Source organism: Budorcas taxicolor, chromosome 10 (genome assembly GCF_023091745.1).
Source record: "Budorcas taxicolor isolate Tak-1 chromosome 10, Takin1.1, whole genome shotgun sequence".
In the NCBI taxonomy this organism is placed as follows: Eukaryota; Metazoa; Chordata; class Mammalia; order Artiodactyla; family Bovidae; genus Budorcas; species Budorcas taxicolor.
Window position 1 is genome coordinate 87,373,045 of NC_068919.1, and position 72,089 is coordinate 87,445,133.

At 45.1% G+C, this 72,089-nt stretch overlaps 1 pseudogene; it reads right to left on the minus strand.

The window, feature by feature from the left end:
• Positions 1-3,565: 3,565 nt before the first annotated feature.
• LOC128054847 (cyclin-dependent kinase 1-like) lies at positions 3,566-48,873 on the minus strand (annotated as a pseudogene).
• Positions 48,874-72,089: the final 23,216 nt, after the last annotated feature.

Genomic DNA, 72,089 nt, shown 5'->3' on the forward strand with positions numbered 1-72,089 from the left:
CATAAACAAGCATATATACCTTCTCCTCTTTTTGCTGTGGTTTTGCACCTTACTTCAATTTCTTATTATCCTACAGATTGTTCCTTATAGATTGACCTTAGTCTTTAAAGACAGAGCCTGCACTCCTAACCCTTACTCTAGTCTGCTTCAGCGAATGATAGCTGAGTTATAGTTGGCTGTAATTGATGCTCAGTAAATAGTTGACGAGTTGAATAAATTATGTTGAAACTGCATCCAGGTGGCTGGACTCTGATGTGCTGATGACTGGAGGAAACAGGATATACCATATTCAGTTTGGGGTCCTTTGTATTCCAGATTGCTCTGTTCTCTGCTTTCATTTCTTGGAAGTTTCTTCTTGCTTTCTGGCCCATTGAGGCTGAGACGCAGTGATATCTAAACCTGAGCTCTTGTCTTCTATTTGATAGTCTAATTTATAGGACAAAGCCACATCCTCTGTATAAAAAGAGGCACATGTACCCTTTTGGGGCAGCACTGTAAGTGTTGGAAGATATGGAAGTGTGCCTGGATAGTGCTTGGCCTCTAGAAGCTCAGCAAATACTTTTTAGATGAACTTGGGGCTTACTTGTGTCTTGTGCAATTACTCTTTAGGCTTCTGACATCTATTTAGGATCTATTAAGTGAGGCTGTCAAAGATGAGTATATAGAGATAATTCATTCTTACAAATAGAAATGGAAAATACCCTAAATAATCATAGCAACAGAATTTAGTAGTTAAATTTGTGAGATAAATTTATTAAATAATGGTGAAAGATTAGCATATAGCAAGACCTTGATGCTGGGAAAGATTGAAGGCAAGAGAAGAAGGGGATGACAGAGGATTAGATGGTTGGATGGCATCACTGACTCGATGGACATGAGTTTGAGCAAGCTCTGGGAGTTGGTGATGGACAGGGAAGCCTGACACGCTGCAGTCCATGGGGTCACAAAGAGTTGGAAATGACTGAGCGACTGAACTGATTAGTATTATCTTAGTCTGTTTGGACTATGACAAAAATACCACAGACTAGGTGCTTTGTACACAAAAACTTATTTCTCACAGTTCTGGAGGATGGGATGGCCAAGATCAAGGTTCTGGAAGATTTGGTGTCTGATGAGAACCTGCTTCCTGATTCATAGGTGACCATCTTCCTATTGCATTCTCACATGACAGCTAGGATACAGAGCTCTCTGGAGCCTCTTTAATAAGGGCACTAACCCAGTTCATGAGGGCTCCACCTTCATGACCCATCACCTTCTAAAAGCCTTGAGCCAGGAGATAGATGGGCCCCAGGCTGAGCAGCTGGAGTTGGTCCCCTCTGTACAGTTACTCCAAGATGAAGATAATAGCAGGAATGAAGAGGAGTTGAGCACTGCCCAGAGGAGAGATGAATAGACCACGTATTTATCATTCTTGAGATCAAGGAGACCTTCCCAACTTTACAGGTACAAAAAGGCTCCTTGGGGGTCAAAAAGGGAGGGAGCGCCACCCTGTAGTAGGTGATGTCTACTACTATAGGCCTCTTCGTTCGAATCCTTTTTGACTAAGAGATGCGTGTGCACACAGGGGAGGACCTTGGGATAAATTAAATATGGACTCAGAGCCCACAAGACAAGATGATTGGCCAGAGGAAGCCCAGAAGAAATGCCCCATGTAAGTGATTCTAACTAGCATGAGAGCGTGACTCTCTGAGGCCACCCGTGAGAGTCTATTCACCCATAAATTTTTCCTCCCAATAAACACTTGATTATTTTCACTACTTTCCCTCTCTTTGTGGAAATTCATTTCTACAAAGTCAATGCGCAAGGCCTTGTCGCTGGCTGCTGGCCTAGTGGATAGGATTCAGTGCTCTACCTGCAGTGGCCTGACTTCAGTCTCTGGCCCAGAACTGAGACCCTGATTCAAGCCACCGGCCCCATCTCTTAAGAGCATCGCACTGGGGTGTAGGATTTAATCTATAAATGGGGAGGGGGACAAGCATTCAGTTTATAGCAAGTATTGACTCAATATATAGCTCTTCAAAATGTGTGTTAGTGTGTGTCTGTGTGTGTGATAAAGGTTAACAGGGCCCCCAAATGCAGGTCAGTCACTTTGTCTGGGCTTTAGCTTTTTCTTACCACAAATTTGGAATCTAACACTCAACCTTAGGTACAAGTTTACTACTTAACATCTCTTCTAGTTCTCACAGCACCCTGAAAAAGTGGCATTATTTGCCTCATTCCTACAAAATTAGTCAGGGACATATAGGTAATATACGGAGGAACTAGGCTTTGTGTTCAGGTCCTTCTGACCCTAAAGCCTGAGCTCCAGCTGCTCACAGGAGTTAAAACATTGCTTCCAAATTGTGCTCTGCAGAAATCTGCTCCTATGGATGGTTGTAAGCAAAAATGTGCCCTGTTCTTAGGGATATTTGCATTTGTCTTTGAAGAATTTGCATTTTGGTTGTAATTTAAAGTGGGAGACAGCTCACACAGTGTAGGCACATGCCATTTTACTGGTATTTATGTGCAGGTAAAGTGTTTTATTTGTTTACAAATTGAAGGTTTATGGCAACCCTGAATCAGGCAAGTCTATTGGTGCCATTTTTTGCTCACTTCCTGACTCTGTGCACATTTTGGCAATTCTCACAATATTTCAAACTTCTTCATTATTGCTGTGTTTGTTATTGTGCTCTGTGATCAGTGATCTTTGCTGTTACTATTGCAAAAAAGATTAGAACTCGCTGAAGGCTCAGATCATGATTAGCATTCTTTAGCGAGACATTATTTTTTAATTAAGGTATGTACATAGCTTTTTTAGACATAAGGCTATTGCACACTTCATAGACTACAGTATAGTGTAAACATAACTTTCATATGCACTTGGAAATAAAAAAAAATTGTGTGACTCGCTTTGTTGTGATATTAGCTATGCTATGGTGTTCTGGAGCCTGCACTATCTCCAAGGTATGCCTATATTTCCCATCTTCTGCCTGTGGTTCAGAGAGTTTTAAACAGATGGTGGCTGGGTTGACACCTTGGTAAATACGGTAGCCATTTCTACAAGCTGCCCAGATTGTAGAAATCAGAATATCAGGATGAGGAAGGCTCCAGAAATAATTATTCAGGCCTACCTCTTCATTTTAAAAATGAGGAAATTGAGGCAAATGGAGACTACCTTATTCAAGGACACCACTTGCTTTGGCTGAAAGTATCTAGAACTCTCTGACTTTAGCCCAGTGCTCTTTACTTCTGTTAATAAGAGTGTGCATGTGCTAAGTTGCTTCAGTTGTGTCCGACTCTTTGTGACCCTATGGACTCTAGCCCACCAGGCTCCTCTGTCCATGAGATTCTCCAGGCAAGACTACTGGAGTGGGTTGCCATGCCTTTCTCCAGGGGATCTTCCCGACCCAGGGATCGAACCCACGTCTCCTGTGGCTCCTGCATTGCAGGCGGATTCTTTACTGCTGAGCCACTGGGGAAGGCTGGGAATAAGAGAGTTCTTTCTAAACTTCCTGGCAGTCGATGAGTAGTTTTATGTATATTTCCCCTCTGATTCCATTTCTCTTATGTTCTTACTCTTTCTGTCTCAGGCCTCCTCTTGTTCACAGTGAGAGGACAGGTTGATCTAAGGAAAAGGCGACTAGAGAGTTGAGTAGAGGAGGCCTTAGGATGTTGGACTACAGTCTTGCATCAACTCTGATAGGGAGAGCTGTGCCTCATCACACCCTGGATTTGTGACTGGAAAGCTATGCATACAGGTAAGATTTTATAGGTGAATCATATTAGGGACGCTTCCTATATAAGACTACCACACACCCTTTGCTTTATCCATTCCATCTCTAGAGATTTAACTTACAAAGATACATGAAAAAGGATGTTTTGAAAAACACCGTATATAATGGCAAGAGACTATAAACCACCTGAGATACCACTGGTGGGGGCATGGTTATAAAAACTGGGGTACCTCCAAAAACAGCAGAGTAGATATGAGGTGCATCATGCCAGATCACATGGGTGAATATGGTGCAACCTACAAAATAGATTAAGTCAAAAAAACAAAGTGTATATATGTCTTGGTTTGGGTTTCTTTGAAAGAGAGCCTCAGACAAGGGCTTGGGTGCTGAGTCATATACCATTGTGCGTGGGTGTTTATCTTGCATCTTCTTTATCCATTCATCTGTTGATGGACACATAGAATGCTTCCCTATCTTGGCAATCGTAAGTAATGCTACTGTGAACATTGAGGGGCGTGTATCTTTCCAAATTACTAGATTTGGGGACGTATTAATATACCCAGGAGTGGGGTTGCTGGGCCATATGGTAATTCTGTTTTTAGTTTTTTAAGAAGCCTCCATATGGTTTCCACCAGTGGCCACACAAACTTACTTCTCCACCAATGGTGTACAAGGATTCCCTTTCCTCCACATTCTCACTAACATTTATTATTTGTGTTCCTTTTGATGATAACCGTTCTGACAGGTGTGAGGTGATATCTCATTATGGTTTTGATTTGCATTTCCCTGGTGATTAGCGATGTTGAGCATCTTTTCTTGGCTGTCTGCATTTCCTCTTTGGAAAAATGTCTATTTAGTTTTTCTGCCCGTTCTTTTTTTTTTTTTTTTTGAGTTGTATGATTTGTTTGTATATATTGCATATTAATCCCTTATTGGCCATATCATTTGCAAATATTTTCTCCCAGTTAGTAGGTTATCTTTTTGTTTTATCAATGGTTTTCAACAGCTTTTAAGTTTAGTTAGATCCCATTTGTTTATTTTTGCTTTTGTTTCTTCTTACTTTAGGAGACAGATCCAAGAAATATTCCTGCAATTTATGTCAAAGAGTACTCTGCCTATATTTTCCTCCAGGAATTTTTTATTATGGTACCTGGTCTTACACTTAGGTCTTTAATCCATTTAGAGTTTATTTTTGTATGTGCTGTTAGAGAATGTTGTATTTTAATTCCTCTATATGTAACAGTCCAGTTTTTCCAGTACCACTTACTGAAGAGACTCTCTTTCTTCATAGTATATTCTTTAATCATCAATGAAGTTTTGATCAATGATCATTTTAAGTTAATTTCTGTTTATAGTATAAGGCAATGTTCAAAGTTTACTTATTCCTGGGATATTCAATTGTCCTAGCAACAATTGTTTAAAATCCTTTCCCATTGGATTGCTTCGGCAGTTTTGTCAAAAATTAATTGACCATATATGATTTGGTCTATTTCTGGACCTTTTATTCGATTCCACCCATCTATTCATTGATTGTATGTTAATAGCACACTGTCTTTATTATTGTAGCTTTATGATAAATCCAAAAGCAGTGTAAGAGCCAAGTGTGGTTCTTAACATTGTTTTTGGATGCAGTGTAGGAGGTAGGATAAGTCCTCCAACGTTGTTCTTCTTTTTCAAAGTTGTTTTGGTTATTTTAAATTCTTAACATTTACATACAAATTTTATTCTCAGTTCATCAATTTCTATTAAAAAAACCCCAAGATTACATTGAATCCCAATACATTGGAAACTATTAAACATCTTAATAATATTGTATCTGTATCTGACAATCTGTAAATGTTGTATATACTTCCTTCATTTAGGTCTTAATTTTTTCTGTATTTTGTCATTTTCAGTGTGGAGGTTTAGCATATGTTTGTTAAATTTATCCACAAGTGCTTTATATTTTTTGATGCTGTCACAAGTAGTGTTTGTGGCAGCCAGCCTCCAGGCTGGCCCTCAGTGCCCCTTCTCTGCTGGTATTCATGCCCTTGTGCAGTACCCCCTGTAACACACATGCCGTGTACCAGGTCTGTGTGACTACCAGGATATGGCAAAGTGACGGAACGCCTCTTCTGAGAGTAGGCAATAAAAAGGCAACAGGGCTTCTTCCTTGCTCTCTCTTGGATTGCTTGCTCTGGAAAATATGAGACCAGCTCTACTTGATGGTCCAGTGGGGTGAAGGGCAGATCATAAAGAGAAACTGAGGCCTCCACTAACAAGCCAGGAATGAGTGATTTTGAAGGTGGATCCTCCAGACCCAGTCGAGCCTTCAGATGACCGCAGCCCTGGCCAACATCTCGACTGCAACCTCCTGAGAGATCCTGAGCCAGGCGACCTGTTGAATCTTCTCCCAGGTTCCAGACTTGTAGAAACTGTGAGATAATGGATGTTTGTTGTTTCAAGCTGATAACTTGATAATTCATTATGTAGCAATTGAGAACACTGCAGGAGTTTAAAAAAATGGTATCTATTTTATTTTGATTTCTAACACTCTGTTTTTACCATTTAGAAATTCCAATACACACACACACAGACATGTATATATACACATATACACATATGTAAAGAGAGACCTTGTTTTCTGTGTCCTTTCTAAAAATTAGCTTTTTGGCAGATATTTTAGAATTTTCTACATAAGCAATCCTGTCATCTGTGGCAAAGACAGTTTTTCTCCTTTTCAAATCTGGATACTTTTTGTTTATTCTACTACCTTATTGGTAAGACTTCTGGTATAACATTGAATAAAATGGTGAGAACAGATATTCTTGCCTTGTTTTGATCTTAAGAGGAAAGTCATTCAGTCACTCACCATAAGTGTAACGTTAGCTGTAGGTTTTTCTGAGATGTCATTTATCAGGCTGAGGAAGTTTTCTTCTGTTCTTAATTTACCAAGAAGTTTAAATTTTTTTCTCTTTTTTTTCGTTATCAATACTAGATTTATAGTTTTATTATGGTAAAAAGTAGTTGTTACAGTGAGACCTGCACACATATACAGGATGACATTGAAATTCATATAAAACAATATTTACATTTTAAGTTATACTTGAAATTAGGAGATGAAGTACAGCTTAAGCTTTACAACAAAGAAAAGAAAAATACCTGAAGTAATAAGAGAGTTAATAGTAAAAATAAAACCATCTGTTCGTAACACATCACGTGGAAACTTTTGGTCAGAATGCTATAATATGTCTTCTTAATCTGATTGTCTAAACTATTAAAATATGGGCAGTTCAGTTTTATTTTGCCAGCAATTTGTTTGATGGGATTATAAACTAACATTTTTGAAAGCAAATCCAAGCCATTTTCAACCAAATTTTTGACATGGGATGGTAGGCTTCCTGGTTTTCACTTGGGAAATGTATTCTTAGAGTCTTACAGTCGTATATTCTTATAAGTTGCTCTGGCCACACTTCATATTGGGGTGCCCAAAGCTCTGAATGTTTTGAAGAGTTGATCAGCTTCTGAATTCACATGGAAAAGTGGCTTCTTTGTTGTTAACTCTATGTGGTGTCTGTACTCCAAATGTCACCTGGAGCTGAGTAGTGAGCTGATTTCGGTAGTGCTGGAGATCTATACTAGAGTGTTCCTACCTCATGTGTGTATATTCTAATAGGCATTCCAGAAACTCTGGAAAAAGCCAGAATCAACTAGTTTAAACGTTTCTTTGTTGTCAATAGGTTTTGAGGTTTTAAATCTCTGTGACGAATTCTCCTAGGCTGACAAAACACAGTCCGTTGTAGGATGTGGTGCAGATAACTGTTAACAAGTGGAGAACCCATGAAGAGACCTGGAGGGATAGAGTTTAAAATTCAGAGATGAGATGTAACCTGGATTCCTGCATAACCACATTTGAAGGTGGACTATATTTGGGTGACAGTGTTCTGAAAGATAAATCTCCTGAATTGCAACACGGGAACACTTCCTCTTTACTTTCTAGTCTGATTTTCTTCATAGTTACCACTTGATCTGTAGTTTACCCTTACACATAACTCCATAGATACCTTCTCCAACTTCCTCTGTTTTGGAAAACTCATCTATGATTGCTCAGTCGGAATGGTAGCTCTGGATTATTGTTCTGTGGTGGTGGACAATGGGGATGGGGTGTCAGAGGAGCGGTGCAGTCAGTGACACAGTTACCATATCTGTGTCACCTTTCCTCAACTCCAAGAGCCCGGAGATCTTTTATTATGAATAATTTTCTAATAATCTTTCTGGGTCTATTGAGATAATTATGTTCTTTCTTTTTTGTTTTGTTAACATGTTGAATTGCATTGATTGATATTTGAATGTTAAACCAACCATGCATTCCTGAGATAAAATCCACTTGATCATCATGTATGAATTGTTTCTGAAAATATCTGATGAATTGTTGTTATTCAGTCACCCCGTTGTGTCTGACTCTTTGTGACCCCGTGGACTGTAACACACCAGGCCTCTCTGTCCTTCGCCATCCCCTGAAGTTTGCCCAAGTTTACTTCCCATCCAGCCATCTCATCCTCAGATGCCCTCTTCTTCTTCTGCCCTCAATCTTTCCCAGCATCAAAGACTTTTCCGATGAGTCAGCTGTTTGCATCAGATGACCAAAATATTGGAGTTTCGACTCCAGCATCAGTCCTTCCAATGAGTATTCAGGGTTGATTTCCCTGAAGATTGACTGGTTTGCTCTCCTTCCTGTCCAAGGGGCTCTCAGGAGTCTTCTCCAGCAATTGGAAGGCATCAATTCTTCAGTGCTTCTTTACAATCCAGCTCTCAGAATACATGACTACTGGGAGGACCATAGCCTTGATTATATGGGCCTTTATTGGCAGAGTAATGTCTGCTTTTCAGCACACTATCGAGGTTTGTCATAGCTTTCCTGCCAAGAAGCAAACATCGTCTGATTTCATGGCTGCAGTCACCATCCGCAGTGATTTTACAGCTGAAGAAGAGGAGATCTGTCACTACTACCACCTTTCCCCCCTCTATTTGCCGTGAAGTAATGGGACTGGATGCTATGATCTCAGTTTTTTTAATATTCAGTTTTAAGCCTGTTTTTCTATTATTTGAGGCACATTTGCATTTCATCTGAGATCACAGTGCTTCCTTGGTGCTTGAAACTTGGATAGATGGGTTTTCATAACTGTTTGAGATCCTGGAGGGGAGTGTCCAGACTGAGACATGTGGGAATTTTGGTAAACTGTTGATAATTTCCTGTCCCCTTGAATCAATTTATTTGTTCAATCAAAATGTTTGTTCATCTTTAATTTGGAAGAGGAGTTGAAAACTGGGATAGTGAAAAAAAGAATGGAGAAGGAGGGCTGCTGGTAGAAACCTCAAAATAGGGAAAGTATTAAGATATTAGCTACCCTAAATGACAAATATTTGCTATTGAAATCATGGTCTTCAGGGATCTTAGCCACAACTTCAGGATCATTTACATTATTTCTTTAAACACACCTTTTATTTTCCTGAGAAGAGTTTTGAAATTGCAGTTTTCCTCCATCTCCTTAATTTCCAGTGACATATCAGCATCCGGTGATGTTTTAGCATACCTTTCCTTCTGTGCTGGTGCCTGGCAGAGCCACTCCTTATTCTGACTCTGGCCTATGTCCCTTCAGTGCTTTGCGGTCAGTAAGAGTTTGATCAGTATTTGTTGAGAGCTCAGTGTCCCTTTCTTCAAGACTCCAGGGAGATGGGTATGAGATATTATGATAATTTATTTTCACTCAAGGGCATTAAGACCAGAAAAAGCCTCTGTTGGCCTACTTCAGAGGCTGGGGTTAGTGTCTGTATGTTATAAGTAGGGAGACTGAGACACGGGATTCTGAAAAGGATACTTTCAGTGGATAAAATGATAGAAAATAGTCTAGGTGGCTCCGTCAAGTCCCAAACAGCTATCAACTTCTCAAGGTTAACATACGGAGAAAGGCTAGAACCTCTCTGCTTTCTCCTGCATCCAGGCAGCTACGGGTCTTGAAGACTGTGAAAATGACAGCTGAGCAGAGTATAGCAATGCAGTCTCTCTCTGTCCTCTGCCTCATTTTTCATTCTCTCTCCTTGATCCCCCTCTAATCTAGGCTGGGACAATCAGATGACAAAAGAGTTCTACTTTAAAACAAGTGCACTCAGGTATTTATAGTAAGGAAATGGACTGAATGAGCCAGCTGCTAAAAAATAGAAGGTCTGACTTTATCCATTCACGAAGATTGTGGCCCAATGCAGTTAAGGATAAAATAAATCAATTCAGATCTAATATTTAGAAAATTTATCCCAGATTGGAACGGTTGGCCTCTCATGAGAAATGCTGTAGATTTTTCCAAATTGGCAGCAATGGTGGGGATGGACTTTTGCAGGGAAAAGGCTTGACATTGCCTGGACATCAGAAGATATTTTCAATTCTGTTTTAGTTTACCTCCAGAAAAATTCATCCAAGTTGTCTAAGCTCTGCACTACATAACTGTGAGTAAAGGTTGCTGAGTCCTTAAGGGAGGTTGGGGCTCTGACTTATGTTTGGGGAATTCTAAGTCTACACCAATCGTGTGGTAGATACTCATTCAATTTTCACACATGGGTAAGTTCGGTGAATGAAGAAACATATGCATAGCATTTACCGGGCTTTCCTGCTGGCTCAGATGGTAAAGAATCTGCCTGCAATGCAGAAGACCTGGGTTTGATTCCTAGGCCGGGAAGATCCCCTGGAGAAAGACATGGCTACCTATTCCGATATTCTTGCCTGGAGAATCATGGACAGAGGAGCCTGGGGGCTGCAGTCCACAGGGTTGCAAAGAGCTGGACACGACAGAGCGACTAACACTTTCACTTTCACTACTGAGCACTTGCTGAGTGCCATGCACCATGCTAGGCCCTTCTCATTCTATTTTATTTAGGTCTCATCATAACCTTGGCATATGGTCTCCATTTTGCTGATACACAAACTGAGTCTCAGCTAGGATTTTTCAAAGCCATGTTGGTTGAGAAGAGCAGACTGAGATTTATCTAGCATGCAGGATAGATATGGAGTCTTAATTTATACAATCCTCTTGGCATTTTATTCTGGGCTGTGCACTTAGAGGCCCTCCATCATCATTTATAATGAAGGCTGTCTTCACTACATCTCTCATTATCTTTTCCTCCTTGGAGTTCAATAGCCTACTTGTACCGAGATGGTTGGATGGCATCACTGACTCGATGGACATGAGTCTGAGTAAACTCTGGGAGTTGGTGATGGACAGGGAGGCCTGGCGTGCTGCAGTCCATGGGGTCACAAAGAGTCGGACACGACTGAGTGACTGAACTGAACTGAACTGAACTGTTCAACTTTGCATCCACGTTGTTAGCTTTTCCACTGTATCAGTTTAGAAATGCTTTAAGGCACAAGGGACAAACCTCAACCAATGTGGTGTTAAAAAAAAAAGTGTCAAGTTCTCTGATACACCTCCAATTGAGATCTCTGTCCCCTCTTCTTGAATCTGACAACTGCTTTGACCAATTGAACAATGAAGAAATGACACTGATTCCTGCATGAGGCTGAATCCTAAAAATCCATGAAACACCTACATAGGCCCCTTGGAATGCTTGCTCTTAGAACAGCCAGAGTACTGTGAAAAGCCTAAACCTTAGGGGGAGGCCACGTGCGCTGGCACTTGGTCCACAGTCCCATGTGAGTCTGGTCTTTGGTCCTTCCAGCTTGAGTACCAGCCATGTGAGTGAAGAAGCACTCTTGGAATTGGGTCCTGCAGGTCCAGTTATTCTAGTTTCTGGGTATTTGAGTCACTCACCTGGTTGAACCTTCTCAAGAGAGGCCCTAGATACCGTGGAGTAGAGACAAACCCTTGTGGATGGACTCTGCCTGAATTCTTGACCTGCCACCTGTGAGCTTAATAAAATGACGTATTTTAATGTCACTAAGTTTTAGAGTAGCTTGTTATATGGTGTAAGTAACTGGGATATCCAGCTAGCACTGGTTTACATCAATTAACATATGTGTATACCTGTGTTTAATGCAGTGAGAGTTCTAGAGGTTAGCCCTTGTTGGTGTCAGTTCATTGCTCAGCTGTGCCATTAGGGCCCCAGGATCTTTCCGCGTGTTCATATTGCCATCCTTCATGTTACCTTTTGTCCTCATGCTTGTTGCCTCACAGTTTTGGCATAAATGCTGTAGCTCCAGGCATTGCATCAGCATTCAAGTTAGGAAGAAGGAAGGACAGCAGAGCTTGCCTCATCTCTGTGGTTTTATTAGGAAAGCAAAAGCTTTCCCAGAAACCCTCATGTCCTTACTTATGTCTCACCAGTTAAAATTTTGTCACATGGGAAGAGAGGCTGAAAAAAAAATGAGCATTTATCTAGCAGATTGCTGTCCTAAACACAGGCTGGATTTGCTTAGCAAGGACACCAGAAACCATGAGCAGCACGTGGGCAAGGCCAGTGTCTGCCACATACCTCAATTGCTTTGCATTATTTTTTCTGGTTGGTTCAACTAGATAGTGAGTTACTGAAAACAGAGATAATGATGATTACTTCTCTGGACTGCTTCTTAGCATCCAACATAGCACTGAGAATGTCATTTCTATTTAATGCATTCACCTGTTGAAGAAAGAGGAACATAATAAGGAGGTGATTTTGCAGAGCAGAAGTCTTCACATTTTTTTCTCTGCATAGCCCCTGAAAACATTTTGAGAGGCAGTGTACCTCCTTGTACATTTTTAACCTGGTATCTGCAGTTTTTGTTATAAATTTATATAAAAAGTTACAAAGAATATTATTTTTGGCAAGTAATTAATACTGAAATTTTAATATAAATGTTTTTGTTGCTTTTTAAAATTTCCAGTCTAAATACCATACTGATTTGATACTACTGTCTTCTGTTTTAAAATTTGCAAATGAGTTTTCCATTAGTAGTTAGAAATTTTTACATCTTTTCTTTTTCTCTTTGTACTCACATTTTCACTCCAGTTTCCTCACAGAATTTTATTCTAATGTAACATATTTTTAGGCTTGAAAGTTTGCCTTGTTGATTTCTTGCTTCTTGTATTATGCTTCTTTGCAACAAAAACATACATATAAGTTGAAACAGCGATTTAAAACGTTTCATGTGACTAAAAGGCTTTAAGTACTAAAACATTTCTTCTGGATTGAATTATCATTGAAATTATTATACTACATAATTGAGAAAAACAACATAAATATATTACACCTGTTGATATAGAATTATTAAACACAGAAGTGAAATTCATTGCAAATGTATCTGCTATGAGATGGATGGGATTTTAAAAACTTGTATCATGTATCTATGTATGAATATTACTTATTGCTTGAATGAAACAGCTTGGCATCAATTGCAAGCCTATTTTTGTTTAGTAAGACATAAGTGTGGACAAATGTTAAGTAGACTTATTGTGGTCATCATCTTGAAATATTTACAAGTATTGAATCATTACATTATACACCTGAAACTAGTGTAATGTTATATTTCAATTTAAAAAAAAGCTGAAAGTGCTGAACACATTCACGTAAGTAAATGGGAATGTAAGGAATATTATTACCTTTGAATTATTTGAACTACTTCCAAGTTGTATATCAAAAATCACATAGTGGCCTGTCATCAGAAATTATTTTTAATGATCTATCAGCTGACAGCTCAATTAGGTCCTCCTTCGATTATGTGGAAAACACCTGACTTGGAAAATAACTTGCAACCAGTCATTTGAGCTGTTTTCTTGCAAATGGATTTTCTCTGCTTATTAGAGACATTCACAACCTCAGTATTTCTATTTCCTACCCCCTGGTTGGAAGTTTGTGCTCCAGGATACATCATAGTAAGATTTGGGATGAGGGAGCCCTTTGTCTTGCTGGGAGAAGGGCTGCTGTGAAAGAGAACTAGGGAAGATAGGGAGGAGAACTTTCCTGATGCCCCAGTTGCAGGCAGATCAAGTTTAGCAGAGTCTGTCGGAAAACTGAGGATTTGAAAATGGATCCTCATCAGTCTATCCGTGTCCCCAAACCAAGAGCCTGTGTACCCCATCTTGAAGACTGCTGAGGCTGAGTTTGCTTGCGTTCCCTTTAGGCACACTGCTTCTCACTCAATGAGCAGCTCTATGCCGTGCCTTATAAGTCTTACTGAGCCTGAGAACAGTCTTCTGAGGCAGGAATCATTATCTCTGTTTTGCAAATGAGGAAGGATGCAGTGGTGAAGGGAAGTAGCAGCCACTGGGCACCAAAACTGGGGTTCAGACCCGGGCGATGTGTGTACGGAGCTTGAGCTGTTTAGCCATTGTGTTCAGCTGAGCCTGGTTCTGGGAAGAGGGATCCCAGCTCTTCACAGGAGCTGTTGCTTGGATTGCTGTTGCTTTTATCTGTGTTTCCTTCTTGGCAAATTTCTCTAAAGCAGTGGTTCTCAAACCCAGGTGGCTGGGCCCCACCTCTTGACTTTCTGATTCTGTAGGTGTGGGTGAGGCTGAGAATCTGCATTCCTAACAAGTTCCCAGGTATCGGGGGGAGAAGGCCCACTTCTTCAAAGCCTGTCCAGTCTCTGGGAGAGAGTCCCATTTCTGATGTATGTAGGGACAGATAGTTTCCCCCTTAAGTTTCTTTTAGGACTGAGGTTGTCACTTGCCTGCTAAGTCACTTCAGTCGTGCCTGACTTTTTGCGACCCCATGGATTGTACCCTGCCAGGCTTCTCTGTCCATGGGATTCTCCAGGCAAGAATACTGGAGTGGGTTGCCATTCACTTGCCTAGAAGTGAGTATATATGAAATCCACATTGCATATATATTTCAGCACCTGAAACAACTTTGGAAAAACCTGTGCTGCAGGAATTTTTGTTGGAACTTTCTTTGGTGATATTTGTACATGGGTATACCTGCATCACTTTCACTTTTCACTTTCATGCATTGGAGAAGGAAATGGCAACCCACTCCAGTGTTCTTGCCTGGAGAATCCCAGGGATGGGGAAGCCTGGTGGGCTGCTGTCTATGGGGTCGCACAGAGTCGAACACGACCGAAGTGACTTAGCAGCAGCAGCAGCAGCATACCTGCATCAGGGGAAATTGTACTTACATGTTTTTATTTATGTGTATATACTTTGCACACAAAGGTCCTCTGTGTTTCTGCTAAGTTATTGACTCTGTCTGTCTGGATGAGATATTCTTTCCTGCATTCTTCACCTATTGGTTCAATCCTCAAGATTCATCTCAAAATAATGCTTTCTCTCTGAAATTTGCTGGTTAAGTTAAGTGCCTCTTCCCCGAACTCCTCTAGCCTGGCATAGCATTGTATAGGCATGATCTTGCTTACATGTTTTCTCTCACATTGGTTGAAAAATTTGGTAAGTGCTACATAAATAACAGTTAGCAAACATTTAATTAGCACTTCAGTTCAGTTCAGTCACTCAGTCATGTCCGACTCTTTGCGACCCCATGAATTGCAGCACGCCAGGCCTCCCTGTCTATCACCAACTGCCAGAGTTCTGTCAAACTCACATCCATTGAGTCAGTGATGCCATCCAGCCATCTCATCCTCTGTCGTCCCCTTCTCCTGCCCTCAATCTTTCCCAGCATCAGGGTCTTTTCCAATGAGTCAGCTCTTCGCATCAGGTGGCCAAAGTATTGGAGTTTCAGGTTCAGCATCAGTCCTTCCAATGAATATTCAGGACTGATTTCCTTTAGGATGGACTAGTCGGATCTCCCTGTAGTCCAAGGGACTCTCAAGAGTTTTCTCCTATACCACAGTTCAAAAGCATCAGTTCTTCGGCACTCAGCTTTCTTCATGATCCAACTCTTATATCCATACATGACTACTGGAGAAACCATAGCCTTGACTAGATGGACCTTAGGCGGCAAAGTAATGTCTCTGCTTTTGAATATGCTATCTAGGTTGGTCATAACTTTTCTTCCAAGGAGTAAGCGTCTTTTAATTTCATGGCTGCAGTCACCATCTGTAGTGATTTTGGAGCCCTCCAAAATAAAGTCAGCCACTGTTTCCACTGTTTCCCCATCTATTTCCCATGAAGTGATCGGACCAGATGCCATGATCTTCACTTTCTGAATGTTGGGCTTTAAGCCAACTTCTTCTCTCTCCTCTTTCACTTTCATCAAGAGGCTCTTTAGTTCTTCACTTTCTGCCATAAGGGTGATGTCATCTGCATATCTGAGGTGATTGATATTTCTCCCGGCAATCTTGATTCCAGCTTGTGCTTCTTACAGCCCAGCATTTCTCATGATATACTCTGCATATAAGTTAAATAAGCAGGGTGACAATATATAGCCTTGACGTATTCCTTTTCCTATTTGGAACCAGTCTGTTGTTCCATGTCCAGTTCTAACTGTTGCTTCCTGACCTGTATATAGGTTTCTCAAGAGGTCAAGTGGTCTGGTATTCCCATCTCTTTCAGAATTTTCCACAGTTTATTGTGACCCACACAGTCAAAGGCTTTGGCATAGTCGATAAAGCAGAAATGGATGTTTTTCTGGAAATTTCTTGCTTTTTCGATGATCAAGTGGATGTTGGCAATTTGATTTCTGATTCCTCTGCCTTTTCTAAAACCAGCTTGAACATCTGGAAGTTCACGGTTCACGTATTGCTGAAGCCTGGCTTGGAGAATTTTGAGCATTCCTTTACTAGCATGTGAGATGAGTGCAATTGTGTGGTAGTTTGAGCATTCTTTGGCATTGCCTTTTTTTGGGATTGGAATGAAAACTGACCTTTTCCAGTCCTGTGGCCACTGCTGTGTTTTCCAAAGAACCTACCTGCCAAGACAGGAGACATAACAGACACGGGTTTGATCACTGGGTTGGGAAGATTCGCTGGAGGAGGGCATGGCAACCCATTCTAGTAATTGTGCCTGGAGAATCTCACAGACAGAGGAGCCTGGTGGGCTACAGTCCGTAAGGTTTGAAAAAGTTGGACACAACTGAAGTGGCTTAGCATGCACACACGCCCCAAGGTTTACTTGAATGCAAGTTTTTTTCCCTACAGTGACTAATAGTAAAGAGATCCATTCCCGCCCTGCTGCCCGCCCCATAATCAGATAGTTTTGTTTAAATCAGTTTGGTACATTAAACAGATTAGTTTTGCAGTTTTTTAAGGAACTGAAATAGAAATTTCTAAATGCAGCAGTCTACCTGTGCAACAAATATCTGTAAGGTAAAATAAGGGATTTTAAATAGAACTACAATCTGCATGAACAAATCAGATGAAAAGTGTGGAAAGGTTTCTATATATTTTCTGGATTAAAAAAAAAGCCAAACCCCAAATTATTAATGGCTCAGGATGGGGTGGGATGAGCTACGGCGTGCTGGAAGGAGAGACGGGTGCAACGTGTCCTGATGTGGGTTCAGCACTATGTAGGATCTGGACAGCCCTTCTGGAATGCGTGGGCCTGAGCATCGCTTGCCACCCTGGTCCATGCTCCACCATCTCTGGTCACTCTCTATTTGCTCAGGTTAACAGTAAGACAGAATCCTTGGGAAACTTTTCTAGGCATCATCTCAGTTCTTTTCAAGGCTTCTGTATAAATGCCACATGTGCTACTAGTTCAAATCAAAGGAGAGGAAAGAGACAGGCTGCATGGTTAGGGGGACCTCAATGTGTCAGTGATAGTACTAACAACTGCTGAGCATTTCTGAGCGTTGATACAGTGAGTTCTATCTCTTGATTCAAACTGGTAGCTGCATCTCTGCTCATCTTGTGGTTCAGGTGACCTTGATTCATCTTTATTGTTTTAACATGTTAAACTCTCTTCCATTGTTTCTCTGAAATGCTAAACTGCAAGGAGATAAAACTGATCAATCTGAAAGGAAATCAGTCCTGAATATTCATTGGAAGGACTGATGCTGAAGCTAAAGCTCCAATACTTTGGCCACCTGATTCGAAAAACTGACTCATTGGAAAAGACCCTAATGGCTGGGAAAGACTGAAGGCAGGAGGAGAAGGGGATAACCGAGGATGAGATGGTTGGATGGCATCACTGACTCTATGGACATGAGTTTGAGTAAACTCCGGGAGTTGGTGATAGACAGGGAAGCCTGGCGTGCTGTAGTCCATGGGGTCAAAAAGAGTTGGGCGTGACTGAGTGACTGAAATGAAAGCTAGCTCTCTTAAATCATGGACATCTGGGGCTCTTGTTTATTTCTGGCTTAGGAGGGTGAAAACCTCCACCTGTCTTCTGACACTCTTTCTGTTGCTCTGTTTATCATTACTTTTCAAAAATGTGAGAGCCTTAGTATATTCCCACCCAAAGACTCCGTAATGCAGACGCAAGATCTACTGACTTTGTACGTGTTCGTATTTCCCAAGTATCCCCTAGCCTATTTGTCACTGATAGTTATTTTTACAAAGTCCTCATCACTTCCTGTTTAAATGTGTTTCTTGCCCCCACTCCTTTCCTTTCCTGTATTTTCACTATTCAAACAGTGGGTTATGGATTTTTGGATTTCATGGAGTGAAAGTTAAAAAAAGAGAGGCAGGGTAACTTATGTAGGGCTGTTATCTTTTAATTTTTCCAAATAAAGATGAATACCCTTTACTTTTACCATCACTTCATAAAAGAAGCTGCCCAGTGGAGTCCTAGAAGCATGGCAGTTGCCTTTGTGGAGACAAGTCTCCCAGGAGCTCTTCTTCTGTGCTGATTCAAGTTCAGTGCAATCTCTTGGGCATCCACTGTGTGCTCAGCTTTGTGCTGGACATAAAAGAAAGACTGGACTTTTGCCTTGACGCTCAGGGATCCCATAGGAGAGATGAGACAAACAGCTCGGTAGGACTGTAAATCTGGGTCTGCCTTTTCCATGAGACTGTTCTTTTTAAAGGTAAAGATCATGCCCTTATGTCTCACACCCTACTGCACCAGCATGTGTCTGACATATCATACACGTTCTATCAATGTTTGGACACTCATAAAGAATTATGGGACAGTACAAGGTGAAATACGTGTAGATCTTCAACTGAAGTCAGTCATGTACCACTTCTGCATGGTACTGTATCATGAGTGGTAGGATAGCACAGGAAGGGGGTGGGTCACAGCTGACTCAAGTTGGCAGGAAGACTTCATGGCAGGAGACGGTGAAGTTTGAGATGGGCTCTCAGGAGTGATTAGAAGCCAAACGACCTGACACTAAGCAGTGAAGCTCTGTTGGAAAGCAGCTTGAAACCCAAGCATTCATACCCAGAAGAGGTTATGTCTTCATTTTGCAGGGCAATGGCTTACTTGGGGTTTACGGTAGCATGGGATGATGATGGACGCCAAAGAACATTTAGGGCAATAGTTCACAATTGGGGGTGATTTTGCCCACTATGGGACATTTGGCAAGATCTGGAGACATTTTTGTTTCTTAAAACTGAGGAAGGGTGTTATTGGCAAGTAGTTCTGGCATATAGTAGAGGCCAGGGATGCTGCTAAATACACATGGTGGTCGTCTTCCCCCACTGAAGACCTGACTGGTCACAAATGTCAACAGTACTATAGTTTAGAAACTCTAGGGAATTCCCTGGTGGTCCAGTGGTTAGGACTCCATGCTTTCATTGTCGAGGGCTCAAGTTTAATCCTTGGTTGGGGAACAAAGATCCCCCAAGCCACACAGTGTGGCCAAAAACAACAACACAACAAAACTCTCTGATTTAGTGGGATTAAGAAGAAAAAGGAAATAAACATGGTGTTATCAAAGGCATTTCATGATCATGAGCAATGCCTAGAATGCAAAGCTGCTCTTACAGGGTAACAGTTTGTCCTCTCCGTCTCTCTTAGGAGCCTCCTTTTCCCTCCCTTCACCTGTCTCTCTCCTGACGTGTGTTGTAGGCGTCCTTCTCTTATCTCGTTACCTCTCCTTTGGTTTCAGACCTTCAGAACTTCTGCTGGCCTCCTGCAAACGAAGACCTCAGAGCTACCTGGGGAACTCTGGGAGGCTGTTTGGGCTGTCCACTGGGTCTGAGTTTCTTTGTCTTAAAAGGGAAGGTTTGGGACTGGAACATGTTTACCGGTCTCTTTGGCTTTGATAAAGCAAAACTCTGAGACGTTTGAGAGCTGTGTTGGAGAAGACAGTCTAGACTCCAGACTTTTCTATAGGTTTCACAGACCTCAGACCAATACTATGGGGAAAGAAGAGGCCAGCTGGGTGCTCAGTGAGAAAAAGTCATTCCAGGGGGAGGGAGAATGTGGACCATCCCTGTTGCCAGAAGTGCTACCAGAAATACCTGCCTGGGCTCTTCTGCTGCTACTGCTGCTGCTAAGTCACTTCAGTCGTGTCCGACTCTGTGTGACCCCATAGACGGCAGCCCACCAGGCTCCCCCATCCCTAGGATTCTCCAGGCAAGAACACTGGAGTGGGTTGCCATTTCCTTCTCCAATGCATGAAAGTGAAAAGTGAAAGGGAAGTCATGCAGTTGTGTCTGACTCTTCACGACCCCATAGACTGCAGCCCACCAGGCTCCTCCGTCCATGGGATTTTCCAGGCAAGAGTACTGGAGTGGGGTGCCATTGCCTTCTCCGTGGGCTCTTCTAGAGATGACCATTAAGACCGTTGCTGTCAATGAAGAAAACAAGCTTTATTTTAGAGTAATGTTAGGTGTACAGAAAATTGTGAAGATAATACAGAGTATCCTCATATGCCCTCTATCTGGTTTGCTTTGGTATTAACATTTTATGTTTGTATGACACATTTATTACAGCTGATGAATCAACGCTGATATGTTCTTATTCACTAGAGTCTGTGCTTTATTCAGATTTCCTTAGTTTTTACCTAATGTTCTTTTTCTGTTCCAGGATCTCACCTAGAATATCACACTACCTTTAGGTTGCCCTTGGTTGTGATGATTTCTCAGACTTTCCTTGCTTTTGATGACCTTGACAGTTCAGAGGTGCACTGGTCAGGTGTTTTGTAGACTGTCCCTCAGTTGGGCTTTGCTTGATGTGTTTCTTACAATCAGACTGAGGGTCGTGGGTGTTGGGGAAGAAGACCACAGAGATGAAGTGCCTTCTTATCACGTAGTCTCAATGTGACTTTCCACTGATGATGCTGACTTTGACCACCTGGCTAAGACAGTGTTTTGTGAGGTTCCTTCAATGTAAAGTTATTATTAGTGTTTTTGTCCCTTTTACGCTGTACTCTTTAGAAAGTAGTCACATTGTGTACAGCCCACACTTATGGAGTAGGAAGTTAGGCTCCCCTTCCTTGGGAGAAGTCTTAAAAGTTTTAAAAGAAAAAAGATTACTTTGACCCTTGTTTGCCTCCCAGGTGCAGTGAGTGAACCCATTCTCATTTCTTCCTCCATGTCGGACAGTTAATTGAGGTGTGGGGATTTACTTAAGCTGACAAATGATTATCCTTTGCTGTAGAAGCGTTACCTGAATGCTGAATTTGCTAATTACTCTTCTCTCTGCTTCTCCCAAGCAGTGATCTTGAGAGAGATGGTACAAATCTATCTTTAGTGAGAGCTGCAACTCAGGAAACCGGGAGGGTGAGGATGAGGGAGGGGTGGCCACTTACCAAAAGTGAAGCAGGAGGAAGTGGATGAAGAATTGAGTGGCCTAAAGGGAAATGATGTGGCTAGGAGGGAATTAACGGGGAGTCTGGTCACTGAGCCTAACTGAAATTTCTCAGCCTGTGCTGTCCCTCAGCATTGCTTCTGGATTTCTGTTTGTACCTCTGCTGACGGGAGGTGAGCAGAAATGTTTATTTTGGGACAGTGGCTGGAAGAAAATGCTGCTTGGAGTCTCTCTGGCTTTCCCCCCTAACTTGTGAAGTCCACGTCCTCTACATCGGGCCGTTGCTGCTTGACGCGTCAGTTTGAACCCAAAAGAGTAAGTGTAGGCACAAATGGTGCTTGATCACCATTCATACTTTTGGGAGATACTGCTAACTGATCACATCTCTCTCTGCTGCCAAGACAGACGTGTCCTCAGACTCTTTCTCAACACACTGCTGTGGGTATTAATTACGTATCAGTTGGCATGGGCAACGAGTAAATGATTTGCCATTCCTGGTCTAGACAGATACTTTTTTAAGATATTAAGATCTGGGTTACACAATTCATTCATTATTTAGTCAACAAACATTTCTGAGTACCTACATGTGCTAGGCATTGAGCCAGAGGCTGGGTATATATTGGTGAATAAAATAGACAAGGTCCTTGCCTTTGTGGAGTGTACAGATTGTAAATTTGTAGACAAATGTCATGTGTAGTATCTCAGTAGCTCTTTGTATGAAGTGAAGTGTTAGTCGCTCAGTCATGTCCAACTCTTTGTGATCCCCTGGACTGTAGCCCACCAGGCTTTTCTGTCCATGGAATTCTCCAGGCAAGAATACTGGAGTGGGTTGCCATTCCCTTCTCCAGGGACTCTTCCCAATCCAGGGATTGAACCCAGCTCTCTTACATTGCAGGTGGATTCTTTACCAATTAAGCCACCAAGGAAGCTCTTTATATATTTTAGGGCAATCAAAATCAGCTATGGCGGGAGGGGTAGTAAGTAGATTTCATTAAACATCTTGGGCAAAGTTCAAATACATGCTCTCATTTAATCCTCACAGCCACCTTATAAGTTAGGAAGAAGTAGTCACAATCTACAGATGAGAAAAGCAAGGCATGCAGAAGTTGCCCAAGAACCAAGGGCAGAGATCGAATCTTTGTCAGTCTGATGCCAGCAGTATTGGTTCTTACACCCTGCCTCACTCATCCAAGCTCTCTGTTCTTTAATGAAGAGGGGATGTTTTCAGAAAAGGAGGGTAGATTAGAGTCCATGCTAGGGAGAAGGGAGGCTGGGTCCATGTAGATGCTGACCTATGGTTGCTGGAGGCTCTGGCTGAGGTTGCTGGGTGGGGCTGAGGCAGCCAGTGGAACAGGGCTCTGGCTAGAATGATGCTGTAAATGATGTCAGCCCTGAGAATATGCCTCATCACATCACACCAGCCTGATTTCCTCCTAGGCCTACCTTGGACTTGCAATGTAACCAGTTCTCTCCCAGTTTCTACCAGCTGCTGAAAGCGTGAAGATTTCTCCCCATGCTCTTGGGTTGCCTGGAGATAAATTGTGCTCTGAAAAGATGTGCTGTGGGAAGAGGAGGAAAGGGCAAATATTGGGCACAGCTGGGCTGAACTTGCCCTCCTGCCGGTGGCTCCACTCCAAGCCTAGACCTCTATCTGGGCCTGAACACCCAGCCAGGCCTTGCTCTGTTCTTACATTTAGCCCAGAGATTTCCACCAGGCCTTGGCAATGTAGCTCCTGAATGCTTGGAGGTTCATTCACAGAGATTGATGTTGTTTGGAGTCCCAGAAAGTCCTCCTTGAATAGTAGGTCCAGTGTGGGTGAAATAAAGGACTTTCCTGGAAAAGAACTAGGGAAGAAAATCGCTGAGGCTTCACTTAGTTATTTCCAGAGACTGGAAAGACCCCATGTCTCATAGAGAAGCATGCCTTTTCTCTCCCTAAATACAGTTTAGTGGGCTGTGGGAATCTCTCCTCTCTTAAGAGTGAACTAAACATCCAAGTTGGTCCACATTCTTTTCATGTCAGTTTCCCTGAGAGCAGAGTTTGAAGCCAGGACTTGAAGACAGGTAGTGTATCTGGGAGGGGTGGTGGATGCTGGACACACCATCAGATCTCCTCTTAGGAGCGAAGGGCTGATTCCCTATCTGCTGGGAGCATGGTGGCTGAGAGCCCTTGGCTGTCAGGGATGCCCCTCCTGCCCTGACACAGGCTGACCTCAGTTACCAAGGCCCACCTAGTTCAAGGTTACACTCATTTCTGGGGGTGCTTACATCCAATGACAGATGGAAGCCAGGGTACAAAGCCCTTCCCCCCGTCTTAGGATGAGTTTGAAGCTGGAGGCGTCATCTCAGCTTCAAAACTTCTCTGAGGGCCAGTGGAGGGTCACCTGGTGTTTCCTCCCTGCTTTTTCCCCTCCGTGGGTGTTGTTGATTCCTAGAGCCCTCCGTAATGAACCTGACCATGTCTCTAGCCACCTGGCATAGTCTGGGGTAGGGGATTCTAGGATGGGATTTAGAAGCTCAATCACCACTGCCTGGCTGGCCGCAAGGGCTGTGTTACTTATTGTAGGTGGGGCAGTACAAGCTTTAACTTGTGGAGATTTGGGAGGTATACCCAGTGGAAACGATGGGTTAGCTGGTGCAGTGTATCAGCATTTGAGAAATAAGGGATAAATAGTAGCCATGAGGCCAGTGAAATGGGATAGATGTTGCTAAGCTCAAATAATGCTTTGGAAGAAGATATTGAAGAGTTGAGAGTGATTGATTACAACTATAAAGCTAAGTGTGAAGACCAGAGGTCTTCCTTGTGGCTTTGTAAAGAGGTTCTCATCACCAGCAGAAGGAGAACAGGGAAATATGAGGCCCAGGCTCAGGACTTAATCATTAGAAAGGAGCAGTGACTTCAAAGAAAGTTAAATAACCAACATACACAAGTGATTGAAAATGAAAGTGAAAGTTGCTCAGTCGTGTCCAACTCTTTGCAACACCATACACTATGCAGTTCATGGAATTCTCCAGGCCAGAATACTGAGTGGGTAGCCTTTCCCTTCTCCAGGGGATCTTCCCAGTGCAGAGATCAAATTCAGGTCTCCTGCACTGCAGGAGGATTCTTTACCAGCTGAGCCCAAGGGAAGCCCACTCAAGTGCTTAGGTCGAGTCTAATCAAGGTCAGGGCCTTGGTTAGGAAAGAATGGGACCATGACACATGGAATGGGGACTTCTGCTTGATGTATAATACGTGAAAATCTTAAATCACAGATTTTATTTCCTCATACCCCCTGAGTCCGCAGGAATGACCTTTTCCTCCCTATTAAGGGCTAGCACTCCCCTTACCTTAAAGACAATGCAAAGATCTCTGCAAGATGGTGTGTGTCTGCCCAAGAATGCCCCAACTCTTATCCTGGTCACTGGATATAGTATGTGATTAGGGTATGATCACAATACCTGGTTAGGGACAAATTGAGCTTGATAGGAAAGAAAGGGCCATTTCAAGGAGCCGCAGGACCCAAATAATATATTCCAATGAGAGCCAAGAGAGCATGCTTGGGGCTGAGCTTTGAGATGCTTGATCAGTTGGGGCAAAAGGTTGAGTTGGTTGATAGAGATTTTATCACTTTGGGAGGATATCCTCTGCCTGGGGTACACTGCTAAGATAGGTCCAGAAGGTTGGGAAAAGTGTTGGCCCACATTAAGAGATGCCTGGATTTCTCTGGTGCTTGGTGGGAGGGAAGAGGGGTCCAAAGGTTGAGAGAAATAAGCATGATAGAGTGGATATCGGAGAAGGCAATGGCACCCCACTCCAGTGCTCTTGCCTGGAAAATCCCATGGAGGGAGGAGCCTGGTAGGCTGCAGTCCATGGGGTTGCTAAGAGTCGGACATGACTGAACAACTTCACTTTCACTTTTCACTTTCATGCACTGGAGAAGGAAATGGCAACCCACTCCAGTGTTCTTGCCTGGAGAATCCCAGGGACGGGGGAGCCTCGTGGGCTGCTGTCTATGGGGTTGCACAGAGTCGGACACGACTGAAGCGACTTAGCAGCAGCGGAGTGGGTATACTATTAAAGCCAGGAAACCCACAAAGGATGATGATCCATGGAAGACCCTGAGGATTTACGGAAGCTGTATAGAAATTTGTTAAGAGACACACCCTGATCAGTGAGGTGGCTCTCCTCCGGTGACCAAGGACAGGTGGCAGGAGATGTTTCACAGAATAGGGATCAATGAGAGTGATGGGGCAGATAGGAACGTGATGCAATAGAACCCAGGTGACGGGGCTCCCCTTCAGAAGCCAGGCGGACACAATTGTAGTGTGCAGAAAGGTCGTGGGCAGTCAGAGGGGTCCTCAGCTGTGTTGAGGGATGGTTAATTGAATGTGGGATCTCTAGGGGCTGCTGCTACTGCTAAGTCACTTTAGTCATGTCCGACTCTGTGCGACCCCATAGATGGCAGCCCACCAGGCTCCTCTGTTCACGGGATTCTCCAGGCAAGAATACTGGAGTGGGTTGCCATTTCCTTCTCTGAGGGGCCACTGACAAGGATACTACTCGAACTGAGTAAGGAATCGGCAGGATGATCATCACGGCTGTTTGCTCAGGTAACTACATGGGGAAAGGAGAATGACCTAAACTTGTGAAGGACTGTTGACACAGGTTCAGAATTGACACTGATACTTGGAGACCTGGAGTGTCATTTTGAACTCTGGCTGGTTGGAACCCGAACTCTTTCAGTTTTGGGGGGAATTGTTTTGCCTACTGCTTTTCGGAGCGTCTTTCCCCAAGTCTCAGGTAGTTCCTTCTCATAAAGGCGTGCCCTGGTCCTCTGCAGATTACTCGAGAAGAGCTTTCGGCAGTGTCTCCTCTCTGGTTCTCTGCCCCACAAATTATAGCCATCATGGGGTCCTTGAGCTTCAATTTCTGGCTCCCCAGCTCAGCGAGAGAGACCACCAGGCTCTGTTCGTGCACCCCCCTTTTGCTGTGGTCAGAAACTCCCTCTCCGCAGTAAAGTAGGCCGGTGTGATAGGAGGGCTCCTCTGGCTTGTTCTTTGCTCAGTGATCACAGTCCTGTGTTGCCTGTTATCTAATCTCTGAAAACCTCTGTTCCTACTTTTTGTTTGGTTTTTCAAGTTGCTTGAGAGTAACTCTAGGCTCTGTTATTCCTTCTTGAAAGTGAAAAGTGAAAGTTAAGTCACTCAGTCACGCCTGACTCTTTGCGACTCGATGGGCTGTAGCCCACCAGGTTCCTCCATCCATGGGACTTTCCAGGCAAGAATCCTGGAGTGAGTTGCCATTCCCTTCTCCAGGGGATCTTCCTGACCCCTGGGATCAAACCAGGGTCTCCTGCATTGCAGGCAGACTGCTGTCTGAGCCACAATGGAAGCTTTTGCCCATTGTCTTGTTCTTTCTTGCCCAGAAGTCAAAGCCCTCCCTGATTTTGTTCCTTGTTTGTTTAAACTGACTGCTCCACCCTAATGGCACAAAGGTTGTAAATGACAGGTAAAGTATACGGTTGATGGTTGTGGTAATTCCTTGGACAATAAAGCACAGGTCTATAGCTTAGCCACTAACTTATCCAAGACTTGCAAATTTTTTGGCTGAAACTGATAACTTTTCTGCCCAGTGGAAGTTCAGTTCAGTCGCTCAGTTGTGTCTGACTCTTTGTGACCCCATGAATCGCAGCACACCAAGCCTCCCTGTCCATCACCAACTCCCGGAGTTCACTCAGACTCATGTCCATCGAGTCAGTGATGTCATCCAGCCATCTCATCCTCTGTCATCCCCTTCTCCTCCTGCTCCTAATCCCTCCCAGCATCAGAATCGTTTACAGTGAGTCTCCCTTTTACTAACGGATCTTACTGGAGGCTGGTTGGTGTCTTTGTAATTGATGTGAGTAACCCATTGGTTGAGGCTTGAAGACCCACCACCATACTCCAATAGAGAGCAGCTGTGTGGGCTGACATCAGAGTGTTTCCAGATTAGGGCTGTTTGGTCTGGCTGGCGGCTATGGAGAATGTCTGATGGATGCAGGAGGCAAGGGAGTGTGTGACACTGGGGAAACCACAGAGGTGAGTGTAGGGTGTATGATAGTAGCGAAAGTGTTAGTCGCTCAGTTGTGTCTGACTCTTTGTGACCCCATGGACTGTAGCCCACCAGGCTCCTCTGTCCACGGAATTCTCCAGGCAAGAATACTGGAGTGGATAGCCATTCTCTTCTCTAGGGATCTTCTGGACCCAGGGATCAAACCCTGGTCTCCTGCATTGTAGACAGAATCTTTACCATCTAAGTCACCACGGAAGCGTCAGGGCAAGTAGAATTCAATGGTTGGGGAGCCAAGTAACCACACAGGGAAGGAAGATGCCAAAGGAGATGGGGCAGCTGGGACTGAGGCTCTGTGACGTGGTCTTGCCCGGGCCTGGAACAACAGAAGTTCTTTCTGAATGGGAGTGTGAGTGAGCCAGCTGAAGATGCAGAGTCGGGGGTTGCTGGAAGGAGGGCTGAGGAGCTAGGTTTATTGAGGACAACCTTTATTCCTTCCCTCCTGTGTCTGACCCCTGCCAGAGAGGGGATTTTGTCAGATTTTGGTTCAGAAGTTCATGAGCATCTTGCCTCCAAAGGAGGGCCAGGAAAGATGTCCTTCCAGTGTCTAGTGCAGACTTTCCAGAAAAGGCCTCCTCAGAGCACAGTTCTTTGAGGAGCATTTCCTCCCTTGTCAAATAAGCTTGGAAAACACTGCATCCACATCCCTATCTTGAAGAGCCATTAGCATGCTGAAAGTTCTTGAAAAGCTTGAAGCAATGAAGAAAGCGGTGAATTGTGCCTACATTTCCCTCAGTTCAGAAAACGAAGATCATGGCATCTGGTCCCATCACTTCATGGGAAATAGATGGGGAAACAGTGGAAACAGTGTCAGACTTTATTTTTTTTGGCTCCAAAATCACTGCAAATGGTGACTGCAGCCATGAAATTAAAAGACGCTTACTCCTTGGAAGAAAAGTTATGACCAACCTAGATAGTATACTCAAAAGTAGAGACATTACTTTGCTGACCAAGGTCCATCTAGTCAAGGCTATGGTTTTTCCAGTGGTCATGTATGGATGTGAGAGTTGGACTGTGAAGAAGGCTGAGCGCCGAAGAATTGATGCTTTTGAACTGTGGTGTTGGAGAAGACTCTTGAGAGTCCCTTGGACTGCAAGGAGATCCAACCAGTCCATTCTGAAGGAGATCAGCCCTGGGATTTCTTTGGAGGGAATGATGCTGAAGCTGAAGCTCCAGTACTTTGGCCACCTCATGTGAAGAGTTGACTCATTGGAAAAGACTCTGATGCTGGGAGGGATTGGGGGCAGGAGGAGAAGGGGACAACAGAGGATGAGATGGCTGGATGGCATCACTGACTCGATGGACGTGAGTCTGAGTGAACTCCGGGAGTTGGTGATGGACAGGGAGGCCTGGCGTGTATTCATGGGGTCGCAAAGAGTCGGATACGACTAAGCGACTGAACTGAACTGAACTTCCCTCTGTTTGCTCTGCCACGGGAAGCCCCACTATGGTAACCAGCTGGGGGGCAGTGGGTGGCACCAACCTTCAGTCTGTAACAGGAACCATGAGAGACCGTGGGTCCTTCTTTACATCATGCTCTCGACCAGGGCCATCATTCTGGTCTTTGTGTTTCTAGAGTCCATCTCACTCTTCCAGCTGGCCGGTGCCTTTGCATGAGCAGCCCGGGTAGTTCCTTGTCCTAACGGCGCCCCCATCCCCTCACTGCCCCCCCCCCAAACCCCACCTGGCTCTTCAATGGCTGCCTCATCCTTGCCTCCACTCTCACCTCACCTGCTCACAGAGGATTTCCTGACCACCCTGCATAAAGCTGGCCTCTGCAATTGTTTTCTTTAAAAGGATTCTCCTCTCCTGAAGTTAATTTATTTACTTGTCCTTCTGCTAGAATGAGATTTCCGGGAGAGCTGGGATCTTATCTCCTCTACTCTGGTTATGCCCACAGTCATCAGCTTCTTCATACAATAGCTAATGGACATTGGGTCTATGGAAGTGACTCAGGTCCCTCCCTTGGAACAGGCACTGCTCTTGGAGCTTTCCCTGTGTTTTCTCATTTTTAAGACTTGTTGACTAGATTAATGAACCCCCACCCCCACCCCCGCCCCCCGCTGCCAATACAACTCTGGTCCATGGCTGGTCCTGCCTTGACTGTTCTGGCCAGCACTAGCCATCTTCCTCCATCACACCACTTACTGCTTGGGAACGTCATTCCCCATGCGGATCACGACTTACCTGTGGATTCCTTTCTTATCGATGGTTAAAATTAATTGGGTGGTTTTCTAAAATACCAGCTTTACAACTTACTTTCTAATGATTATTGTAGGTTTGCTGCCAAAAGGAAGTTTCTGAATTGTGCTGCAGTGTTGCTGAGAAGCCCTTCACTGGGCTGGTCACACCTAAACAGGGGCTCCTTGGTGGCAGGAATTCTCATGGACTCACCTCCATCACCAGGGGTTCACTGAGCGTGTAACATGGGCCAGGCACTAGGCAGGGTGCTGAGGGCAGCATTGAACAGACACGTATCACGCTGGAGACCCCATACATACATCCTAGAGGAGTTTTCTGGTGGTTCTGCACATCCCGTGGTGTTAACCCACGACTGAGCATTCATTCATTCATTCAATCAATCACTGACTTATTCATGGATGTTTAAGTACCAACCAGGTTCTAGGGATTCTGCTTGGTGTAGGCATACAACAGTGAGTGTCAGCAGATACATAACTCTCCAGACAGGGTAGAGGGGAATGGACAGAGAGCCATAAGGCACATCAAGCTGTATAAGGGAGTTTGCTAGAGTTGGGGTACCCGGGCAGGCTTCTGTGATCTGACAGATGAAGAGATGTCCCCTGGACATAGTGGGCTGCTTTTGTCGACGTTGGGAACAGAAGTGCCCTGAGGTAAAAGGAAGCTGTGATGCTCTGGAAACCCAGAGAAGGCCAGTGATCTGGGAGCCAGGGCGAAGGGGCACCTCGTGGGTCCCTGTGGACAAATACGAGCTCTAAGCATGGCTCTTTATTGAAACACAGACTTGCTTTCAGTGTAACTCAGTCCTAGGCCTGCAGCAACCAGTTCCCCTTCCTAGGGGAGAGTGAGGCTGGAGACAGACATGCCCTTTGAAAGAGGCCGCTAGGAGGCCCTGCCCTGGGTGTCTGAAAGGAGGAGCGGAGGGCTGGTGGGCGAGCTGACACTGAGTGCTGCAGGCTTGGAGGATAAACACCACCCGGAATAGGTTGTTGCCCACTGCTGCCTCTAAATCCCTCAGGCTCACAGTGAGACGACTGCGTGTTCAAGGCAAACATTGATTCAGCTGCTGGTGGGAAGGGGTTCTGGAGTGGAGGGGGAGACACGGGGAGGAGAAACCTGGCAGGGGATGGGAGTTGTGGGAGGCCCACTCAAGGGTTAATCCCTCCTGCCTGTGTCTCTGCCCCTCTCTGCTGGCAGGCTGTATTTATAGACAGGATAATTGCAGAGGCTTTGAAAGGAGCACACTGGAAGAGAGGGGCTGGTGGGTGGGGGTGGGGAGGTCCCACCTGCTTCTGGGAGCTGCCCCTCCCACAGCCTCCCTTTCTTCCTTCTTAAGGGACCCAGCTTGGGCAAACAGGGTTGCCCACCGACTCCCTATACTCCACCCCACCCCACTAGCTGTGTTTTCACAAGATGTTTAAATGCCTCACATTTAATCCCCCCAAACTGGGGGTGAGAGCAGTCATTTTCCTCCAGCTCCTTGGTAAGATCTTTCCTGAGCACCTTAGCTAAGGGGCCCTACACCTGAACCCCCACCAGCCATCCTCTAGAACCTCACCGTGTTTTTACTTCTTTCCTAGCACTGATCATAATCACACAGTTATCTTATTATTATTATTATTTTCACTTGTTTTTAGTGTCTGCTTTGTCCACCTGATTCGAAAAACTGATTCATTAGAAAAGACCCTGATGCTGGGAAGGACTGAAGACGGGAGGAAAAGGGGATGACAGAGAATGAGATGGTTGGGTGGCATCACTGACTCAATGGACATGAATGAGTCTCAGTAAACTCTGGGAGTTGGTGATGGACAGGGAGGCCTGGCGTGCTGTAGTCCATGGGGTTGCAAAGAGTCGGATGTAGCTGAAGTGTCTGCTTCATCTATCTTGTTTGCTGAATTGCCTGGCCTAGGATAGGTGCTCAAGAAATATTTGTTGAATAAATGAATGCTTATTTAACAGAATAGGAAACTGAGGCTTAGAGTGGTGAAGGAATTCTCTGGGTCACGTGAGATGTAAAGTAACTTAGCTGAAATTAGCTTTCATTCTGCTCATCTTAGGGATTCCCTGATGACTCAGCAGTAAGGAATCTGCCTGCAATGCAAGAGACGTGGGTTCAAATCCTGGGTTAGGAAGATCCCATAGAGTAGGAAATGGCAACCCACTCCAGTAGTCTTGCCTGGAGAAGCCCATGGACAGAGGACCCCATGGCGGGCTACAGTCCATGGGATCGACTGAGCAACTAAACCACCACCACCACTTGCTCGTCTTCAGAGCTTAAGGTCCTGCCAGTGGAATCTCAAACACAGGGCCCAGGCTACTAAGGTGAGTGAGTGACAAGGGTGCAGGTGTGTGTGTGTGTGTACACCCTGGCTGAAGGGGCCGATGCTGTTTAGTTGTGGCTAATTGTTGCTGGATCTTCCAATTTTTAGAACGAGCCAGAAATCTGGATTTTTATGTGAAATGTGCTGGAGTTTAAATGCTGGCCACAAACCCATATTTAAGACACACACCACCCAGAGGATGGCCAAGCCTAACACAGCTGAGAGCTGGATGGGGCCCGTGGTCTGCAATCTCTGTTCTCAACTCACCGGCCTTGTGTTGAAAAGCAGCATGAATAATGCTCATCCCTTTTATGGACACTGTACATTGGGCATTTCGTAGCCTTTCTTTACCTGATGTTTCATTGAACAGTCACAGTGTTTCAGGAGAGAGGTCGGGGAGACTGCTGTACCCGTTTTAGGGATTAGCACACAGGGACCTGGGGGGACTCTTATGAAGCCACAGGGAAGTGGTAGTGAGTTCTCACTCTTGGGCTCTTTCCCGTCTAGCCCAGTGTTGTCTGTCCTGCTGAGGACCTCCTCTCCCCGTGGCTTTCATTTCTCCTTCTTGACTTGAGATATAGGAGAGAGGCTCTGTGTGGTGAATGGGGGTGAAGAAATCCCACGCTGTGCCTCCCGCAGGTCTGGGGTACCCCCAACAGGATTTACTGCCAGCTCCGTGGAGAGTCAGAGAAGGCAATGGCACCCCACTCCAGTGCTCTTGCCTGGAAAATTCCATGGACAGAGGAGCCTGGTAGGCTGCAGTCCATGGGGTCACTAGGAGTCCGACACGACTGAGCGACTTCACTTTCACTTTTCACTTTCATGCATTGGAGAAGGAAATGGTAACCCACTCCAGTGTTCTAGCCTGGAGAATCCCAGGGATGAGGGTGCCCAGTGGGCTGCTGTCTATGGGGTCACACAGTCGAACACAACTGAAGCAACTTAGCAGCAGCAGCAGCAGCAGCCGTGGAGAATGGCCTGTGCTGCTGCTTGTTTGGAGAGGCAGTTTTCAAAATATTGTCAGTCTGAGCAATGATACAGCTCCATCAGCATACTCTAATTCTGATGAGGCCTTAACAGTCGTCAGTGAGCCCAGCAAGAGAAGGGGGACCCTTGGCTGGTCTGCAAACTCCGGTATGGTGCCGTGTTTCCGGTATTCAGCTCTGGGCCGCCCCAAGAGTGGAAGAGCACCAATTGACTGTTGAAAGAATGAATGAATGAATCCCCAAGTGCCCATGTGGTGGGCTGGGGGTGAGGAGGGGAATGGGACCTCTAATTACACTGTTTTAGCCATGGCTAGCTCTCATTGTGCACCTACATATTCCAGATACTGCTGTAAGCCTTTTCCATGTCTGTGGGGATAATCTGTAAATCTAGAAGGGTGACTGCCCTCGGTAAGTGCTGGGAACATGTTACCCATCAATGTTTCTTGTCATCTTCACAGCAGCAGGGAGACATTATCATCCTGGTTTCTACATGAGGGAGGCCAAGTCACAGAAAGGCCAAGCGACTTTGTCTAGGAAACCCAACCAGCAGTGGTGCACCCAAGACTTGAGCCCCCAGCTGGTAGCCCCAAGCTCAGACTCCCATCCACCCAGGAATTGCAGAGCAGGGCGATTGCTAGAGAGACCGGAGGAGATCAGAGAAGTGGGGAAGGGTATCCCAAGAGTCAAGAAATGTGTATGTGTGTGTGTGTGTGTGTGTGTGTGTGTGTGAACCAGGCATGTGGGAAAAGGCAGCGAGTGGGGCAGAAAAAAGGGCAAGTGTGAGTCGAATCAGAACCTGGTTCACGGCCCCCCTCCAGGCTGCCACCTTTCCTGCGTGAACATGATGGAAGCTGACAGATCCAGGATTAATCTAAAGGCTTCAGTTCTCTGAGTACCAGGTGGAAATTTGCCTCCAGCCCAGCCAGAGTGTGATTTGTAAGCGGGCCTTGACCTTGGCTGCCAGCCAGGCTTCATACCCCCCTCCATACTTCTCCATGGAGGCTGCAAGGGCCAGGGGCCGCCTGCTGAGACAGGTCAAGAGGGTTTAAAAACAAGCAAGAAACAAGAGAATGGATCAATTTTTCTCAGTGAACTTAACGCTCTGTGAAGGAAGCCTATAATTACATGAACATACGAGTGTAGGGGGAGACCCATAGCTGCCTGTCTGCGTGTGTCTCTCACTGTGTTCTCCCCATGGGTGGTCTGGAACCTTTTTCAGTATATGTCCCTATGGCTCATTTGGGTGAGGAAGGTGAGAAAAGGCAGGTGCATTCCAGTTCTTTTTGCTCACGGCCCGTAGCAGGAGAAACCTCTGATGTCATCACATAGTGCACAAACACAAACAGTGGCGCCGTCTCCGCAGCCCCCGAGGGGCCAGTCCTGGGATCCAGGGCTGCTGGGGGGTCTGGTTGGGGCCACAGCAAAGCCCGGCCCTCACCTTCAAGGAGGCTGAACTGATGCAGTCGTATCAGGAGATGAGTTGGAGAGAGTGGTGCTTTGAGCCTTCTCCTGGAGCAAGCCAGGCCAACTAAATCTGGGAAGGCGCTTAACATGGGATCAGGGTAGGTTAACTTCAGTTCTCCTCGTCTGATGGTCTAAGGTGACTGTGACTAAGTTTTGGCCAATGAGCTGCAACAGTAAGACTTTTTTTTTTTTTTTTTTTTTTATTTTTATTTTTTTTTAATTTTAAAATCTTTAATTCTTACATGTGTAACAGTAAGACTTTTGAGGGCTTCTGGGAAAGGTGTTTCCTTCCTGATAAGTGAGACGTATGGAAGGAAAAAGCCATTTGCGCTGCTCTCTTTTTAAAAGAAATTATTGTTTATATATTTTAAAGATTATTGTGCATTTATAATTATTTCAAAGTATTGGCTATAATTCCCCATGTTGTACAAAGTATCCTTGGATTGCAGGTTATTGAGGTGCCTATTGCTGGTACCTCTTAATCCCCTTCCCCTATGTTGCCCCTCCCCCCTCCCCTCCACCCCCCCACTCCTGGTAACCACTGGTCTGTTTTCTATACCTGTGAGTCTGCTTCTTTTATTGTTAAATCCACTAGTTTGTTGCATTTAAAAAATTCCACACGTAAGTGACTTATTTCACTTAGCATAGCCCTCAAAGTCTATCTGTGTTGCTGCAGATGGCAAAATTTCATTCTTGTTTTCATGCTGAGTAGTAGTATTCCATTGTCTGTGTGTTTGTATCACATCTTTTTTTATCCAATCATCAGTTGAGGGACGTGTAGGTTGCTTCCGTATCCTGACAATTGTAAATAATGCTACTGTGAACATTGGGGTGCATGTAACATTTCAAATTAGTGGTTTTGGTTTTTGGGGGATATATAACCAGGAGTGGAATTGCTGGGTCATATGATATTTCTAATTTTAGCCTTTTGAGAAACATCTGTATTGTTTTTCATAATGGCGGTCCTAATTTATCTTCCCATCAACAATATATGAGGGTTCCCGTTTATCCACATCCTTGTCAACATAGGTTATTTGTGTTCTTTTTGATGATATCTATTCTGAAAAGTGTGAGATGATACCTCATTGTGGTTTTGATTTGCATTTCCCTGATAATTAGCGACACTGGGCATATTTTCATAGGCCTGTTTTCCATCTGCATTTCCTCTTTGAAAAAATTCAATTCTTCTGTCCATTTTTTGATCAGGCTTTTTTTTTTTTTAATGTTGAGTTTATGAGCTGTTTATGCTGCTGCTCTCTTTCTTGAATAGTGTTTTGGACACCACTGTGTGATGATAAGATGGTTGGAATATGGCAGCCATGGTACAATTAATGAGGGGAATGCAATATTAATATAAGGAGAATGGCAGAGGATTGATGGAACTAGGTCCCAAAGATGTGGACAAGCTGGGGTACTTACCCTGGAACCACCTACCTCTACTTATCTGCTGCTGCTGCTGCTAAGTCGCTTCAGTCATGTCCGACTCTGTGCGATCCCATAGACCGCAGCCCACCAGGCTCCCCCGTCCCTGGGATTCTCCAGGCAAGAACACTGGATTGGGTTGCCATTTCCTTCTCCAATGCATGAAAGTGAAAAGTGAAAGTGAAATCACTGTCGTGTCTGACTCTTAGCGACCCCATGGACTGCAGCCTACCAGGCTCCTCTGTCCATGGGATTTTCCAGGCAAGAGTACTGGAGTGGGGTGCCATTGCCTTCTCAGCTACTCCTTATATAGGAAGTAATATTTGTCTCTATAGTTTAAGCCACTGTTGGTCATATTGCTTCTCTTGCAGCTGAAGTAATCTGAACTGATTTAGAAACATAAACTGGGGGGCTGTGTTTCTGAGTTTTAGGAGGTCCAGACTTTTGACCCGTGTCCTAGAAACAATGTTGGTGATTCCAAACAATGGGTTGGCTTGCATCTTACTTCTTTTGTGTGACGGAAGTTAGTGTGACCCCTCATAGCATTGGCTCGGGGTGCCTATTCCGTGGTGTGTTTTGCTCTATTTGATTTCCTTGCTGCTTTTCCATTTCATACGAAAAATATCAAATCACTTTGAATTCCCTCACTTTGAGGGAATTTCAGTTTCATTTTAAATAAAGTTGCCCTGGCTGAGTGTATTGGAAGAACTTCACATAAGGACCAAAGTACCCCAGGTTGATGGCGGAAAGAGGACTTACAAATAATTAACATTAAGTGCAAGCCTATATGCTTGACATAAAAAACTGAATTCTGGAACTCATTTTTATTTCATTGATTTATATATTTATAGTTATGGCAGTTCCATACTGTCTTAATTACTATAGTTTTGAAATAACGTTTGAAATTGGGAAGTACAAGTCCTTCCACTTAGTTCTTTTGCAGGATCATTTTGGCTATTCTGGATCCCTTGAATTTCCATATGAATTTTAGGATGAGTTTGTCAATTTCTGCAAAAAGGCAGTAGAGATTTTGATATATAAAATCAATACATACTTTCAAGGTTCACTGCCATCTTACCAATATTAATCTTCTGATCCATAAACATGGGATGGTTTTCTATTTTTTATGTCTTTGATTTCAACAGTGTTTTGTAGTTTTCAGAATATAAGCTTGCACTTCTTTTGTTAAGTTTATTCCAAAGTATTTAATTCTCTTTGCTTTTGTTAGTAAATCGTGTTGTTGTTAGTTTCAGTTTAGATTGTTCATTGCAAGTATATAGTAATGCAATTGATATTTGTATATTGATCTTACAGTCTTGCTGAACTCAGTTTTTCTAAGTAATTCTTTATGGGACAAATATTTTTTTCTCTTCTTACTTCTACTTGCTGTTGATCTCCAGCCTTATCTCCGTAAGGGCTGTTTTTTTTTTTTTTTTTTTTTCTAATTTTAATATAAGTAGGCAGAATATTTGAAAAACATGTAAACCTGGTGAGACTAGACATTTGTCCCTTTTTTTTTTATTAGTTTCACTTTTGCTATGATTCTGAGATATGGAGCAAGATGGGGAATAACCTTAGGTATTTGGGGTTCAGAAAAAGCCATGTCAGTGTATCTGTCACTGATACTGGTTGCCCAGGTGAAGGGGTGCCAGCAGCTTGCCCTGAGAGGCTCTCTCCTGTGTCGGTGTGGCTGGGAGTGAGGAACACAGCTGCCACCCAGCTCTCAATGTTTGTATCAACTAGTGTTGCATGTCTGCTATAAGTTTGGCACTTATATTCATGACTCCTTAAAATGTTCTGGATGGTAGATGACGATAGCTCTGTTTTACAGGCAACAAAATCAAGTCTCAGGGAAGGTCAAGAACTTTCCCGGTTCAGTTCAGTTCGGTCTCTCAGTTGTGTCTGACTCTTTGTGACCCCGTGGACTGCAGCACACCAGGCCTCCCTGTCCATCACCAACTAGCGGAGCTTGCTCAAACTCATGTCCATCGAGTTGATGATGGACAAAATCAAAAGCTGAGAACTGGCTTCTTTGACTTCCAAACCTGCCTTCTTGCTGCGGAGCCGCTCAGCCTCTCAAGCCCTGGGTTGGGGAGGTTTGCTCTGTTCTACCTCCTGCAGCTGGTGCCTCCCAATTGTCCTCTGAAAATTCTCTGCAGGCAGGATGCATGTGTGCATGGTGCTCCTTGATCTGCCTTCTAGCACCTTTTTGCAAAGCATCTTTAACTCAGCTCTTGCCCTGATAGCCAGTGCTTTCTGTCTTATTCAGCACTTTCCTGGGAGCTGGGAGAGCAGGGATGGGAAAGGTGAAACACACTCCCTCCTGCTCTCAAAGTTCTACCATCAATTCTCTACATAGTTTGGCAGGTGAGCATTCTCCTTTGTGTTTGAGCAAACTGGCCTGTTGGATTCAGTTTTGTAAACAGGAGAAGCCCATGGCCATCCCGCCAAGACCTGGGCGTGGCTGGTAATACGTGGCCACCTAGAAATGCAGCTGGGACATAGTTGGGTCTCAGACACATCTGTTGAATGAATTCTGGTCCTTGTCCAGCACTAGGATTACAAGGAGATGAAACCTGTTAACAATTTTCAAAATGAGAGGCAGTCCTATTTGAATATGTGGTAGAACTCTGTTATAGTAGGTCCCACCTTCATAAACTCATCTGTCTGTTGAGTGAACAAATGATTTATTGCTTTCTGAAGTGGTGACAGGGACAGACCAGCCAGTGAGTCTGGTATTCAGAGAATTCAGAATTTAGAGGGGGAAAGTGAAGTCGCTCAGACTCTTTGCGACCCCATATACTGTAGCCCACCAGGCTCCTCCGTCCATGGAATTTTCCAGCCAAGAGCACTGGAGTGGACTGCCATTTCCTTCTCCAGGGGGTCTTCTTGACCCAGGGATCAAACCTGGGTCTCCTACATTGCAGGCAGACGCAGTACCATCTGAGCCAACAGGGAGGCTCTTAGAGGGGGAAAACGGACAGAAAGTAAGCAGTTTGTCGCAGGTACCCAATCCTGGGCACTGTCATCTTCTGTCACCATGTGGCTTTTCTTGACTAAACCGAAGTCTTGCCTGCTTTCTCCTCTCCTCAGCTCTCTCTGTTACCTCCTCACTCCTGGCCACCCTTCTCTCCTCAACCCTGGGCGTAAGTTTACCCTTCTTCCTGCAGCAGGAGCTCCAGGCAAACATTCCGCACAAGGCTCTTGTTCATCTTTGTCCACAAGTCACTCCCCTGCCTGTCTCCACCCATAAATTCTGGTGGAGCTTCCCTTGGTCAGAATGGGCTCTACAGGGCACTTTTACCACCGGAAGGGTAGTTCTGGGGGGAGATTGCCATAGAAAAGTATAATTTTGTCAAATGTATTTATTTACTTATTGCCTGCGCTGTGTCCTCATTGCTGTGCAAGGGCTGTTCTCTAGTTGTGGTTAGTCGGGGCGGGGCTCCTCTCCAGCTGTGCACATGGGCTGGGGTTCTCATTGCAGAGGCTTCTCTTGTTGTGGAGCCTGAGCTCTCCGGTGTGCAGGCTTCAGTAATTGCAACACTCTGGCTCTAGAGTGCTGGCTGAGTAGTTGCCCTGTGGCTGGCTTTAGTTGCCCTGTGGCATGTGAGATCCTCCTGGACCAGGGATCAAACCTATGCTCCCTGAATTGGCAGACAGATTCTTAATCACTGGACCACCGGGGAAGTCCTGAAAAGTACCATTTTAGGCTTAATTCTTCCTGAGTAAATTGCATGTGACTGAGTTCCTGTCCCTGGTCAGGGAAGCCTGGCGTACTGCAGTCCATGGGGTTGCAGAGTCGGACACGACTGAGTGACTCAACTGACTGAACTGAACTGAGCTCCTGGCCCTGGAGGGAAACATTGTTAATGCTTATTTTCGTCACTGACCCTTCACTGAATGTGTCTTTAAGGACATTTGGTGGGTCAGATACAGGGCCAGGGGCTGGAGATGTGTGTGATCAGTTCCCCTCCATTCTTGAACTTTTGGGGAGATGGGAAGTGCTATCAAATAATAGTTGATAGGACATGGAATCGTAGAATCTTAAGATTAGGAGGGACCTTATCATTTATTCTAATACTTTTCAAACTTCTTTGATCATGACAAACAATTTAAAATTTTATGTTTTTTACATATCCCAGTATACATGCATATACTTGTTAGGATGCCGTGGACTGTAGCCTACCAGGCTTCTCCGTCCATGGGATTCTCCAGGCAAGAATACTGGAGTGGGTTGCCATTTCCTTCTCCAGATTAAATAAATGTATAACAAATGTTGTACAAGGTCAAATTACACTTAATATGCCTACATTTTCTATTTTATTTCATTTAAAAATACTGACCCTACAACTCACAAAATTCATTTTTATGACTCAATATCACAATATAAAGTTTCAAACTTCAGTTTGAAAAGTACTAATCTAACAGTAACCTGGAGCTTATGCTTTATCCAGTTGTCAAGTACTTGTCTAGCCTTCGTGGGATTTCTCTGGTGAGCAGGAATTCAGTACTAACCTAGGAGGTCAATTCTATCTTTGAACACTTTTGTCTGTTTAAAAGTTTTCTTCTGACTTTAGTCTTCCACATACCACTCATTCTTTTTTCTAATTTTTAAAATTTTTATTTGGTGGATAATTGCTTTACAATGTTGTGTTGGGTTCTGCCATACAACAATGTGAATCAGCCATGAGTATACATATGTCCCCCTTCCTCTTAAACCTCCTTCCCACCCCATCCCACCCCTCTAGGTTGTCACAGAGCAGCATTAACATGTATACATTTCCATATGTAAAATAGATAGCTAGTGGGAAGTTGCTTTATAACGACTCATTCATATTCCATGTAAAATCCCCCTAGAACAGTGACTGTGCTCTCTTGCATTTCTTGGTCTTTTATAATGTTGTAACTCTGGATCAGTAGTGTGCTTGAGTCAGTGTGCACCAGCTTATGATAGCCAATTTCCAAATTTTAGATTTGTGAATCAATTATTAACATCTTGATTAAATATTAAATTCAATGACTTACAGATTTATTAAAACTAAAGGAAAGAACTCATCACTTTATTTTACTACATCTGACTCTTACTATGCTCTTGAAGTTGTGTCTATTGAACTTGTATGGTAGAAAGACCATACTGCTGCTGCTGCTGCTAAGTTGCTTCAGTCGTGTCCGATTCTGTGCGACCCCATGGACGGCAGCCCACCAGGCTCCGCCGTCCCTGGGATTCTCCAGGCAAGAACACTGGAGTGGGTTGCCATTTCCTTCTCCAATGCATGAAAGTGAAAAGTGCAAGTGAAGTCACTCAGCCGTGTCCAGCTCTTCGTGACCCCATGGACTGCAGCCTCCCAGGCTCCTCTGTCCATGGGATTTTCCAGGCAAGAGTACTGGAGTGAGGTGCCATTGCCTTCTCTGGAAAGACCATACAATGGAATGCTATTGCCCATCTCTTCCCAGCTCTGTGCTCAATGACATCACATAGGGTAGCTTGAAATCGGCCATGGTGGGGGCATTTACACCACGAAAATCGGCATATATAACAGTCCTCCACCCCCCCCAGGAAAGCCAGCTGTTAGGGACTTCCCAGCACACCACTGCTCTGCAGTACCACTTGAGTTCCTTTTCAGCTACAGCACTTGGTAGCTGTGTGACTTGAGTGAGTCAGTTAACATCTCTGTGGTGCAGTTTCTTTGCACGATGCCCATATTTCTAGGGTTGCTTTGAGGATTAAATGAATTCATGCATATGAAGTGCTTAGAACAATGCCTCTGTAGGTGTTAGCCTAGCCGTCATCTAGGCTATTTGCTGCTAAATTATTCCATCCTCCCTGGAAAGCTATGGTTTCCAAAAATCACTCAGTCTGGTCACCCTCCCATCTTGCTTTCACCTTTGACATATGGATTTATCTTCTCTTTCCAGCCAGATCACAGGGCCCCTGACATAGAGGTGGTTGCCTTTTTCTTTGCAATCTCTAGGTCCAAGCCTTGGGTTGGGTGCAGGGTGGAAGCTCAATCTCTTTGACGAATGGAAGGCCTCAGGGGCCTCTGGCTGCTCCCAGCATGGTGCCCTGCTCCCAGTGGAGGTTTCCGGGCTTGGCTAGTTGATATGAGGAGAATAAGTGTTTTGGTGGAGGCAGCCCTGAGCTGGCTAGCAGTCTCAGACAGCCCAGCTGCCATCCAGGTGGTTGGCCTATAAATCACTAGGCCTTACCCTCCCAGCAACTCGATAAAGCTGAGGTATAAACAGCATCTTGTGTCAGTGATGAAGCATCTGGCACCTCCCTCCGCTCTGGACGAGGCCTCATGGAGCTTGTTTAGGCCCTGATTCTTTCTTGCACACAGCTGCTGTGCTATTTGAAGTCGGGAGACTCTCCCACCTCACATGGTGCCTGTATTTTACCATTAGGGATTTATTTTTTGAGGGTGAACAGTGCTTTCTTTGTAAGGTTTTGTTTTAAAATGGTGGTGCCTTGGGAGAGTGGTGTCTTACTCAGCCTCTAGAATCTTAGTGTGAATGTGCTTATCAGCCACCTTGTTCCTGCTCCACTGCCATCTCTTATCAAAGAGGGCAGCAACCCCAAACATGCTGGAGGCAGCACTCCAGAGTGTTGATTCCCAAACCTGGCTGCACTTTTAGAGTCACCAGGAGATGCTTTTGCTTAATTAGAAAAATTTTAATTTGATAACTGTTGACCACCCCCCCAAAGTAAATGTCACCCATACAATCTCATTATTTAAATATATGTTTCTGTATATTAGTAAGAAACAGAAATTTCCAACTCAGCTGTTTTTTAAACTTTGGTTTCTGTTTGGCTGTGCTGGGTCTTCGCTGCTGTGAGGGTCTGTCTCTGGCTGCAGCGAGCAGGGGCTGCTCTTTTGTTGCAGGGTGTGGGTTTCTCGTTGCTGTGGCTTTTCTTGTGGAGCTCGGGCTCTAGGCTGTGCGGGCTTCAGGAGCTACAGCACGTGGGCTCTGTCGTTGCAGCTCCCGGGATCCAGAGCTCAGGGCCAGTCGTTGTGGTGCATGGACTTAGTTGCTGCTCGGCATGTGGGATCTTCCCAGACCAGGGATTGAACCCATGTCTCCAGCATTGGCGGGAGGATTCTTTAACCACTGAGCCACCAGGGAAGCCCTTCTCCCTCAACTTATCCACTTCCATCCTGGGGAGTCTTTAAAAAGCAATGATTTCCTGGGTCCTTTCTTAAACCTTAAACCTGGACTTCCCTGGTGGCTCAGACAGTAAAGTGTCTGCCTACAATGAGGGAGACCCAGGTTTGATCCCTGGGTTGGGAAGATCCCCTGGAGAAGGCAGTGGCACCCCACTCCAGTACTCTTGCCAGGGAAATCCCATGGACAGAGGATCCTGGTAGGCTACAGTCCATGGGGTCGCAAAGAGTCGGACACAACTGAGCGAATTCACTTCACTTCACTTCCTTAAACCTACAGAGATGGAATATTCTGGAGAAGCAGTCAAGAATCCTTAAAAATACTCTCGTCCAGTGACTCCTGTTGTACAGACAGGTGTGGAAAGAAGTGAAGAAGTGGATTGAGGATTCGTAGTGATAAGTACCCTATTTGATCCATTTTCATCCAGGGCTTGGTGCATAGCAGCACACAGTCAGTGCTTAATCAGTGATCTTTAAACTGCAAGAGGCTAGGAGTTGGACAGACCTGGGTTTGAGTCTAAGCTCTGCCACTTCCTGTTTACCCCAGGCGGGTGACTTCCTTTTCATCTGGGAAATCAGGATGATAATGTGCACAAGAACAGGGCCAAGGGCAGGCAGTCAGAGGACAGGGTGAGTCCCTGGTGCCCCTGTTTCAGTTACTTAGGGGCAGCCAGACGCCTTCTTCAAGCACTGGCCTTACCCTGCGGCCACAGGTCTTCCGGTACTGCCTGCAGTCTGTGTGCACAGAAAAAGCTACAGACACCGGCCCTGCTGGGATCGATCCCGTCACTGCCTGCCTGTGGCTGGATTGATCCGATACCTGCTTGATATCTGCAATTAGGAGACCGACTGAAGCTAATTTCCAGCTTGACCTGCCACCCTGCTCCCGAGGATGGTGCGGGAGGTCGCCTTCAAGGAAGGCGAGAGACTAGAGGGCGCTTGCAGAGAAAGGGGAGGGCGTTCCGCGGGGGTGGGAGTGTGTGTGTGTCTCCTGCCACCTTCACACACAAGGGAGGGAGCTGGGACCTCCTTCCCTCCCTCTTACCGTGCTGGGTTGACGCCTGCCCTTCCCAGTCCTTTTCTGTCTGGTGTCAATGGTCATCGTTTTTGCGGATGTCTTCTTGAACAGGGGGACTTTGGTGAGCTTAGGGGAGGGGCAGCACAAGCATCAGCCAGCCTTTGTGTCTGCACTGTGTGGCCTTCTTTCGCGAGAAGCGGGTAGGCTGTGTCGCTTCAGGGATTTGGTTTCCAGCTGAGATCTCTGGGAGAACTCCAGAGCCAATTCTTGGAGTGGGGAGAGGTGGAAAAGAGTGCGCTGCTCTGGGTTGCCTATTTTGGGGCTTAGTTGTTCTAGGAATTGAGGCTCTCTAAGTTTGTTTCTTTATCTGTAAAATGGGATGTGCCGAGTTGCTTGCAACCCTAAGGACTGTAGCCCACCAGGCTCCTCTGTCCATGGGATTCTCCAGGCAAGAATACTGGAGTGGGTTGCCATGGCTTCCTCCAGGGGATCTTCCCAACTCACGATTTGAACCTGTGTCTCTTATGTCTCCTGCACTGGCTGCTGCTGCTAAGTCGCTTCAGTCGTGTCTGACTGTGTGACCCCAGAGACAGCAGCCCACCAGGCTCCCCCGTCCCTGGGATTCTCCAGGCAAGAACACTGGAGTGGGTTGCCATTTCCTTCTCCAGTGCATGAAAGTGAAAATGAAAGTGAAGTCACTGAGTCATGTCCAGAGGGTTCTTTACCACTAGTAAAATGGGATAACGATATCTATTTTACAAAGGGGTAAGGATTCAGTGAGCTAACAGGAAAAGAAGCTCATACAGTCCTTGAAATATAGAAACTGCTCAGTGAAAGTGGAAGTCAAAGCCACTCAGTTGTGTCCAACTCTTTGCGACCCCATGGACTATACAGTTCATGGAATTCTCCAGGCCAGAACACTGGAGTGGGTAGCCGTTCCCTTCTCCAGGGCATTTCCCAACCTGGGGATCGAATAAATGGTAACTATTATGGGTGTTAATTTTTTCTCCGTTCCTCCTCTGTTCTGACTCTCCCCCCATTTTAAAGTATCTGCAATCATGTCATGTCTTGCAGTCTGTATGCACACTTTACGTGTGCTATTTTGCTCCCCTCCTCCACCAAGAACTGTTATTAAATCAGTGATGATTTTTATGACTAAGTTTCTCAGATCTGAGAAAATGTAGCGGCAGAGTTCTGTTTCCCAGCCCTCAGTTGGATTAAAGTGATACACAGGTTTTTTTGGCCAATAACTCTTTTTTTTAAAAGGGGAGATTGCTGCTGCTGCTGCCAAGTCGCTTCAGTCGTGTCCAGCTCTGTGCGACCGACCCCATAGACGGCAGCCAGCAAGATGTAAAACATGTGTTCATAGCTAATGAGCAAAATGAAGGTGGCGTTAAAGAAAGGGGAAGTTTTGCAGAAAATTAGGCAACTCTGTAAATCTTCTCAAGGAGCAAAGGATTTAGGAACTTCTCTGATCTGGGCATCTCCAGGACCTGTGTTTCTTGCTGCATCCTACTCACCCCCTGCCTCTTTAGAGCAGCCCGTCTCCTCCTGTGGGGTTATCTGTCCTACAGGTCCTAGTAGAGTCTGAAGGATGAGGTGTCTGCCAATTTGTGGCCAGTATCTTGGCTCCCCACACACAGGCCAGTGTATAAACACACTCAATTAAAATTTAAAAAAAATAAAGCTTAATTCCTAAGACATTAGGAAATAGCAAAATGAGGTGTAGTTCTGGCCCGTCCATTCGTAACAACCACATAGGAATTTGAAGATGTCTTAAATCTTCCCTGTTTTGTATGTGAGTGTGCATGCATGTGGGCTGTGCAATTAGGAGACCGGATGTTCCTAAGAGAATCTCCTATTGGAATCACTCCAGAGAATTAGCACCTTGCTGCCGGCATCCAGCAGCCAAAGGAAGCTTGCAAGCCTGCTGTGGGTTCCAGGTGCTAGGCTGTGAGTGGCATCCTTCTGGGGTCTTACCTTTGATGTCCTCATTTTCAGCAGGGTAGGAAGCGGACGGTGCTTTCACCAGAGTGAAGCCCTGTAGGCTGATGATGCAACTCTTACTGATTCTTCCACCACCACCTTAGCTAGGAGCTGACACTTGTTGAAGGCTTGCTGTGTAGCAAGTATTTTGTTCAACATGTAACTTGCAGTTCCTAATTTGATTCTCACAGTATTCCCATTAGAGAAAGTCTATATCATGAACAGCATTTTGCAGATGAGGAAATATAATACCAGAAGCCTTGGTTTTTGATTCCCAAGTCAGCCTGACGCCACTCGCCCGAGTTTTCTCTGTCAAGATCACTGCCTCTGGTAGCCTGGATAAGGGTGCTGAGCATGTGGGTAGATGTGCTGGGAGGGGTCTGGGGGGGTGGTCCTGAGCTGTGAGTGTTCCATCTGAGCCTGGCTCTGCCCTGGGTAGTCCCTACCTAGATTTCTCTAAGGGGTGCTCAGCACGTGACTCCAGGAAGCACCAGGCACATCTTGGTCTATGGCAAAAGACGGCACACTTGTAAAAGGCCAGATGCTATTTTTGGCTTTGCAGGCATTACAATCTCTGTTGCAGATACTCACCTCTCCTGTTGTGGTATGAAAGCTGCCACTCGTAGATGAATGGACAGGGCTGTGTGCCATTGACAAAACCAGGTGACAGGTTGTAGAGTGCTGACCTCGGGTCTGTGGCAGTCAAAGGGGTGACAGTCACAGACAACTGGGTGGAGGATGCCCCTCTGGAGGGGTTCACTGAGTGAGCCCTGCTTTTTGAAGACTGGAGAATACTTCTGAGGGGGAGAGAATGGTCAGCTGGATTGAATGAAGCTTGCGAGTGTGTGTGTGTGTTTTAGGGCTTGGAGATGGAGGCGGTGGGGAGTATGTATATATGTACTCGCATAAATCAATCACATTGCGTATTAAAACCATCCGGGCTTCATAATCCTTATGAAAACAAAAGCAAAAATGTCAGCATTGTCAGGAGGGCCTTGCAGGTGGGGAAGGATGGTGTAACTCAAGGGCTCCCCGAGTTTCAGTTGTCTTTGGTGGGAGAGGGGTTCCCTGTGGTCACTGAAACACTGATCCCAGGGACGCGCTCTTCCTCCCTTTAAAGCTTAGGTCCCAGTGCAGGCAAACATCTTCCTTAGTCCTTCTCGATGCAGCCCAAAGATGCAGAGATTCAAGATTTTGAGTGCATTCAGAGGAAGCCAAAGGAAAACAATGCAGTTAAGGCCCCAAATAACACATGCAGATTCTAACCCTACCGCAGCCAGCTTGTCCTCGTGGGTCTCCGAGTCTCTCCTTCTAATTAAGTCTTGCTTCAGGCCCAAGGGTACCCCCCTCCCTAGGTCATCCCTGGTACATAGGGTTTGTCATTACAAATGACCTACCGAGGGGACCTCATTCTCAACATCCAAAGGAGGGCTCACAGACATGAGATGCCAGTTAGCTTGACATGAATTAAAAAAAAGCATTGTAAGTAGCACAAGGGAAATATAGTACATGTAGAAAGAAAGAAAATAAAAATCAGGTGTAGTCCTTCCATCCAGGGAGGATACCGCACGTGCTGGAGCGTCGTTCGCCGTGCCCTTTCAGCAACGTGCTCCTTGTCTCTCTTGAAACCGCAAGTATAAATCCACACAACAGTGATGACCGTGCAGTAATAGAAGGGTCATTCTGTCCAAGCAGAATCAGCGCTAGGAGGTGTTCGGTGTGCGGGGACTGGAGGGGAGGGAGACAGCAGGGCCGTGCAGGGCAGTGCTTGCGGGGGGCTGTGCTTCTGCTGCTTTGTGGGTGCTTTGCAGGGGAACCGGTGAGGAGGGGGTGGGCTGGGCGTGCACAGCTGTCTGAGGGGCCCTCGCCTTCTCTTCCCTTGGAAGGGAGGCAGCAACTGTGCTGCCAATGGAGATGGGTTCGGGGTGGGCACTGGGGCCGCCTTCTCATTCTCTGCAGCTGCCCGTCCACCCTGGTCAATGATGCTTGTCCATCACTGCTGAGAGCCAAGTCCAGCCATGTGCAAGGGGAACATCTGTTCCCGAGGCTGCAGGGCCCTGCAGTCCTGAAGCCAGAGTGACCGCAGGAGCCGAGCATGGGATCAGTAGTAGTGTGCGTGCCGTGGGCGTGGAGAGCAGGTGCTGAGGGTGCCACGTGGAGGGCACGCTGGCTGGTGCCATTGAGGGCCCTGCCTCTTACCCTCTCGGCAGCTGGCATAACCGACCCACTGGATGCTGGGGCTCATGGGTCCCCTGGGGCAGGGTCTGGCGGAGGGATGTCGGCACTGGCTCTCCTTGGGAGCTGAGCAGGCGGTGGGTAGAAAGTGGAGCGTAGAAGGTGTTTGTCTCCTGATCTCTGTGCCACTCGGCGTCGGTGGTGGAACAGAGGATGAGTTTCTCCTGGTGCTGCATTATGAGGGCTTTATGGACACAGCCTCAGAGACCAGGTGTTCACAGCACGACCTGCTTCCGTCTCTTTCATTAGTTCTGCCTCCAGTGCCGCACGGACAGCACAGGGGATGAGAACCTGTGCTCTGGAGTTGAACTAAAGTGGGTTCAAACACAAGCTCCTGTGTGCACTGGCCGTGTGACCTTGCGCAAGAGATGAAATCTCTCTGTGCCTGTTTCCAGCTTTGAGGACGAGGATAACAATGCCTGGTTTGGGATGTGCAGGAAGGGTAGGTGGAATTAATCACCCAGCTGCATCTGCAGCTGCCAGTAGGGTATGCATTGATTGCTTCCTTTCTCTCTTGATTTTGTTCATATCTACAGACTCTTTGAGGTACCCAGGGCATCTGCCATTCAGGAAATGATCAAGGTCAGTGGCTTTAAGCTCCCTGGTTGATCTGGTGATGGCCATCTGGTTACTACCACTCACTGTTAACCCTGGTGGCCTATTTCTCAGGCCTTAAGGGTATGAGAGTGCTGGAAGGTCACGTGGATGGCCATGACCTGTTTCCCTTCCTGCTGCTTGACTTTACCTGTTACCCGGGACCTCAGCCCTGTAGAGTCCCGCCATGCTTGACGGGAGTGGCTGGGGGCAGGGGTCTTGATCTGTGGTGTCAGAGCTGGTCTGCAGTCTCAGAGCTCTGTGGCTGTTTCTGGTTCCCCTGAGTCCACAGGCTCCCTCACCAGGCTCCCCCACTGTTTGCTGGTGGATGCCACCACCTTCCCAAGGTCTCTCTCCAGGGCTGTCCATCCTTTCTCTGAAAGTTCTTGGGCCATCAAGGCTGTCCCCTCTCTGCTGAAGCATGCCTTGGTGGGAGTAGGGTAAGTAAGTAAGTGTTAGTCACTCAATTGTGCCTGACTCTTTGCGACCCCATGGACTGCAGCCCACCAGACTCTTCTGTCCATGAGATTTTCCAAGCAAGGATACTGGAGTGGGTTGCCATTTCTTTCTCCAGGGGGTCTTCCTGACCCAAGGATTGAACCCAGGTCTCCTGCACTGCAGGCAGATTCTTTACTGACTGAACTATGAGGAAAGCCTATAAGGAGTACGGTAAGAGCTGAGAATTTCTTTGGATGTAATTTTGGGGTCACCCTCAGCTGGGAGGTAGTGTCCTAAAGCCATTCTGCATCTCAGCTCTTTTCTTGAGATGTCTCTCTTCACTTTTTTATTTCCAACATCCCCACCGCCATCCCTGGACTTGAGACCTGGTCCCTTGGAGGACTGGCTGGGACTAGGTCTGAGAGCTGGACTGGATTTCATCCCTTCTTCCTGACCCTGGGCTTCTATGGATTTCAAGCTCCTCAGACCTCACAGAGAGGCTCTGGCAGGCCTGCCCCACTGGGCTCTGTGCCAGGCCCAGATGCCCCGGCTCTGGCGGGAAGGCTTCATGCCCACATGGTTATTTACCATTTGCTTGGAGACTGTCATGGGTCATCTGGCTTTCTCTTTTCCAACTCAATAATCCTGTTTCCTACAACTGTCCTCTCGTGTACTTTGTCATATTCTTGTGATCCTTTCAATTCAGCTGGGTTTTTCCTGGAGTAGGGGCTCAGTTTTGGTCCTGGAGACAGTCTGAGCCACGCTGAATAGCATCGGAGATTGCGGCATCTCCTGCATGCCTTGTGCTTTGTATTAGGCGACTTTTATGGGAATATGCCCCAGCCTGGAGGCTTCTCTGGAGTCATGGGGGTATTCCTCAGGGGCAGCAAAGCTCTTTTCATCCCTCCTCCCCACCAGCCCAGATGGCCTTCCCTTCCCAACTAGTGGTAATGCAGGCTCGTCCTGGGGATCACCCTCCCTCCTCTGAAGGCCAGTGGTCAAGGTGTGGTCTGAGGACCACCTCTAGGGTCGTCCTGGCATTCTTGTTAAAAAAGCGGAGCCCTGAGTCCTTCCTAGACTCATCATCTTTGTATCCTTTCAGCACTTTAGGCATGGCACATGGTGGGAAAATGTATAAGCTCTTCAGGGCCTTTTGTAAACATTTGAACCCCAAGGTGGGGAAAAAAATATTGGCCACAATACATAAAAAGGAAATTGCAAAATCAAAATTAATAAATGTTTAATTAAATGTCTAGAAAATACAGCTATGTCAACACATGAACCACAAGTCAATTCACACTCACGTATAAATGATAAATAATCATTTATATTTATAGTGAGAGGCTTTTAATATGCTCCTTGTGAAGTAACAGGCGTATGATGACTCCGTTCAGCTCTTTGGAATCTGAATCTGTGGGGTGGGGCCGGCATTCTGCATGTTTGTCAGGGTCGCCAGGTGACTCCCAAGAGTGGAGGCTTCCTGGCCTTCCTGAGATCACCCCTGCGCTGACTGAGAGGGTGAGTATTGAGGGACGAGAGCTGTCTGCTGGAGGGTGGCAGTTCCCAAACCTAGGTGATCAAAAGAAACTCCACGGAAATTAAAAATAAAAACACAGTGACCTGGCCCCCTCCAGGCCTGTTCGATAGGCTCATCTGGGGTGGAGGCTGGGAATCTACATTTTTAAAAGTTCTGGTGGTGGTGGGGTACCTAAGGATTACATAGCTAGATTTGAGAGCCATCAGAATTAAGGGAAGTAACCAGACGAATGCATCTCAAACTTCGATGTACACAGAGATCAGCCAGAGAGCCCATGAAGCCTTGGGTTTTGACTCGGCTGCCCTGGGTTGGAGCCCCACGTTTTGCATTTGTAACAAGCTTAGCAATGCTGCCTCTGCTTGTTCATAAGCCACATCAAGGGTTTGAGCATCAAGGACCCCGACTGTAATCTTGGTTTAGCTACTTACCACATATGAAAGCTTCAAATGTTTTAGTAACATTGGAAAGCCCTGGAAAAGAGATTGCAAGCAGCTTACCCCAAGGGCCTGGAGTTTTAAGACAGGTCTCTTGGGTGGTGGGGTTTGGATGGTTCATTTCCCTCTTCTTGGTTCACCCCTGGATTAGAGTGATCTCCCCAAAGCCAAGGCCACCCTGTGGACTGCCTGGACTTTCCAAATTACAGTCAATAGAATCTGATTTGTGGCTGTTCTTTTTCTCCTTGCTTTTTTATTTCCCAGAGAAACACTTAGGATGTGATTAGATACTGTTCTTCAAAGATTGGTCCTCTTGGAAATTCTATGAGCTCTCTAGTATCCTTTACCAAATTGCTATTCTTCTTAAATTAATCACAGTGGATTCTGTTGTTTGCAGTCAAGAACCCTGACTACTATGTGTGTGAAGGCATCAAGGCTCCAAGCTGCAGAAAATGTTAGAGACGGCTGCCCTACCCACAGCCTGTGCTCCATCGGGCAGCTAGGAATGTCAAGTTCTCCTTTGTCCTCCAAATGCCTCTACAGTTTATTTCTCTTGATTGCGCATGTGTTTGTTTCCTCTTGAAAACTTAACTGAAAGCCTCTAGAGGGTAGGATTTGTTGTTGTTTAGTCACCAAGTCCTGTTCAACTCTTTTGCGACCCCATGGACTATAGCCCACCAGTCTCTTCTGTCTGTGGGATTTCCCAGGCAAGAACACTGGAGTGTGTTGCCGTTTCCTTCTCCAGGAGATCGTCCCAACACAAGGGTTGCACCTGAGTCGCCTGCTTGGCAGGTGGATTCTTTACCACTGAGCCACTTAGGAAGTGCTGAGGGCAGGCTTGAGTGTTCTTATATATCTTCATTCGGGTATTCAATCAATACACATTCATTGAATGCCAACCATGTGCCTTCCAGGTACCAGCTGTCTTAGCCTGGGTTTCCTAGAAAGCAGAACCTGAGACAAATAGCTTATGTGGGAGTCCTTTATTGAGGAGTGATCCCGGGGGGCAGGAGTGAGGAACGGGAAAAGCAAAACAAGGGAGGTGGGGGTGTCCCAACAAGAGTCATCACTGAGTTGGTTACAGCTATGAGTATCTGGGTGACAGACAACGCAGGACATCTGAGAAGCCATGTGAAACATATGCCAGGACCATCTGTCCAGGGTGGGCAAGGAAGAAGGATGTATCCATCCACTTCTATATTCCATGTGTATTAGTTTTCTTGGGCTGCCATGACAAATTACCACAAAAAAACAGAAATTTATCCTCTTACAGTTTTGAAGCCAAAAGTCTGAAATCAACTAGTTGACGAGCAATTCTCCATCTGAAGGCTCCCGGGAAGCATCTTTCCTTGCTGCTTCTTAGCTTCTGTGGTTGCTGGCATCCTTAGCTTTCCTTGGCTTGTAGCTGCTTCATTCTAATTTCTGCTGTTTCATGTAGCCTTCTTCCCTCTCTGTCTCCAAGTCCTTCTTTCCTTATAAGGACTCTTGTCATGGAACATGGGAACCACCCTAATTAAGTACGTCCTTATCCTAACTTGGTTATGTCTGCAAAGACCCTATTTCAAATAAGATAGTGTTTATAGGTATTGGGGTGAAAGGGGAAAAACTCTGTTTTTCCCAGGACTCATGGGCTACTCAGACGGTAAAGCGTCTGCCTGCAATGCGGGAGACCCGGGTTCGATTCCTGGATCAGGAAGATCCCCTGGAGAAGGAAATGGCAATCCACTCCAGCACGCTTGCCTGGAAAATCCCATGGATGAAGGAACCTGAAAGGCTACAGTCCATGGGGTCACAAAGAGTCGGACATGACTGAGTGACTTCACTTTAACTTTCACATGGGCTACTCTCAGTACTTCGCTTCTGACACCAAATATTTGGTGTTTTGTTCTCACACCAAGCAATTCTGCAAAACTACCTGGGTGTCCTCAGTTTTACTCAAGTCTGACATGATCTGCAGATAGCATTGGATCCCACATAAGGGTTCAGTCCTGCAAGACTGCTCCCACTTCAGATGTCAATCACGAGTCCAGGTTGTCACCTGGACTCGTGATTGGCCAGCTATGAACTGGAGGTCCCTACAGCTCCTTCCTCAGCCTCAGTAATGAACTAGAGTGGCTCAAAGAACTCAGGAAAGCAGAGTACTTACTAGATTACCAGTTGACTATGAAAGAACAGTACTCAGGAATAGCCAGATGGAACAGATGCACAGGGTAAGGTATAGGGGAGGGGTGCAGTGTTTTCATGCCCTCTCTAGGCATGCCACCCTCCTGAAACCTTCAAGAGTTCACCACCCTGGAAGACAGTACTTTGGGGATCTTTATGGAGGCTTCTTTACTTAGGCTGCTGCTGCTAAGTCACTTCAGTTGTGTCGGACTCTGTGTGACCCCATAGATGGCAGCCCACCAGGCTCCCCCGTCCCTGGGATTCTCCAGGCAAGAACACTGGAGTGGGTTGCCATTTCCTTCTCCAATGCATGAAAGTGAAAAGTGAAAGTGAAATCGATCAGTCGTGTCCGACCCTCAGCCACCCCATGGACTACAGCCTTCCAGGCTCCTCCATCCATGGGATTTTCCAAGCAAGAGTGCTGGAGTGGGGTGTCATTGCCTTCTCCGCCTTACTTAGGCATGATTGATTAAATCACTGGCTATCAGTGATTTAACTCAAACATTAGCTCCACTCTGCTCCCTGGAGGTCTTGGGGGGTGAGTGGGTGCAGCTGGAAGTTCCAACCCTGTAATCACAGAGTTGGTTTCCCTGACAACCAGCCCCTACCCTGAGGCTGTCCAGGAGACCCCAGCCTGCCAGTTATCTCATTAGCACACAAAAAGACACTTAGGACTTTGGAAGATTCCAAGGGGTTTAGGAGCTACGTGCCAGGGCGTATGTATCTCTTAGGTCACAGTGGTTAAGACTTCAGTATAGCTCTTTGTGGGATGCAGTTCAACCCACAACACCACAGCTAAAGTTTCTCCCCAACGTGCTAGCTCCACTGTAATTCCAGGTTGCATTTACATGGGGCCAAGGCTTGGCAAGAACAGAGGGGCCTTAGGGTGGTAAGTGAGGAGTAAGATATGGGCCTAAGGTGGATGGACTGTCAGGCTGTATCCGTAGGAGCCTGTCAGAAGTCACAGTGACTTGTTGGCTGCAATCGGGGCTAGAACAAGAAGAAAGGCCAAAAGGATTTCAAGTGCTGCAAAGAAGGTGTCCTGCCCGCCAATGATAAGGCTGGAAGCCGGCGTTCAGCCCTTTATGTGCCAGATCCTGTGCTAAATAAATCGGATTTAAATTTTACAACAACCCCACGAAGGAGGTGCTATTATCCTTATCTTACTGATGAAGAATCTGAAGCTCAACAGGTGTGTCTTACTCAAGGTTAAATCTCCCCTGTAAGCTTCATAGAAACAGACTGTTGTAGCCTCAGCAGCTAGAAAAAGTTCTGGTATACAGCTGGTGCTCCATCAATGTTTGCTTACTGCTTAAATGATGGAGCTGCAATTTGAATCCAGGTTGTCTGATGCCCAGGTCTGTGCCTTTAACCTGACTAAGGGAATGTGTGATGATCAAAACAGAGAGATGTCCTCCCTTTCATCAGCTACAACCCCATACTAGGAGACGTGCTTAAAAACGTAATTCTAAATATTCAGTCCGAGGTTGGCCCTTCCTCGAGTGACAGGCAAGCAGTAGGTACTGTGCACACACTTGATGGGTTGGTGCTGGGCTCACATGTCGCAGGGTTTGCACTTTCTGCTTGGTCTGGCCCATCCTCAGCAACTGCACTTTGGTCTCTTCTGCAAAGGCCAGGCTTTGCCTGCCAGTTGTATTTCATGACACTAATAAACATTCACACCTACGTGGAGCATTTAGACAGAAAATGGAGCCTAAAAGCTCCATGCAGCAACGTGCTTCCTCTCCTGCAAGCTGGGGGAACATTAAGTGAAACACATACGCTGCGGAAACAGGCTGCACCATTATTGAACCTGATGCATACTCACTCTGACCAATCTATTTTTATTTGAAGCACTTACCTTGCATGAAACCAAGCATAATAACTACAGTCAATAGAGATGTATTTGTTTTTATTTAAACTCATAAATGTGCTAACGCCAATAAAGATTTTTTTTTCCCTTTGAAAAGTGAGACGTGTATGGAGGAGATGGAAATTTACACATCCATCAAGCCACGAAGGCCCATTTTCTCAGAAACCATTTTTTGAATTGCCAGTGATTTATGGTGGCAGACTGAAGACTGAGTCGGTGAGGCTGGGAGAAGGAGAGGGAGAAAACCCTTCAATGTAGTTAATTTATTTCACTCCGTTTAAAGAGCAGAGGACTGGAGAGTGGAGACTGGAGGACAGAGGTGAGTTATCTGAGTGAGAGTTGGGTCCTAGGAATAGGAAGGCAGTTGGATGCTCATTGTCCTCATTTTTGTTCAATTCTACTTTGGGAATTTGGCAATCAGATGGAGCGGTGAGAGTAACCTGACCTTTGAAGGCCTAGATTTGCTACTCTGCAGCCATGCCACTGTGACATGGGTCTTGGGCTTCCTCATCTGCAAATGGGACATCAATTTTGGCTTTGCTTGGTGGGTTAAGAGCACTGATTCTCTACAGCCAGACTGTTGGACTTAGATCCTGGCTCTGGTGCCCCCACATACAGCTGTGTGGGCTGGGCAAGTTACCTCTCTAGGCTCTGGTTTGCTCCTTCATCTGTGGGGGATGCTAATACTACAGACCTGTGATATTGTTGTTTATAACAAGAAATATGTATTTGATCTTTGTCCCATTTCCAGCAGAGAGTTCCTAAAACCCTTGGAAATTCCTATGTGATGAGAGAGGGAAAGGTGTCTTTTGTTATGTTAATGGAGTGACTTTTGGAAAGCTCCTAGGTAACCTAGTGGGGGCTGTTACCAGGGGTCCCAGACATGTGATTGGAGGTGTGGAACTTTCAGTCTTACTTCCTGACCTCCGGGAGGGGAGAGAGGCTGGAGGTCAAATTAATCATCAATGGCCAATGACTTAATCAACCATATCTAAGTAATGTATGTGTGCAAAGTCACTTCAGTTGTGTCTGAATCTTTGTAACACTATGGACTGTAGCTGCTTTGTCGATGGGATTCTCCAAGCAAGAATACTGGAGTGAATTGCCATGCCCTTCTCCAGGAGATCTTCCTGACCCAAAGATCAAACCCATGTCTCTTACATCTCCTGCATTGGGCAAGCAGGTTCTTTACTAGTGTCACCTGGGAAGGCCCTGTGAAAAACAAAAGTATGGGCTTTGGAGAGTTTCTGAATTGGTGAACCTGTGGAGTTGCTGGGAGCACGGTGTGCCTGGAGAGGCGTGGAAGCTCTGTGCCCTTTCCCTGAACCTTGTCCAAAGCACCTGTTCCCTCTGACCGTTTGAGTTACATCCTTTCATGATAAACTGATAACCTAGCAAGTAATGTGAGCCACTCTAGCAAATTAATCAAGCTGAAGGAGGAGGTCCTGGACACTTTCAATCCAGAGCAGATTGGTCAGAATTACAGGTGACAACCGGGCTTGCAACTCGTGTCCGAAATTGGGAGGGGTGGGGAACAGTTTTGTAGGACAGAGCACTTAACCTGTGGTGTCTGATGCTCTCTCTTGGTAGATGTGTCAGAACTGAGTCAACCAACTGGTGTCCAAGAGGACACCCAGCTGGTGTCAGAGAATTGTGTTGGCGAGGATGTGGAGAAATTGGAACCCTTGTACCCTGATGGCGGGAATGTAAAATGGTGTAGCTGCTATGAAAAACAGTATGCACTTATGTACTCAGTCATGTCCAACTCTTTGCAACCCCATGGACCATAGCCCGCCAGGTTCCTCTGTCTATGGGATTTTCCAGGCAAGAATATTGGAGTGGATTGCCATTTCCTTCTCCAAGGGATCTTCCCAACCCAGGGATTGAACCTGTGTCCCCTGTGTCTCCTGCACTGCAGGTGGATTCTTCACCTGCTGAGACATTGTATGGCATTTTCTCAAAAAATTAAACATAGAACAACCATAAGATCCAGCAGTCCCATGCTGCATATATGTCCCAAGGAATGGCAAGTGGGGACATGAATCCTTGCACATCCATGTCCACAGCAACATTCTTCACAATGGCTAAGACATGGACACAGCCTCAGTGACCATCGATGGATGACTGGATAAACAAAATATGGCATATTCATACAGTGGAATATTATTCACTTTTACAAAGAGAGGCAATCCTGACACATGGTACAACATGGATGAACTTTGAAAACATTATGCTAAGTAAAATAAGCCAATCACAAAAAGACAAATACTGTACGATTCCATTTGTATGAAGTACCTTGAGTCATCAAATTATTAGAGACGGAAAGAAGAATGTTGGTTGCCAGGAGCTGAAGGGAGAAGGGAATGGGTCATTATTGTTTAATGCGACAGAGTTTTAATTTTGTAAGATGAAAAGTTCTGGGGAAAGAAGGAAGGGAGTGCTGTTTGCATGAATATGAGTGTACTCACATTAATGCCACTGAACTGTACACTTTAAAATGTTAAAATAGTCAAAAAGCAAGACGAAAACAACCCAACAAAAATACATACTCCAAACGTAGAAACGATGATAGACAGCTGTCGGTAGGGCTGCTGAGGGTCCGTGGGATGAGACACCTGCGTTCTGACTTTCTGTCTCCTTTCTACCCTCTGTAGAGGCCCTGAGATACTTCCCTGCAACTCTGGAGCTCTTTGGATGGGCTGTCAGGAAACACCGTCTCAATCCTTGCCAAGCTCATGGAGGAAGGGAGCCTGGTCACCTGTGGCTCCTACCCAAGGTACCTTGTTCGCCCTACAAATTTTCTCACTGGAGGAAAAAGCGTTCTGTCCTGAATGGGTTCTGAGTGGCAGCCGAGGTGGAGAGACACAGGCCTGGGAGAAATGTGGGTGGTGCTGTGCCCCCAGGAGTCCGTCTTTGGGCTCCTGAAGTGACCGGCTGTGGCTGCATCGAGTCACCCCACTTCTCAGGGCAGTGAGACTCTGGGCTTTGCTGAAGAAGGGGAAGGTGAGAGGGTGTGAACAGACTTGTGCTGACGGCCGGCCGCTTCCCTGGGTGGACCTGCCCCTGTGGGACGGGAAGCCCTCTGAGGGCCCCCTTGCAGGTTGGTCTCAGAAGCGCTTCAGGGTTAAGTGGAGAAACGGCACCACAAGCAGAAGACACAGAACATCCTCAGGTGGTCCAGGTACCAGCTGATCTGCAGGTTACACTCCAGGGCGGCATCTTCCTTGACTTCAGCCCATGGCTCTGCCCACGAGCAGATAGTCTCAGCCTAGGTGAGAACGTGGCTTTCTCTTCCTCTGACTTTGACCTCTCCTTTCTCTCTTCCTTCACCTTCTTTCTGCTGGCTGGTCCCTGTGGGCTGACAACTTGGCCGTATTGGCTGCTGGAATCCAAGACTCAGCCAGCATGGGTTCTGAATGGGAGGCTGGGTCATCAGCTCAGGAGGATTGGACATCATTGCTCCTCCTGGGTTTCCCAGGACTGCCCTAGCCTGTGCCTCTGACTGCTGAGCCATGGGTTGGATTCAGCAAGTTGGGGTGGGAGGGGGCCATGGAAAGGGATTGGTGATAGTAAGAGCACCTCACCTGTTTCAAGGATCAAGAAATACCTGTCACTAGGCTGTATACAGAAAGGCTCCCATGAATAATAGACATAGCATTACAAGAGTTAGAGATAAGAGCCGTGGCCACATCCTGGAGGACCTTGAAGAGGAGTCAGGGATTAAACATGGGCCATGAGGGGTATGGGGAGGAATTCCCTTTTGTTTGTGAATGGAAAAAAAAGGTTTAAGCAAAAGCAAAAAAAAAAAAAAAGTTATAGCCAAAACCGCCAGAGGTAGAAGTAGCTTGAGGCCAATCTTGGTTCTCGAGCAATGTCATCAGGAATCGTTCTCTGCATCTCTCAGTCCTGCTTTCTCCGTGTTAGCGTCTTTTCCCCCACATGTTGGCAACATGGCTTCTAGAAACTCCAGGCTTGTGCCCATCTGCTCAGCAGTGAGGCGGGTGGGCTGGCTGCTTGTGTGAGAGTAGAGGTTTCGTGCAGGAGATAAATTTGGAAGATTCAAGATAAAAGTTTAAAAAATAGACTGGGTTCAGGTTGTGGGTGTTTTTGAATCTTAAGCAAAGAGTCTGGGCTTTATTGAAGGTTTTGAATAGAAAAGTAACATGGTTAAGTTGGCATCTTGAGAAGCTAGTATTGCTGCAGGGAAGTTGGACTATAGAAGCAAGAGGCTGGGGTAAGAGAGATTATTTAGAAGGGTGTCCTAGAAATCTAGGGGCGAGTAGATGGCCTGGAGTGACCCTAGAGGGTTGTCCTATTCACAACGTTGCTGATCCTGGCACAGTCACCTAGATGTAGGGTCTAAGGCCCAGCCAGGGGTTCAGGGAATATATTAAAGTGTGAGTGGTTGGGTGGAGGGATGGCTGGGTGAATATCCCAAGTCCTAGACCAGGCCTTGCAAATGGATGGAAGATGTGTGGAGAGAGGTATAAATGTGAGGACCTCCAATAAGGATGCCCATGCATGAAGTTTCACCCGGGATAAGCAGATCCCAGCAAGACAGAGACGTGTCCGTTGCCTCCAGCCTGCTCTTGCCAGCACTGAGAGTTCCGCCCACAAATCAGGAGAGATTAAAAGCCAATACTTCCCCTTCTCTGACGTCCTGAGCATCTGGCATCAGGTAATTGTTTCCATGAGAAAATTTTATTTTCTTTTCAAGACTTTGACATTTATGAAGAATTCTTCAGGATGATATTGCTAATCCCAGGCAATGCAATCTTTGCAAACTTCTCTGCAAAGGGAAAAGGGTCATGCTGCTCTTTTTTTTTTTTTATTGGAGTAGAGATGATTTACAATATTGAATTAGTTTCTGCTGTACAGCAAAGTGAGTCAGTTATACATACACATATATCCACTCTTTTTTAGGTTTTATTCCCATATAGGTCATCATACAGTATTGAATAGAATTCCCTGTACTATTCAGTAGATTCTTATTATCTATTCTATAAATAGTAGTGTGTATATGTCAATCCCAATCTCCCAGCTCATCTCCCCTGCTGCTGCTGCTGCTAAGTCACTTCAGTTGTGTCCAACTCTGTGCGACCCCATAGACGGCAGCCCACCAGGCTCCCCCGTCCCTGGGATTCTCCAGGCAAGAACACTGGAGTGGGTTGCCATTTCCTTCTCCAATGCATGAAAGTGAAAGTGAAGTTGCTCAGTCATGTCCAACTCTTTGCGACCCCATGGACTACAGCCCACCAGGCTCCTCCATCCATGAGATTTTCCAGGCAAGAGTACTGGAGTGGGGTGCCATCGCCTTCTCCGTTATCCACCCTACCCACCCCTTAACCACAGGTTTGTTTTCTGCATCTGTGACTCAACTTCTGTTTTGTAAATAGGTTCATTTGTGCCATTTCTTTAGATTCTGCAAATAAGCAATACCATGTGATACTTGACTTTTTCTGTGCAACTTCCTTCACTTAGTACGACACTCTCTAGCTTCATCCCTGTCACTGCAAATGGCACTGTTTCATTCTTTTCTATGGCTCAGGAATATTCTGTTGTATATGTGGACCACATCTTCATCTATTCTGCTGTCAGTGGACATGTAGGTTGCTTCCATGTCCTGGGGCTTCCCTGGTGGCTTAGAGGGTAAAGCGTCTGCCTGCGATGCCGGAGACCCAGGTTTGATCCCAGGGTCAGAAAGATCCCCAGAGAAGGAAATGGCAACCCATTCCGGTACTCTTGCCTGGAAAATCCCATGGATGGAGAGGCCTGGTAGGCTACAGTCCAGAGTCAGATATGACTGAGCAACTTCACTTTCACTTTCCACATCCTAGCTTTTGTAAATAGTGCTGCAGTGAACGTTGGGGTGCATGTATCTTTTCAAATAGCGATTTTCTCCAGATATACGCCCAGGAGTGGGATTGCTGGGTCATATACTAGGTCTGGTTTTAGTTTTGAAAGGAGTCTCTATACCATGCTCCATAGTGACTACCAGTTTACATTTCCATCAACAGTGTAGGAGGGCTCCCTTCTCTCCATAACCTCTCCAGCGCTTAATGTTTGCAGATTTTTGATGATGGCCATTCTAACTGGCGCAAGGTGATGCCTCATAGTTTTAATTTGCATTTCTCTGATAGTCAGTGATGTTGAGCATCTTGCAGGTGCCTCCTGGCCATCTGTGTATCTTCTTTGGAAAAATGTGGATTTTGATCTACTTGCTTTTTGATTCAGTTCTTTGTTTTTTTGATATTGAGTTACATGAGCTTTTTGTATATTTTGGAGATCAATCCCTTGTGGGTTTTTTTGCAAACATATTCTCTCATTCTGTGGGTTTTTTTCATTTTGTTGATGGTTTCTTTTGCTACAGAAAATCCACTAGAAAATTTTAGCATGTCTCCCCCTTTCAGGGAAAACCAGAATCAGAGTCTTTATATAACTTGTTGTTTCAGGAAAGGTTGGCACCCAAGAATCCTTTCCCATACACCACAGGACATTCTGTCCTTGTTCTTAATCTTATCTCATGTAGAGTGGCAGAGGGAAATTAGACTTTCATAAATTTAAAACGAAGTTATGGAGTTATCTACCATACGGTGAAATCTTGTGGTAGGTCCTGGGACTAAACGATGAATAAAAAGAAATGTGATCATTTTATGATTCTTTTGATTGCAATTAATAGAAACTGACCCTGGCTAATGTAAGCCACATGGGTAATTAATTCTAAGGATAGGGGTGGTGTCAGAATCTGCAGAAGAGACTAGCCAGGCCTCAGGAAGAGCAGGAAACAAGCCCGCCTAGAATTCCCAGTTGCCCCCTTACCAGGAGTCTGAGATAGCAAAGCTCCTTAAGTCTCAAATTCCTATGTGAGAGAATCTGATTGGCTCAGGCTTGGATCAGGTGTCTTTCTTGGAACTGATAAGCAGTGACAGGAGGTTCAGAGTCACAGAGCAGAGACACAGCTACCCTTGGGAAATGGACCAGAGAAAAGGAAATAAGCTATTGTTGTGAGTCAGGCAGCTGCCTCACATGTCTTTACTACAAAAGCCCCTGTTTCAAAGGCCACTAGACTAATCCCCCCTCATTTTGGTTTGGAGTGAATGGGAAAGTTTGATCCAGTATCCATCTTGATCCCTGGTTTTCACACTTGTGCAGTGGGTTGTCCCATCCCTTGGCAGGAAATCATTTCCTCCAGACACTTGGAGATGCTCCTCCCATCTTTGAGCCAAACAAAGTAAACAGACCTATTTCATTGATTTCTAGGACACTCGTAAGGCTGGAAAACCTACAGAGTGCTCTGATGCCAAAGGGGCTACTGGGCGTGGTCCAAATTTCCTTAATAACTCGCCTGCAGGACATTTACAGTAGCATCAGCAGTGGTTAAATCAGTGAAGGCAGCTTCTCCATCATTCCCTCTTATTTGCAATCAGTTAAATTTGTGGTCATCTATTTTTTTTTCCCCCTCCTGGATAGTGTTTGTGATTGGTATTTCTGTTGTAAGTGGGTCAGAGCCTAAATAGGTCATGTTGGTTCTGTGAATATGATAATCCTGAAATGAACAGGGCAGGGGGGAGGGTGGGAGGAGTGCTTTACTGGAATGTGAAGGGAGGGGGAAGGTCAGCTTGGGGCTCAGGTTACCACTCTTAGGGTCCCACGTGTATGGAATCCTCTGGTAGTAGGGGGCTAGGAATCCCTATGTGAATGGAAGAAGTGGCTTTTGGGGCTTTGGACAGAGTGAATGATGATGTGTGTGAGAGCAACTCTGGTTCCCTCTGACCTGATCTGTGAGGGTGATAAGAACTGGCAGGGGTTCTAGATCTTTCAGCTGTTGGAAATTTATGGGAGAGGGTGGAGGCAGGAAGAAGAAGAATATGAGTTGTTCTGTGCTAACCTGTGTCACCTCTAAGTTCATGTTGAAATCCTAACTCTCAGTATCTTAGAATGTGACTGTATTTGGAGGTAAGATCTTTAGAGAGGGAATTTAATTAAAACTAGGTCATGCGGGTGAGCCCCAATCTCATATGACTGGTGCCCTTATTAAGACACAGACAAAAGACCCCATGAAGTCACACGGAGTAGATGGCCCTCTGCAAGTCAAGGAAAACGGCTAGAAGAAAAACCAACTCTACTAACACCTTGATCTTGGACACCCAGCCTCCAGAACTGTGAGAAAATAACTGTTTAAGCTACCCAGTCTGTGGTGCTTTGTTTTGGCAGACTAACATAGGGGCCTTCAGGAAGGTGACAGGGTTTCATTCCTCTCTCCTTCCTCTCCCATGAACAGATGTGGCTTTTTGGATTCTCCAGGCTTTTCTGTGTGGTGTTTGCTCTTGGAACTTATTGGCCCAAGACCTCTTGGACAGATTGTGTCTTCACCCTCAATCTCTTTTCTCCATGGCTTAAGGAACTTTCCTATTTGACACTGAGACAGCTGAGTCTGTGCAAAGTTGACCTTGACCCTGACCCTGGGACTTTGTCTTTATTTTCTTTGTTTACATTCCCAGCATGCTTTCACACTGAATGGCCATTTTCTGCGCAACTAGAAGAGGGAGGGCAGATGTCACGTCATTTTTGTGGTCAGAACCGTTCAGTTCAGTTCAGTCGCTCAGTCGTCTCCGACTGTTTGTGACCACATGAATCGCAGCACGCCAGGCCTCCCTGTCTATCACCAGCTCCCGGAGTTCACTCAGAGTCGTGTCCATCGAGTCAGTGATGCCATCCAGCCATCTCATCCTCTGTCGTCCCCTTCTCCTCCTGCCCCCAATCCCTCCCAACATCAAAGTTTTTTCCAATGAGTCAACTGTTCGCATGAGGTGGCCAAAGTACTAGAGTTTCAGCTTTAGCATCATTCCTTCCAAAGAAATCTCAGGGCTGATCTCGTTCAGAATGGATTGGTTGGATCTCCATACAGTCTAAGGGACTCTCAAGAGTCTTCTCCAACACCACAGTTCAAAAGCATCAGTTCTTTGGCGCTCAGCCTTCTTCACAGTCCAACTCTCACATCCATACATGACTACTGGAAAAACCATAGCCTTGACCAGACAGACCTTAGTCGGCAAAGTAATGTCTCTGCTTTTCAATATGCTATCTAGGTTGGTCATAACTTTTCTTCCAAGGAGTAAGCGTCTTTTAATTTCATGGCTGCAGTCACCATCTGCAGTGGTTTTGGAGCCCCAAAAAATAAAGTCTGAAACTGTTTCCACTGTTTCCCCATCTATTTCCCATGAAGTGATGGGACCGGATGCCATGATCTTTGTTTTCTGAATGTTGAGCTTTAGGTCAACTTTTTCACTCTCCACTTTCACTTTCAGCAAGAGGCTTTTTAGTTCCTCTTCACTTTCTGCCATAAGGGTGGTGTCATCTGCATATCTGAGGTTATTGATATTTCTCCCAGCAATCTTGATTCCAGCTTGTGTTACTTCCAGTCCAGCATTTCTCATGATGTACTCTGCATAGAAGTGAAATAAGCAGGGTGACAATATACAGCCTTGACATACTCCTTTTCCTATTTGGAACCAGTCTGTTGTTCCATGTCCAGTTCTAACTGTTGCTTCCTGACCTGCATACAGATTTCTCAAGAGGCAGGTCAGGTGGTCTGGTATTCCCATCTCTGACGGAATCTTCCACAGTTTATTGTGATCCATACAGTCAAAGGCTTTGGCATAGTCAATAAAGCAGAAATACATGTTTTTCGGGAACTCTGTTGCTTTTTCGATGATCCAGCAGATGTTGGCAATTTGATCTCTGGTTCCTCTGCCTTTTTTAAAACCAGCTTGAACATCTGGAAGTTCACGGTTCATGTATTGCTGAAGCCTGGCTTGGAGAATTTTGAGCATTACTTTACTAGCATGTGAGATGAGTGCAATTGTGCAGTAGTTTGAGCATTCCTTGGCATTGCCTTTCTTTGGGATTGGAATGAAAACTGACCTTTTCCAGTCCTGTGGCCACTGCTGAGTTTTCCAAATTTGCTGGCATATTGAGTGCAGCACATTCACAGCATCATCCTTCAGGATTTGAAAGAGCTCAACTGAAATTCCATCACCTCCACTAGCTTTGTTTGTAGTGATGCCTTCTAAGGCCCACTTGACTTCGCATTCCATGATGTCTGGCTGTAGATGCGTGATCACACCATCGTGATTATCCGGGTCATGAAGATCTTGTTTGTACAGTTCTTCTGTGTATTCTTGCCACCTCTTCTTAAGATCTTCTGCTTCTGTTAGGTCCCTACCATTTCTGTCCTTTATTGAGCCCATCTTTTCATGAAATGTTCCCTTGGTATCTCTAATTTTCTTGAAGAGATCTTTAGTCTTTCCCATTCTGTTGTTTTCCTCTATTTCTTTGCATTGATCGCTGAAGAAGGCTTTCTTATCTCTTCTTGCTATTCTTTGGAACTCTGCATTGAGATGCTTATATCTTTCCTTTTCTCCCTTGCTTTTCACTTCTCTTCTTTTCTCAGCTATTAGTAAGGCCTCCCCAGACAGCCATTTTGCTTTTTTGCATTTCTTTTCCATGGGGATGGTCTTGATCACTGTCTCCTGTACAATGTCACGAACCTCATTCCATAGTTCATTAGGCACTTTATCTATCAGATCTAGGCCCTTTTGTAGGTAGAATAGGGGAAAGGAGTCCAAAATGGCGGTGGCTAAAAGAGAAAGAAGGGAAAAGCCTGCGAAAATAAAACAAAAGAAGGTCTGAGGCCCGGAGTGAGGACATCAGGTAAAACAAACAATAGTCCTGGCTGGCCCAATTTACATAGGACAGGCCCAGGGAGAGATAAACATATAAAAAGAGGAGCCAAAGCTAGCTCTCTGACTCTCCCACACGCTGGGGTGCTTTTCTCCTCGTGTCTTTGGATGACGTGCCCTCATGCCTCGAAGATGGATTTTCTTGCTATCTTCTAAATAAAATAGAGCTGTAACACTGAGCTGTAACACTGATTTGTCTAAGAGCTATAACATGGTCCATTCGAGACCTGAGAGCTATAACACGGTCTATCCAAGACCTGAGAGCTGTGACATACCGAGGGGGCTTTAACGTCCGTCACTCCAAACCTTTCTTGTGACGAGACAAAGAACCGAAGACCATGCGCTCGCGTGACAGAACCATGAAAGAACCTCACTTATATGTGAGCTAGGAACTCACTGAGACCAGAATCTGGGCCCCTTGACTCATCTTGGTGATCTTAGAAGGTTACTCCAGCATCAGAACTTGCATCTCAGGCTCTGCCCAGCCAGGCTGTTTGATAGGAAGGCTGCAAAAAGGTGCCCCAGAACATTTCCCTTGTGAAGCCTGTCTGAAATTCCGTGTTTATTCAGGTTTTTGTTTTTTGTTTTTTGTTTTTTGTTAAAGGCTTTGCGAGCTTTGTAAAATTATCTGCTCTTTATGTACACGCTCATACAGCTGTGTCCGACGCTTTGCGACCCCATGAACTGTAGCCCACCAGGCTCCTCGGTCCATGGACGTTTTCAGGCGAGAATACTGGAGTGGGTTGCCATTGGGGAACTTCCTGACCTGGGGATCAGACCTGTGTCTCTTGTATTTCCTGCATTGGCAGGCAGATTCTTTACCACTGTGTCACCTGGGAAGCCAAAATTATCTGGAAGGGTCACAATTTTTTTTCTTCCCTAAACATTTTCTTAAAAAAATAAAAGTCGACATTTGATTATTCATTGCTAGTTTATAGAAATACAATTGACTTTTATATATTTATTGTGTTTATATTTCATGGGTGTATTGTATAACATTGATTATTTGTTCAGGTAGATTCCTTTGAATTTTCTGTATCACCAACTATGTTCTCTGTGCATAAGTTTTACTTCTTTCTTAGTAGTTTAGAAAAGCCCTTTATTATTATTATTATCATTTTTGCCTGGTTACATTGGCTAGGACCTTCAGTAAAATGTTAAAAAACATGCTAAAAGGGGACATCTTTTTCTTTTTCCTGACCTTCGAAGAAAAGCTTGCAGTCTTCTACTATTAAGTATGATGCTGTTGTTTAGTTGCAAAGTTGTGTTTGACTCTTGTGACCCCATGGACTGTAGCCTACCAGGCTCCTCTTTCCATGGGATTTCCCAGGCAAGAATACTGGAGTGGGTTGCCATTTCTTTCTCCAGGTAACTTCCTGACCCAGGGATCTAACTCATCTCCTGCACTGGCAGGCACCACTGAACCACCAGGGAAGTATGATATTAGCTTGTGAGTTTTATATAGATCTCCTCTATCAGGTTGAGGAGATTCTCCTCTATTCCTACTTTGCTGACAGCTTTATTCTTTTAAATCAGGAATAGGTGTTGGAATTTACCAAATGCTTCTGTGTCTAATGAGATGATCACATAGTTTTCTTTTTTAGTTTATTAATATAATGAATTTCATTTATTTTTTGGAATGTTAAGCCAACCCTGCATTCCTGGGATAAATCTTACTTAGTTATGATATATTATCTTTTTATTATATTGTTAGATTCAATTGTTAAAATTTTGTTTAGAATTTTTCCACTTACATTTATCAGAGAACGTTGGTTTCTAGTTTTCTTGCAATGTGTTTATCTGATTTTGATATCTGGATACTGCTAGCCTAATAAAAGAGAAAGATAGGAAAAAACAGGAAGTTATCTTTTCCTCTTCAGTTTCCTGGAAGGTTTGTATATAATTATAGTATTTGTTTTCTAAATGCTTGGTTCAATTTACCAATGAAGCCATCTGGGCCTGAAGGTTTCTTTGGGGGAAGATTTTTCACTACACATTCAATTTATTTAACATACAGAGCTATTCAGATTACCCATTTCTTCTCTGATTTCTTCTTTAATTGGAGTCTAATTGCCCTACAATGTTGTCTTAGTCTCTGCTGTACAGCTACATGAATCAGCTGTAAGTATATCTATAACCCCTCTCCCTTGAGCCTCCCCTATCCCAGCCCTCCAGGTCATCGCAGAGCAGCAGGCTGGGCCCTGCGCTCCACAGCAGCTTCCCACTGGCTGGCTATTTCACACATGGTAGCTGCATATGTCAGAGCTGCCCTCTCAGTCACCCCAGCCTCCTCCTCCCTCTGCCCCTCCCTGTGTCCCCATGTCTGTTCTCTGCATTTCTGATACTGCCCTGCAAACAGGTTCATCCGATCTCTGCTATTACTTCAGTCTTGTGTTGATGAATAACCTTGTACATGTGTCGTTTTGCACGTATCAGCATATTTATAGAGTAAGTTCCCAGAAATGGAATTGCAGAACTATAAGGCTCATTCATTTATAATTTTGATGGATTTTTCACTCAATTGTCCTCCACTAGGGTTGTATGAGTTCCTATAACTACTAGAAAGTAAGAGAGTGTCTGTTTCTCTATGGCTTCATCACCAAAGTATATAATCAAACTGTTGGAGTTCTGCCAATCTGATGAGTGAAAAATGGCATTGTAGTATATTTTAATTTGCATTTCTCTTATTACAATGGAGATTGAGCATCTTTTCATATATTTAATAGTCATTATATTTTCTTTGAACTCTAATACTTTTTCCTCATTTTTCAGTGGACTTTATTCTTTAGTTCAGTTGTTCGGTCACTCAGTCGTGTCTAACTCTTTGAGACCCCATGGACTACAGCACGCCAGGCCTCCCTGTCCATCACCAACTCCCACAGCTTGCTCAAACTCATGTCCATTGAGTCGGAGATGCCATCCAACCATCTCATCCTCTGTCGTCTCTTTCTCCTCCCTCCTTCAATCTTTCCCAGCATCAGGGTCTTTTCTAAGGAGTCAGTTCTTCGCATCAGGTGGCCAAAGTTTTGGAGCTTCAGTTTTAGCATCAATCCTTCCAATGAATGTTCGGGACTGATTTCCTTTAGAATGGACTGGTTTCATCTCATTGTAGTCCAAGGGACTCTCAAGAGTCTTTTCCAACAACACAGTTCAAAAGCATCAATTCTTCGGTGTTCAGCTTTCTTCAAGGTCCAACTCTCACATCCATACATGCCCACTGGAAAAACCATAGCTTTGACTATATGGACCTTTATTCTTATCCACTCTTTTTCTTATAGATTCTGACAGTTCACTGTTAGGAAGATAGGGTCTTTACCTATGATATTAGTGAAAACTATATATATATATATATATATATATATATATATATATATATACACACATATATGTATATATATATGTACGTATGTGTATATATATGTATGTATGTTTGTATTTGCTGTGTGTCTTTTAACTCTTCATGATGGTTTTTTGCCATGATGAAGTTATTTTTATTAAAAATTTATGTAGTCATATTTATTGAAAAAAAAATGCCTTCTGGATTTTCAAGCATAGTTAGAAAAGATATCTTCCACTCTACTTGGTATACTTAGCTAAGCTGCTTCTGGCACTATGCTATCTAAGAAGATGCTATAATTAATAGGTTACCAAGTCCCTCCTCTAAGTGCCTTTGTTCTAAAATCTCCACTTTTCCTCCATCTTCAAATTAGTCAGTTTGATCAGATGAGTAACAGTAATTCATACTTTGGTATGACTAACTGGTAGACTTAACTTTCCCGAAGATAACTGTATTTAAATAAGGAACTGAATCAACTAAAATAACTTTCAATTTGCTAGAAAGTTGGGCAAAATGGGAAAGAGGTCAAGTATACTGCAAATAAGCCGAAATGATGGCTTCTGTTCCCTCATTTCACTAGTCTAGAATAGCAAGAATAACTCAACCTTGGAGGGAAAATAAGTCTTCTGCCTTGGGGCTCCATTCGGATGACAGTAGCAATAATGCTTATGTGAGCTGGTATCTGATTGTAAAGTAGGAAGACTGGGCAGCACTGGGCAAAATGTTGATTGAACTGAATTTGTCTGCTATACCGATTTCTGCCTTCCTGTCTCCTTCCCCCTTCCCTCCATCCTAATCCTGTCCCCTAGACCAGGGGCCCAGTGATTACAGATAAGAAGGGGCTGGGCAATAAGATGGTTTTGTAGAGTTCCAAAATCACTGCAGATGATAACTGCAGCCATGAAATAAAAAGATGCTTACTCCTTGTAAGGAAAGTTATGACCAACCTAGACAGCGTTTTAAAAAGCAGAGATATTACTTTGCCAACAAAGGCCCATGTAGTCAAGGCTATGGTTTTTCCAGTAGCCATGTATGGATGTGAGACTTGGACTATAAAGAAAGCTGAGCACCGAAGAATTGATGCTTTTGAACTGTGGTGTTGGATGTTCATTGGAAGGACTGATGCTGAAGCTGAAACTCCAATACTTTGGCCACCTGATGCGAAGAACTGACTCATTGGAAAATTTCCCTGATGCTGGGAAAGATTGAAGGCGGGAGGAGAAGGGGACAACAGAGGATGAGATAGCTGGATGGCATCACCAACTCAATGGACATGAGTTTGAGTAAACTCCGGGAGTTGGTGATGGACAGGGAGGCCTGGTGTGCTGCAGTCCATGGGATTGCAAAGAGTCAGACATGACTGAGGAACTGAACTGAGAGGAGGGAATCCCATGTTACCCTGGGCCCAGAGTTTGTCATCATCATCCGTGTGATTGTATATAAGTTCCTTGATCTCCCCACTCTCAGTTTCCTCAAGTGAATGAGAGGAAATTCATTGTTAAAGACCCTGCCTTTTTTTTGGCTTCCAGATCAGGTGGTTCAGGTATTTGGTGTCGTTTGGTTGACGGTGGGTGGGAAAGTAGTTGAAAGTCCTCCGAGATGCCTCATGCTTTTGTTCCTCAAACCTTCCTCGATGATGACCTCGGTTTCAGCATCTGTTCCCACTGCCTGTCCTCCTGCACCCCTGCTGCCCCAGTTCTGGCCAGCCCCAGTGGAGCCAGACAGTCATTTACTAAATGAATAGTTTATGTAGTTCATTGCATTTACTAATTTTTCCACTGAGCTACAAGTAGTGACCGAAAGTTTTAATAGGACGATCAATTCCATTGGTATATTTTGTGCTTGAACATTAAAAAAAAAAAATGAAATGATTTTCCTGGGTCTTGGCTGTTGGTCTTTCTTTCCACTGCCCCCTTCTCTTGTGACCAGAGATTAGTACTGCTGATGCTGCAGCTTCATGTTACAAGACGTTTTTCAGAACAGAGGACTACATATGCAAAGCACATTATAAGTCTATTTTTTTGGTACATTTGCTCTTGAGTTCCTGGGAAGCCAGGAGTTTCTACAGCACTCTGTGACTGCAGGATTCACCCTTAAGAGGCTGTGAGTGTCGGTTTTCAGGACTAGCTGTAGGCTTTTTTGCCATATGACTTGTACAGGAGAAGTGGAGACCTCAAGTTGGACTGTGGCTGCTCTCTCTCAAGCCATGTTGGATTAGGAAAAGATTTCTGAAAGAGAAAGGATTTCTCAACTTAGCCAATCAGAATTCCTGGTCTCGTTGCCTAAGTCCGCAGACTATCAGTCAACCTGACACATCTCCTTTTTTTGCAAAGTGAGGATTAGGTTCCACGGCAGACAGCCCTTTCCGAGTTTCTATGGAGCCAGGATTCTTGTCCTGGAACTATGTCCCCATGAGGCCCCACTCTAGAACTGAGACCCTGCTCTTGGGCACTCTTCCACATCTTGGATCTGAGGGGAGAGTACCCTGGTGGCCTGTCCCTTGCTTACTCAGAGAGGAGGGAGTTAGAGAGGTACCAAAGAAGGCAGATTTATGCTTAAGTGATAACAGGTCCCCAGGAAGAAGTCCCTTCCTGGACAGAAGCAGAATTATTGCCACAAGGATGGCCTGTGGCTGGCGTTTTAGTGGCCAAAAACTTACAAATCACGTTGGGAATAGCAGAGACTATTAACACCCAACAGCCTGCTGTATATAGTCTCTGACACCCATCCACATAGATTTGCAAGGCAGACAGGGGCTTCCTGGTGCTGTGTTTTTAACTGCTCCCTGGATCCTCTTCGAATATTTGGTGAAGACTGGTATTGGTAGGGCTGTCAACCTGTTGTTGAGGTGCTTCTGGGGATATTCTGGGTGCAAAGGAGT